The following is a 72,089-nucleotide window of genomic DNA, read 5'->3' as shown; positions in this document are numbered from 1 at the left end:
AATGAAGGGATCAATCAATTGAAACTTATCAAAACCTTGGGGAACTTGGTCTAGAAGCATAAGAGTTTTGCTTCTTCGCTCAGTGAAAAACCAGAAGTCAATATATGTTTCACCCTACTATAGTTAGGGATTTGAAAATGATTTCAAGTCAAAACTTTGACAACTCCCAAGGATCAATTGAATTAAAAGTTGAAAAACAAATCATCTGATTAAAGATCAACTCTAAGCGATCTATTCCGTCAAAAAGGATTTTTAAAACAAAAGTTAGCATTGTTTTGGGACTAGAATGTGGCATGCCCGGCACAGAGAGGTATAGGGTAATGACCAGGCGCGGAGTAGCGCAGTGTACGGTTATATGATCTATGTGACCATTGACTTTCAGACTTGCATGGCAATGGGCAACCACCGTGCAGTGTCTTGATAAGCCCAAAGACGGCTAAGTTTGTATTCATTCTACTAGTAGAGAAAATTTCGTACTCGGCTGATCACCGATACGTGGTTTATTCCAGTATAGTCCCTTTCTTCCATTTTAGAAAATTGTTGTGCAATCTACAACAGAAGGCCAATAAAGCTGAGTTTTAAATCATGAGATACATGATTTGAATATCAAATCCAGTTTATAATTCTGGTTCGAGTAAAATCTTGATGTTTGAAAAAGAGATGGATACAAGTATAAAGTGGATATAATGTTACAGTTGATTTTGAGAATATTACAAGTTTGACAAGCATATATGTTTTCAGAAATCTTTGAAAAATATGAAGTACATTTATTGATATATATATATGTATACATATAAATATATATGTACCTTGCTGAGCCATAGTTCTCACTCTTGCTTTTATATATTATATCACCACAGATAGCCAGTATGCTAGAGAGAAGACAATTGCATGGAGAATACGTAGATTGCCCACAAACTCTTTGCAGCTTTGCTCAGGTGGACCAGAGTATGCAGATAGGATGCTGTTCGAGTTAGAAATATTCATAACTTCATGTAGAGGTTATGAGTAATAGTGTGAGATCCTGGAACGTATATTTGATGTGCAATAACAGATGTTATTGGTTATGTATTATTTCTAAGATTATAACTTGTATGTGTGAATGATTGGGGTCTATGATGTGGTTTTGTTGGATCATGGGGATTAACACATGTGACAAAGGATTGGATGGATATGTGATGACCCAGATTCCTAACCCCGGATTTGGGGGTGTTACAGAAGTGGTATAAGAGCTTTAGGTTATAAATCTTGGAAATGATAGGAGTAAAATCTGGTAGACGTAAGGATAAAAATGAATTAATGAGAACTCTCATCGAGTTCGTAGTCGGATTACTACGGAGTAGTCGCGACAGTAGTACCCCAAGGGAACATTAGCCTTAAGAGTAGAAGTATCGGTTGAGTTATTAGCAGTCGATTAAAAAGCCAGTATTAAAGGAAGAGAATGAGTTGTAGTACTCAGAGACAAGAGTGCTAAGAGTTATGTATAAAAGAGAGTGTATCGGTTGAGCCGATAGAGTTTGTTGATGGACTACCACAAGTTATATTGAAGTATTTATGTGAAGTTTTACACGGAGACTGTTGGAATCATTTGAGATCGACAGGATGAGGAAAGGAGAAAATTGCACAGGATTTTTTAGTAATATTGATATAGAAGTGGAGCTGGGTCTCCGAAGAAAGCGGAATGAAGACGATACCTCCAATACCATAGGTTGATTGGATAACCCGAGTCTTGCTACTCATAGCTCTTTATAGATTGCCCTTGAGGAGACATATCAGGCGAGAATCAAGATGCTTAATTCTTTTTACTATTAAGGTTATTAAGTTACCTGAATTGGTTGAAAGTATTGTTCCGACAATAAGGGCCCAATACGCGATGAGCAACGATTGTACCAAGAAGGGTATTCGCTATACCATTGAGGAATCTATGTCCTATGAGGAAGATTTTAGTGTATCCCAATACGAGGACGCTATGCGATAATATGAAATCATTTCATCGGTTAATCCATTATGGTTCAGCGCGGAAAGTGAGAATCGACAGTATAACTTCTGAAAATTTCATGCTCCTGCAATGAACGCAACTAGCTCCGAACTACTGGAGGAGAAGACCAGGGAGTCTGACGCAGGATTCCAAGAGTGGGATCTCACTAGAAGCTACGTGTATATTCTTGACAGGATGTCGTCCTTTGCTAACGTATCAAATCAGGCGCGTGGGCACAATATTTTGTGAGTAACTAAAGAGGAATGAAGAATGTATTTGTGAAAAAGCAAGTTATTAAGCGACTTTAAAAAAAATGCTTAGAGACGCGAATATTGGTATATGGAATTACGAAGATGGGGAGGTGAGATCATCTCCGGGTGGGTAATGATGACGGTTAAGGATAATCAATGACCAATTGTGTTGTCCACTTGTTGTCACTCGATTCCCTTCAAACTATCCATCATCATGTCACCTTCATAAGCTATATCAAGTAACATTGTTGATTCCTACTTTGGATTCGTAGGATAACGAACCGTTGATATTTTTCTTTAAACTGGAACTTATCTAAAGGTCTTTTATTCGATCAATATGCTTCATTCTCAAATCTTATGATTATCTTGTCTGGCTTATGCTTATCCATATTTTTTCGATTATCCGAGTAATGTTTGATGAATTATTTTCTATCAAATTAATGAATAAATCTTGCTGGATATCGATTACTTTCTTTCATACTTGGACTCTTCCCTCGAGTTCATAAATAAGTAACAAGTTGTTATGCTCATAGATGATCAAGTGTTCAGAGTCTTCTCGTGAATTCTTTTCCCCTATTCCAAAAGGGGGTTGTACGTCGAACGTTGTAATCGTAATGAAACTATCAAATTGATGGTGGTATTCAAAGTTCAATTCTATTAAATGTTTTGTTGTTTACAGAGACACCTTTGGGTGGAACGCTTTTTTTTTGTATGAAATATTTGATGAATGGCTATCGATTATTCTGATGCCAAGAACGCTCTATTCAGAGTCTATAGTTACTCTCGCTCCAGAACTCAATGACTCTGTATTCTCAACTCGATTATCCTGGTAGCCATAAATTCTTCAATGGCTATGGTGTTGAGATTTTTGACTCACAGACTGAATTGGCTAGTTGCATATAATTTCTTGAAAAACTAGCCAATTGTTCTGACTAGTTGAAATTTTAAATGATGTAAGGAAAAGTCTAGCTAATCGTTCTACTCAGTTATTGTATATCCAAAATTAATTGAGCTAGCCATTTTGTTTAGCTAGTTGTTAATGTTTCTTGAGGTGGACTAGGTATTGTTCCACTAGTTCACCCTTCAATTTAATTGTATAAGCGAATTTATAAGCATTTTTCATGCAAGAAAGCAGGATGAAATCTTAATAAGAATGTCTAGATGGTATTGATATCTTGGGAATCGTTCTTCCAAGGCTGATTACCTTGTGGATAACAGGAAGTATAGATGTGAACTGTTGTTCTGACGTGAGATTGAAAACTCAATACTATGATTACGTGGCCGGAGTACCGTGATGAGTAAATTATTTTAGAGTGGGAATAACGTGTTTAGAATCTACGATAAGAACCTTTAGTATGATGGTAAAGGAACGTTAAGGAAAATGCTGTCGTGATTGGGGTTACACCCTTGCAAAGTTGCGACGATGTTAGTGGTTAATGAATTAGAGAACGATCAAGCCTGTGAGACCTTGAGGTAATAAATTTTCGTGGTCTATTGGAAAGATGAGTAACAGATCGATGTTAGGAATAATTGACGATGAGGGAAGACCTTTGTGCGAATTATGATGAGGCATCCTAAGCATGACCTAGAATAACCGCGATAAAGCTCGTGTTACAAGAAATAAAGATTTTAACTTATGAGGAGGACTGTGATTATTTTTAGAATATATATAGTATCATAAGACACGAGGTAAAATATATAATCAAGATTAATCAAGGAATAAGATTGTGAAGTTCTCCGTAACTGAGGGAGAGCCAGTATGGTGGCCGACCCTGTAAGTAAGAGAAGGGACTTAAGATGCAAAAAAATTCGGGACAACTGGTAAGAAGAGTTGAAAGGGATGACGTTGAAATTATGATAACAGAAAAGTAACTAGTAGAATTAATGGAAAGCAAGAGTCGATCAAGATTGACAAAGAAGCGAAGGTTATGACAAGAAGGAATAACGAGGAGTGGAAACTTATCTTGTAACAGGAAGAATTAATGTCATATTGAAACTTAAGAGAATATTGACCATGATTAAATAAGAAAAAGAACGCTGGTAGCTGAGCAAGAGAATACTCAACACGCTAGAGGATTAAGGTAGAAGATCGAAGAATTAGTGGACAAAATGATACCAGCAAAGATTTTAATAAGTGCAAGGATTTATTTCGGTAACTTTGGAGTAAGAATTACCAAGGACCCAGTCGGTCCATGGTACTATTTGGGGTTATAATTTATAGGTTAAATAATCCTGCTTATTATCGTATCATAAACGCGAGATCTTCCCTTGACAATTTATTATGAACACGAAAGAAACGATTAGCGACAAGGAACCCCAATAGTGTTTGTACCAAATAAGAACCCAAGGTTGATTTCATAATTGGATTAATTTCTAGTTATTTTGTGGATAAGATCGAGCGTGCACTGCTTAAGGAACACGGATCGACAGGTAGAGTGAGGAAAACTATCGCCAACAGGAACTTTTGTGTAGTGCACTTATTATGCAAGCATAAGAAAGAGACACCGATAACCTGACGATTGGACGCAGTGGAAAGTTGAAGAAAGTGAGGCAGAAGCACAATGGAGGACGGAGAAGGTCATCCAAACCCTTAGAAGCGACTAATGGCAACTCTCAATGCATGTGAATACATCCAAGATGCTAGAGAGGACACAAAATACGACAATGATAAAGACGCGTCATATTAAGCATAATATGTTGGAATCGTTTGACGCAGGTCGACCAACAGTGGAAACTAATTCAAAGGTCATCGAACGTTCAATATTCTAAAGCGCATCGATCAGTACATGCAAGATGGTGCTTCCTTCAAAACGGTGATGAGTCCATGAGGTGTTTTACATGTCTATAAGAAGAGGTATTAAATCTGACGCTAAGTGTGTGATAAAAGACAAGTGCATTGAAATATGATCAGATTTTGGTATATAGATCAATCGACAGAGAGTGTATATCCGAATAGGTAAAAAACTAAGAAACGAAGCATTAAGCGCGAGTAACAGTGTTGTAGAGGAACCATAGGGTGAAAGAACCATTCAAGCAATAAAGGACGCGCTAATAGTCCGTGCTATGGATTTTAGAGGAAGTTGGAATGACTAGCTTTAGTTATTAAAGTTAGGGATGATAACGAATTTCATGCAAACATGAGAATATATCTTTACGAAGCATTGTACGGGAGAAGGAGTAGTTCTTCCTTGTGTTTAAAAAAAAATAGGTTGGCAAACGAATAATACTTGGACCAAGTTGATTCAACAGATCAAAGGAACTAGAGATCTTATCAAGCTAGGCTTGTCGGTGGCAGCCCAAGATAGACAAAAAAAAATATGCTGAGAATACGAAGTAGGAGACCTACTATTGTGGAAGGTGGTTCCCTGGCAATGAGTGATGAGAGTTGGAAGAATACGAAAGTTGAGTCTAAGGATTGTTAGATCGTTTGAGATCTTAAGAAGAATAGAGAACCTGGCTTACGAGTTAGCACTAACCCAAACCCTTGACAAGTTCATAACGTATTCCACGTGTCTGTGATTAGGAATTAAAACAGCGACTTCAGACGTATGATCGAATTTGAGCAGATAAACTTCATCCAGACTTAATTTATGAGGAACAACCGATACAGATCATAGATCGCAAGAAGCAAATGCTCCAAGGCCAAGTGGTCGAGTGCATGAGAGTTTATTGAAAAGATTGATATATTAAAGAGTCGACATCGGAGCTAGAAAGCACATGCAAGAAAAGTACCCCCATCTATTTTTGGACTGATTCCAGGACGGAATCCTTTTAAAGGGGGGAGGCTGTAAGAATCCTAAATTTTGTAATATTTTAAAACTTCAGTGAATAATAATTGGATGTGATTATGCAAAAATTTTGAGTTCACCATAAATGAATAGTGGAATCTTGAGAATCCGAGAACGTATTCTGGTTTAGTGAGCGAAATAAGTGAATGCAAAAGCCGTCGAAATTCGAAGATTCCCACCCATACTAAGTGTTTTAGAATCCGTAAAGAATGTTGTAGAACCGGGAATACTACATTAAATAAACATCTCATCAAGATGTTATTAAGTTCAAGAGAAAGGAATGGAAGTGATTAAAGGATTATAGACGATAAACGAAATCCTTGCGAAACGAAACGTTCTACGGGAAAACTATCGGAATAAAACGACAAGTGCATGAACGATAATTAAATGAGGAAGTAATTAGAAGCCATGCAAGTTGGCCATGCACAATCCTACACCCAACTAGTAGTTAGAAGTGTAACTAGTAGTTAGTCAATCAAACTAGAATAATGTTGTGAATTGTAAAGGGGGAGACAAGGAGTACATGCACTATACCTCCATATTTCTCTCATTCAACACACAATCACAAGCCATACTTCTATTATTTTTTTGTCCAAGTGCAGCTCTTATACATGTATCCACATATGTATACTTATAACCTAACACACTTTCAAGAGCCAAGCAAAAGAAAGCCATTCTCTCCATCCTTCTCCATTTCCGAATTTCCAAGAACCCCCAAGAAATAAAAACTTATAACTTAAGATATACCCACTCAAATATCATGAAATTTTAACCGTAGCTGCTCCATATCATAGGTAATCTTTCTACCAAATTTCAGACTCAAATAATGTTTTTTCAATTTTATAAAAATGTTTGAAGGAGATGCTGAATAGTAACTCTGAATTTTACTAACTCGTTTTCTTGATTTCTCTTGTTAGTCTAAGGCTTGTTAGGGATAGATCAATATTCTACAAGGTTAATACACTCCTCCTAGGTGTTCTAAGGATCCAAGAAGGTATAACTCATCACCCTTAAAGATTTTATGGTTGGAATTTAAGGATTATTGTTGTATGGTTTCAAGATTTAAGAGATTGTGAATGCTTAAGGTTTATATGTTTAAATCTTGTTAAGTTTTAAAGATTATGAGATGTGGTTCTTGGATGTTACCCTAGATGATGTAAAGAATGAGTAAATGAGTGAATCTTGAAGATTATATGTGTTGATGTTGGTTACAAGTAGTGGAAATGGCAAGATCTTGTTGTGATTGTTAAGTAGTGGACTTATTGCACATGTTCTGGTTTGTGCAGAGAATTCGTCCATGAAATAATCTGTAAAGTGTGAAACACTAGACATGAAAATCTATATATTGTTTTTTAGTTTCGGTACATATAAAGAACGTCGTGAGGCGATTCACGGTTTAGGAGTTATGGCCGATTTAGTGAAAAGCATTTTTGTGAGAACACAGTTACAAATTGTGGAGTTGTGTGATGATTTTGGAACCCTACAAATTATAATTTGACTATGGAAAAATCATGGTAACTGGATATTACAGTAAGTAAGAAGACTCAAAAAGAATTTCATTAAAATATTAATTTTTCAATTTTATAAAAATGTTGGAACCAAAGTCGCGCGGTAATGCTACACGACGCGTAGCCACTGCCTAGCTACTCCCCTGTTTTGATTAAATCTGGGAAATTTATTTTCTAAAAAGGACAGAGTTTGTTTTTGATTAAAAAGTAGAAGTTATCTAGATCGTGCACGCAAAGACCGTGTGTCGATTGATTTAACGGTTTGTGTATTATGAGCATTTTAGTAAAACTAGCGCGAATAGTAAAACTCCATAGTCGACCGAACTTTGGAAATGTTTTCACCTATTTAAATTCATATTTTCAAATCGAAACTTTTGTGATAATTATCAAAAAACACTCAAGAAGTCCTTGAGGTGGTTTCGCATTTAAATCTTAATTTTTTCGATTTATTAAAAATGCTAGCGTGCAAGTCGCGTAATAGTAATTCAGTAAAAGTCAACTATGGAAGTACTACTTTGATCGCCCGTTTTGGACAAATTAAAAATATAATTTGGAGATGATCAAAACACGAGAGTTGTTAAGTATTATAAGAAGAACACATAGGTGTGTTGAACGAGATTTTAAATGGACAGTAATGAGGTGTGAGATGTCGTAAGTTAAATGAACCGGAGAGAGTGAAGATCGGGTAGAGTGAGTCTACTTAGAATAAGTCGATCATTGGTTAACCCGACTAACCGAGGTTATATTATGTCTTGGTAGAGGTTCCAGGACCGAGAGGGATACATCAAGGTAGAGCTTGGACATCAGGCAAGTTTTCGAAATCTTATCTTATGATATCCATGCTTTAATTACTGTTGTGATTATGATGCCATGCTTTACAGTTTTAAATAAACGAATGATATATGCTTGTCAATGATTTCAATACGCCTATAATGTGCGTTTATTTATGAAATATAATTTCATTCCATACAAGTATGAGAAGTTGGAATTTATTTCCGAGATAATACGTTATAGTGGAAGTCGAAGATATTTTTAATAATAATTTAATTCGGGGATTAGCCAGATTTGAGATATTTCGATTTTATTAACAAAGTAAGTTCGCGTGAGATATATCGAGCGAACGTTTGAGATTTAATTTGAATCAATATCTTTAATAAGTATTTGAATATTCATTTAAGGGATATCCTTATTTGATTATTTATTATGTAAAATAATATTTAAAGGATTATTAAATATCCATAAAGTATTTAAAAATAAATTGAATAGATTATAATTCATTTCATTTTACTTAAAAAGTATTTAACTATTAAAAGGTATTTATAGGGTATTAAATCTTGTCTTAACTATTTATTTAAGGTTTATTAATTAATTAAACCTTATCAAAAAATATTCTGATACTCTAAATATTTAATAAAAATATTTTTCCGGACTTCTAAAAATTATTTAAAAATAGAGTTAGTTCCCGAAGGTATTTTCTAAATTATTCAAACCTCAATGAAGGGATCAATCAATTGAAACTTATCAAAACCTTGGGGAACTTGGTCTAGAAGCATAAGAGTTTTGCTTCTTCGCTCAGTGAAAAATAAGAAGTCAATATATGTATCACCCTACTATAGTTAGGGATTTGAAAATGATTTCAAGTCAAAACTCCGACAACTCCCAAGGATCAATTGAATTAAAAGTTGAAAAACAAATCATCTGATTAAAGATCAACTCTAAGCGATCTATTCCGTCAAAAAAGATTTTTAAAATAAAAGTTAGCATTATTTTGGGACTAGAATGTGGCCTGCCCGGCCCAGAGAGGTATAGGGCAGTGACCAGGCGCGGAGTGGCGCAGTGTACGGTTATATGGTCTATGTGACCATTGACTTTCAGACTTGCATGGCAATGGGAAACCACCGTGTAGTGTTTTGATAAGCCCAAAGGCGGCTAGGTTTGTATTCCTTCTAATAGTAGAGAAAATTTCGTACTCGGCTGATCACCGATACGTGGTTTATTCCAGTATAGTCCCTTTCTTCCATTTTGGAAAATTGTTGTACAATCTACAACAGAAGGCCAATAAGGCTGAGTTTTAAATCATGAGATACATGATGTGAAAATCAAATCCAGTTTATAATTCTGGTTCGAGTAAAATCTTGAAGTTTGAAAAAGAGATGGATACAAGTATAAAGTGGATATAATGTTATATTTTCAGAAATCTTTGAAAAATATGAAGTACATTTATTGTTATATATATATATGTATACATATAAATATATATGTACCTTGCTGAGCCATAATGCTCACTCTTGCGTTTATATATTATATCACCACAGACAGCCAGTATGCTGGAGAGAAGGCAATTGCGTGGAGAATACGTAGATTGCCCACAAACTCTTTGCAGCTTTACTCAGGTGGACCAGAGTATGCAGATAGGATGTTGTTCGAGTTAGAAATATTCATAACTTCATGTAGAGCTTATGAGTAATAGTCTGAGATCTTGGAAAGTGTATTTGATGTGTTATAACAGATGTTATTGGTTATGTATTGTTTCTAAGATTATAACTTGTATGTGTGAAGGATTGGGGTCTATGATGTGGTTTTGTTGGATCATGGGGATTAACATATGTGACAAATGATTGGATGGATATGTGACGACCCAGATTCCTAACCCCGGATTTGGGGGCGTTACACAAGGCACCCCCACATACGAAGATACTTAAGACTAGTCATCCTGCCTTTCCATAACTCCAAGGGTGTCTTATCCATATGTTTCAGAGGGACTCTATTCAAAATATGGCAAGCCGTATTTAGAGCCTCTCCCCACATGTATTTAGGCAACCCAGATTTAATAAGCGTACTATTAATTATATCTTTAAATATTTTGTTCTTTCGCTCAGCAACCCCATTAGACTCAGGTGTGCATGGTGGAGTAACTTCATGAACTATACCATTGTTTGCACAAAATTTATTAAAAGCATTACTCGTATACTCACCACCTCTATCGGATCTCAACCTTTTAAGTAACTTACTAGTTTGTTTTTCTACTTTAGTTTTATATATAATGAATTTACTAAGTGCTTCATCCTTATGCCTAAGTAAATAAACATAACAGTATCTACTACTATCATCTATAAAAGTAATGAAGTATCTAAACTGGTCCTTGGTCAACACACCACCAAATTCACAAATATCAGTGTGTACTAAATCTAACAAGTCTTAATTCCTAACAACGTTATGAAAAGGTTTCCTCATTTGTTTAGCAGACACACATACTTGACATTTAGAATTCTTTTCTATGGTATGTTTTGGAATCAACTCTAAATTCATCATGTTCTTAAGAGCACCAAAGTTTAAATGACCTAGTCTAGCATGCCATATATTTGAGGATTCAATACAGTTAACAGAAGGAATAACATTATTATTCAAATTTCCCAAAACGGGATCCGCATTAATAACAAATAAACCATTTGACAAGTAACCCTTGTCAAAGAATGTACCAGTGTGAATAAGAACTACTTTATTACATTTGAACGAAATTTCAAAACCACTAGAAACTAAACAGCTTCCACTTATTATATTTTTACACATATTGGGAACATGATGCACTCTCGTCAGAGATAGAATACGTCATGAAGGGAACTTCAGATCCATGTTTCCAACTCCATGTACTTGAGCAGCACTAGCATTCCCCATCTTCACAGTCAGGCTATGACTCTGTTGATAACATACAAATAAACTAATATCAGCACAAATATGTACATTAGCTCCAGTATCTATCAACCATTCATTTGACAGATAGGTAGAAAATATTACAGGGTTGTAGGATACATACCGGCCAACGTCGGTTTCAGAAGCCGTAGCCTCACCAACGACCATGTTCACTACAGGCCCACTTGTAGTTCCAAGCACAACATTCGCTTGCGCTACCTCGGCTTTCTTCGTAGGGCAGTCCTTACTCCAGTGCCCAACCTTCCCACAAGACCAGCATGGTTTGTTTGCCTTGGGTTTCTTGGTATTGTCCTTTTCACTCTTAGGTTTATTACTATTAGCTTTCTTAGCAAAAGCCTTCCTCTTCTATACTACAGTTGCTATGTTTACCTTCGAGGTACCGTGTTCAGTTGGCATCACATGTCCCTATTTGGACTTGTGTTGTTCTTGCACCGAGATGTCCAACATAAGGTTGGTCCAGGTGATCTCTCATTTCTGTCTTTTCAGGGAGAGAGAGAACTCTTCCCAAGACTTCGGGAGCTTTTCAATCACACTCATCACCTTGAACTTCTCCGGGAGGTCCATCCCAGACTCCTTCAAAGCATGCACTATCATCTCGAACTCATGCACATGCTCAGTCATGAACTTATTGTCCACCAGCTTGAACTCAAGGAACCTTGCCACATAATACTTTTATAGACCTTGTGAGTCAGTATTATGTGTCTGGTCCAGCTTCTCCCATAAGAGTTTTGCAGAGTAGGCATCAGAAGAATAGACATCAGACAAAGTATATGTTAGAGCCGCCAGAATGGCCGCCCTAGCCACTCCATCCTTCTCAGCCCACTTCGCAAAAGCCTTAATTATGTCAGCCTTCTCTTGATCCACTACTGGTTTCTCATATTCCACAACCAGCCACAGACCCTTTATATTCAGCCATAATTTCATCCTTTTCTGCCAGCGAGAAAAGCCAATGCCACCGTTGAATTTCTCCGGTAAACCGGTTAGTTCAACACCTTGTGGGAAACTATAGGTGGTCCAATCAATGGCCCCAACAGTTGCACCCGAACCGCTACCACCACCAACGATAACCTAACTTGCGTTAACCATTATGTTAAATTCTAAATAACTAATATTCTCTTCAAGAATGTTGTAAATCTCACTAACAAATTTAACAACATAGAGGCAAGTATATAAAAAATTTAGCAAGTCCAGGCTAAGACCACAGTTAACAAAACAAAACATGCATGTAAACAAAATCAGTAATTGAAATAACGAAGAGAAAAACGAAGATGCACCCGAAACCATAGCTTTCAACAGTGACTGAAAATAATGGTTGTGCACAGATACAGAACGCCAAGAAAGAAGATCACAGTTGAGTCACCAGGCCTTGCTCGAAGCCCTGGCTGCTCTTGAAGAGAATATTGCCCCCTACCTGCTGCGTTTGGGATGCGTGCAATATCTCCACCAGGATAAAATAGCTCGGAGTTTGTGTTAACAACAGTAACAAAACCTCCACCTCGACCAACACCTCAGTCACCGGAAAACTAACTAACAACACTTCGAACTTGTGTTTTTGGGAGAGAAATGCAGAGAGAGAGAAGAGAAGTGTAACACCCCCAAATCCGGGGTCGGGAATTCAGGTTGTCACGAGTTCCATTTCCCTTATCAATACTTAATCTTAACAGTCAACCAACTACTGAGTACTGTGACCCCACAATATACACACACACACCACAAGTTATAGTCTCAGAGATGAATACCAAAAATAACAGTCATTTTATTCCACAATTATAAACCGTTACACCTTAAAAGGGTTTCTGAATAAATTTACATTTCTTTGCCATTATTACAATTCATATAGATACATAAGTCTGGTACATCAGAAGTTGAAAGTCTAGCCTATTGGTAATTTCTACCTCAGCTACAGCGGCATCAACGCTTCCAGAAAACTGCGGAACATTTCATAACCGCTTGCGAATTGGAAGCTTGGTCTTGTTCATCTTTTCTATCTGTTATTGTGTGATGAAAGAAGAAAGCAAGGGTGAACAACAAGCCCACCGAAATAATATGTATAATAATTAACAATATATGAGCATTCTCATAGTACTCATGAAAGTCTTGGTCAAGAAGAAATGAACCAAGCTAATATCTTAACGCGACCAAGTCGCAAAGTATTCAGTATATATATACATATATACTTTTCACAATTTTTGAAATCCTCTGACATGTATAATATACACAGAGTTCCAGTTTATAACTGTATAAAAATATCGTTGCAAGGTGATCTCATATATCTAACCTTGTCTCAACGTTTTTCTGAAAATCTTTGTCATTCATAAGATAATCATTAACTGGATATAAGTTGAAAAGATGAAGTTACAAGATACTCCAATATACTTATGTCTTTTCCAAATACTACTTGAACTACCACCGTTCAAGTTATAATCAGTTTCAGAAGTTCATCACACTGATGAGACTACAAGATAAGACTTGAATAGATTCAATCTTTGAAATATCATTTGAAAGAAATGAAGTTACGAGATACTTCATTTGATGGAAACACCATTATAATCGTTTAACCCTGTCAATGCTTCGGCAATCACCCATCCGTAGCCTTTCGACCGAAATGCTCCGGGTAGTGTTGCAGAAATATCCAACTGGATGATGAACTCATTACGGGAGTTTGCCGCGCCAAGAAGACCACTTACGATGATCAGTCGTAGTAGTGCAACCCCACCATTTTCTACATGTAGAGGAGAACCTGTCGGATTTACTTGTCAACCGAACACTGGACTCCTAAGGAATGGACCGTCTTAGCGGAACTTCCAGGCCATTTAGGCCAATATAATAAGGCTGGGCCGGCGCCACTCGACCACTTACACCACTCCTAGTTCAGATGAAATCCATGACTCTGAAACGTAAAGCTCGTCCCCCTTCCCCAAGTAGAAACTTGTTGATACGGCTCCACCAAGAAGTCGTATCTAGTTGGAAAGGAAAACTCACCGATATTTTCCAGGCGATGCTTGTTAATGGATTAACTTGTTCCAAGAATTTTACTTCCCAAGTGTTGGGTAAGTAATCAAAAACTCTTTTATCAAAATAGCAACCTTGTTGCGAATATAAAATACACCACAGAGCCGGATCCCTCAGGTTTTGAACAAGTATTTAAATCCCCTTCGAAAGGAAGATCTTAAATATAAAAATGGGTTTTAGGATCCGCCCTAACTTTTAAAAATCATTTTGAAGACTCGAAAACATTTTTTAAGAATGTTTGGAGTAATGCTGATTTAATAAAATAAATCAGTCCCGATATATTAGAAAATATCTTAATATTATTATTTAAATGATATTCCCATAAGGGTGATCCTTATAAAAATAATCGAGGTAGGAGTTTTAAAACTCATACTTGAAATGAATAATAAATAACCAAAGATATACTTATACGAAAGTATGATCTTTATTTGAATAATCGAAAATAAGTTTGATTATCGAAACATTATTCTTTAATAAAATAAAGAATATTATTTAGTAAATAAGCGGAGTCATAAGTCCTCGAATGAATATTCAATAATAATATTCATTAAATAAAATAAACGGAGTCATATGTCCTCGAATGAATATTCAAAATAATATTCATTAATATGAATAAACGGAGTCATAAGCCCTTTAATGAATATTCAAAATAATATTCATTAATAAAAATAAAGTTATCGAATAAACCTTATTCGATTCATAGTTTTGAAAACTATATCTATATATATATATATAAATATATATAATATACTCGGGAACATCGACTCCCGGTTTTAGAAAATGTTCACCTTTGGGTCCCCTATACTAAGGGTATACGCAATTACTGCTTATCTCTAGCATAAGTATTATGCAACTAATAAGCATTTGAATCAACAGATATATATCAAGATTACGAAACAGACATGCATATATACCATATCACATGCTCCAATATATCGCAAGATTTTCTAATTAACCATCATGCATCTATCACAAGATAATGCATATACATATGTATACATCACAACAACTGTATAACGGGTAGAAAACTTGCCTGAGCGACTGGGGGTGGTAAAAGTCCTGGGATGAGTCTGGTAACCTATAAACCACATATAAGTTGGAATTAAACCAAAGTCGCTTATGAATCTATACTTTAACCAATTAGACTCTAACGCTCGCTTTGCGCTCAACGATTCTCTTAAGTCGCTCGAGTACCCTCGGCTCCACCATTTTTAATAAATTAACCATTAAGAGTTTTAAGGCAATTCTTTCACGAACACCTTACCAACTGCCTAATCCACTTTACATAAATTTTTCATACTCCAATTAGTCATTTAAGGTCTTTAACCAATGTTTCAAAGTAAGGCGAGTGGTAATGGTTCGTTCGCGAAACGCCGTTACTTAAAACGGTCGTTTCTCCTAAACCGTACATCGGATTCTAACGAACCATATATCAAAACGAAGCTCATAACATGAACTATCTAATCATGGCAATGGTCAAAACCTAACAGTGAGTTCTCGGGTCCTGATGTTAAGAACAAAAACAGTCTAAAGTAAATCGGACATTACGACGGCTATGTTTACACGATTACCAATTTTTATCCTACTCCAAATCAACCACCAATCAACCACAATTCAATCATTCAACCTAACTCCATTCATACAATGCTACAACAGCCCCAACAACTCAATATTTCCAAATTTATACTACTTCCCAACATGAACTAAAAGCTTTACTTAAGTTCTTTAACTAATCAACAAGATTTACAACTCCAAACACATCACAAAACCAACACATCTCTAATTACACAATAATCAAGCTTCCCATGAACCATACCAAACACAAAAGCTCTAAATATACAAAAGTAGGGCTAGGGTATGAGATTATACCTTCCTTGGTGAGTAAAAGTAACTAAGGAGCTTGGAATCACCCTTGAAAGTCCTTACCAAAGCTTAATCTAAACAAAAACTCAAGAACAAAATTTTAAGTTATTAAAAAACACTATTCACCAAGAACTTTGATGAATTGATTAGCTATGATAATCATGGAATCTTGAGCTTAAACTTATGGCTCATCTAAGTTATGAATTATAGAAGCTAAAGAAACAAACCTCTTGAATTATGAAGGTGTGTAGCTTAAGTTTTGAAAAACTTTCCCTTGCTTTCCATGGAAAAGCCGAGAGCTTTCTTGAAGAAAAGGAAGTCAAGTTGTGTTTTTTATGATTTGTTTTGCTTGCCTTGGTTGGTTGCTTTGTTTTGATTAATTAATTTTAACCATGGTGAATTTTGTGTGGTTCACAATCAACCAACAACACACTTCTCTTTTGGTCATGCTTAGGTCATCATGCTATGTCATCCTCCTACACTTGTCCTCTTCTTGTTGGTGAGATGACATCACTCCCCACTAACCCTTTGATTAAGTCTTAATCACTTGGCTAATGACCGTTGATCTGTTATACGGTTCGCTTAACTTTCGTTTTCGTTTATCATTTGAGGGATCATACACGGGATCTTATTACTTGGGTTCCCTTAACCTTTCTCAATACATTATATTCCTTTCATGATCCTCTCTTATAATCCTTGAATTTAAATCCTTTTTATCCTGTTACCTTATACTCAATTCTTTCGGTATCTGGTGGATTTTCGGGAAAAATCAAAGTGTTCGAATTTGGATTCTGACGATCTTTACATACACTTATTTACCATACAGAGTACTAATAAGATCTCAGAATAACAATAAAAGAACCCCTACATAGTGTGGCATGAAAAGTTTTCTTATTCAGTATAATCAGCAAAAACACTATTCATAAGGGTTACAAAAAGTTCAAAAATTTTGGGGTTATTACAAGAAGAGAATGTTGTGTGGTGTGTAAAATACATTCACTTTTGTAATAACTCGAATTTTTGAGACCTTGTAACACGTTTAATGAATAGTAACTCTGACAGCCGGGAAAAACTTTTGAGCCCACACTATGTAGTGCGTGAGAAAATGAGTTTCGGAATTGATATTACGACTATACGTACCAAATGAGTGTATGTAAACGCTATTAGTTTTCGAAGAAAACAAACTTTGAAAAACGACCGTATTTACGATTTATCGAGGATTACAAGAATCACAATATAATTACGAGATTAAAATCCCACGGATTTATATTCAAGTAGGATAAATAAAAATATAAGGAATAAATACGAAAGGAGTTACATCGTGAACCGTTTACGAGTAAGTATTACGGAGAACATTTTAGTAACCGAGCGAACGCGTAAACGATTAAATAAACGTAGCGCACTAACTAAATGATGGTAAGGAAGTAACCATGGTTACTTCATCAAATAGTGAGCTAACCATAGGATGACCAAGCTAGCTAGCAAATAGTGAGCTAGGGAAGCTAACCTTGTAGTTTAGCTTGTAAGCTAGCAAGCTACAAAGATATGTCCATGGATTTGGCAACAAGGAATAAACCTAGAATGCTATACTAGGAAGAATAAAATCAAGTTGCGAGATATCAAGTCACCTTCCAAGAAGCAACATATCCAAAGCATCCAAGAGAAGCAACCAAGTAGTATAAATACCCCCCATCCCCATTTGTTCCATTCGGCCCCAAGGAAGAAAAAAGAAGAATTGGAATTCAAAACTCCAAGTTCAAGTTCTTGTAAAATCACCCAATTAATTCCCAAGCCTCCTAGAAACTAAACTAAGGTAAGAAAATTATTTCATCTCTTTTTATCAAGGTTTGATGGGTGGAATAAATTCAAGAAACTCACTAGTGAATAGTATGAATAGTAACCTCTCTTTGGTTTCTTGATTTCAATGGTGGTTTTAGGTTCTTCCAAGCCTCCACCATCCTCAAAAAAACATCTCAAGCTTTCAAGAAAGGTAAAAATCTTTGGCCCAACTTTATTTAAGGTTCATTTTTAAGATCCATTTAGTATGTGGTAGTAAACCTAGTTTACTAAGTAGTATTGATAAAATCTTGATGATTAAGTTAAGTAGATTTAAGATTGGTTGTTGTTACCTCAAGAACATGATGTTCTTGAGAGAATTTTGTGTGTTGATGATGATATGATTATTGTTGGTGGTTGTGTTGATAGTTAGGGCGTAAACGAAACCCCGATCGTAAACGTAACTTCGTTAAAACCAACAAACCGTAACTTTAAGTTTCTGTAGAAAGTACCGAAGTTGTAAACTGTAGATTCTTAAAAAATAACCTTTTTTAGGATATACGATGTTATAAGGATCGTTTAGGCGCTTGAATCTCTTGATTCCGATTTACGGATCAAAAGTTATGGTCGTTTTAGTAAAAGTGATTTACGCGATAAAAACTGCTACGAATTACGAACTTTGAAAATATAAAGGATAGACTTAGTATTCATAAATCATGAAATTTTTACAAAGAGTAACATATTGACTTTAATAACTTCCATAAAAATTTCGAGTGAAAATAATAATTTCTCAATTTTATAAAAATGTCGGAGCCGAGACCGCGCGAGTAGAAGCCAAGAGAATCAATAAGCGGAGCCGACAACGGTAATGAGAATGAACCCAAGATACTTAGGAAAATGAAGTGACCATAATGTGATTATGACTTAAAAGAAATGTTAAGGGTGGTATGAGTTGAGAGGGTGCATAATGAGTAGCGCATGAGTGCGAGTTGCCGTAAATTAGAACGGAACCTAACGAAATAAAATGTGTTTATGGTTATAGATTTCCGAGCGGAACTTAGAGCATCCTCCACCTCGAGATACCCAGGAAAGTTTACAAATCCAACTCCATTTTTACTGTTGTGTTGTGAAAAGATTGTTTTACTATCATCGCATAAATACCATGTTTGTCATGATACGTAGTTGTTGAATTTCGCATAATGTAGCGATGTTGTACGATAAGTATATATCGTGAAATGTTATTTCGCTTTAAGGCGTGACGTATTCTATAAGACCGAGAGTCGGTCAGGATTTAAGATAAAACTCGGGAATCATTCCGGAGATATTATAGGACGGTTATAAGTCCATAGTAGTACGTTTTAAAGGGACTCATCGTCCACTTACGAAACAATAAAACACCTCGAACTTTTATTAAAACGATTTCCCAACGATCATATTCCCTCAACTATATTTTATTGTTCGGATAATAAATGTTATATACTTGTTCCTTTATTATGGGAGTAGTATACTCCAACGTTGATTTATTTCAAACCCGATTAACCATTATAGATTATTAATTATATAGACACAAACTAGTTGAGGAATATTATTTTAAATAAATCTTTAGAGAGTAAACTCCTTTGAGGTTTGATTATTATCAATTATTATTTAATTAATCATTATTCTTAAAAGGGTTTATTATTGATTTAAAAATAATAGATCCTGATTTAAAATATACTTTCTGATTTCAGAATATCATTCGAATAATTTCAGATCGTCGGTGAATGATAGGGATAAATAAATTATGATTGTATAATTAAATACTGCATTAATTGTACAAACTGTGGGCTGCTAGGCCCAATAAAAAGATATATGATACTCAGACCAGAAAGGTTAAGCCTGATGGACCAGATCAGGCCTGATGGAATAAAAAAGGCCCAAAAGCCCTGATTATTAATTAAATTCATAATTAATTAATAAGGGAAAAATCAGATGTTGAGAAGAGTCCCGATAAGGATATAAATCCTTGGAGATTAGCCTCAAGGGGACCTAAAAGGATAAGGAATCAGTTTCCTACTATCTAGGACTCCAAAGTCCATTCTAATTATGAGACTTGCCCACCAAGTCTCCTATACCAAGTCCAATTCAAGGACTCCCAACATCTATATAAGGGGTCTCACCCCCACCAATCAGAACTACGTTTTTTGGCTTGATTCTCTAATTCACAGAGATACGTAGGCATCTCGTAAAGGTAGATCGAGCCACGAAACACGAGAGCAGCCATTAAAAGCCTTGAGCTCCCGAATCTTAGTAATAAATATAGCAAGTAATAACCTTAGTTTTTTATCCATAACATTTGGTGCCGTCTGTGGGAAACGCAACAACAACCATGGCGAGAACACGGAGAACAATTGGAGCTCTGGAGGAAGGAACACCATCAGGGACAACTCAGGTGATTTCATCAACCGTGGAGGTTCTGCCCCATTCGACATATGCATCTACTCAGGGGGATGCCCAGATAGGGGGAACTCAACCTCAGCCACAAGGGACAACTCCCTCGATTATTCAAGGTACGAATCCTCAAGTTCAACAAGTACATATACCTGTGAATTCTCAACCCGTCGGGTATGAATATTCAACTGTTGTTACTACTAACCCCCCTTATGGGATGCCCCTTCGCCCTGAGGTTGGAGGAAGCGGATATGCTGGGCGAGGCGAAGCACGAGGGCAGTCACCCCCCTATATAAGAGGTTTGGGTCCTATTCCTGAGGATCGGGAATTTTCTGGTCCTTACACTGAGAGAGACTCCGAATCTTCGGATGATGAAGTGGCCCCGAGAAGGAGGCGTCCTGGAAAAGAGCCAATGGTCGATGGAAGGCAACGCCCCCAAAGCACCCCAGGGGCGAATCCCCAAGAAGTGCAGGAAAGGATCAGGGCTCATGAGGCTGAAATCCAAAGGCTGAGGCGTGATTTGGAGGCTCACCAGGCCACCAGACCCCAGATACCTCCTAGGGGGAGAAATCCTCCTCCTGTCATAGACCTGGATGGTCCGGTAAGAAGAAGGGCTGCTGTCCCAAGAACTGATCCAAGCAATCTCCTTCCCCTTGGAGATCCTAATGATCCAACTCCACCCTTCACAGAAGAGATAATGAATGCCCATATCTCAAGGAAATTCAAGATGCCCACTATCAAAGCCTATGATGGCACGGGAGACCCCGCTAATCATGTTAGGACATTCTCTAATGCACTGCTGCTGCAACCCGTGAATGATGCTATAAAGTGTCGGGCCTTCCCTCAAACCCTGTCGGGTATGGCTCAAAGATGGTACAGTCGCCTGCCCCCAAATTCTATTGGATCGTTCAGAGAATTAAGTCAGGCTTTTATTAAGCAATTCATCAGTGGAAGAGTCCATGAGAAAAGTTCAGCATCTCTTATGAGTCTTGTGCAGGGAGCTAAGGAATCCTTGAGAGATTACCTGAATCGTTTTACAAAGGAGGCTTTAAAAGTCCCAGACCTTGATGATAAGGTAGCCATGATAGCACTGCAACAAGGAACTAGGGATGAGTTTTTCAAGATGTCTTTGGCCAAACGACCCCCTGAGAGCATGTTGCAACTCCAAGAGAGGGCAGGGAAGTATATCAAGGTTGAAGAAAGTATGAGGAAGACCGTAGTAAGTAATGAGCCCACTGGAGGCAAGAAGCGGAAAGCTGATTTAGAATATATTGCAAAGGACAAATATCCTAGAACCGAACAAAACCCTGATTCAACCCCCAAGAAGGGAGGACCTGGGCAAAATTTCACTGAATACGCTAAGCTGAATGCTCCCAGAAGTCAGATTTTGATGGAGATTGAGAAAGACAGAGATATTCGCTGGCCTAAGCCCTTGAAGGTTGATCCCGCCAAGCTAGATAAGGGCAAGTATTGCAGGTTTCACAAAGATGTTGGCCATGACACCGATGAGTGTAGGCAATTGAAAGATGAAATTGAGTTTTTGATTCGAAAAGGAAGATTGAACAAGTATACTGGAGATGGAGGGGACAGAAATAATAATGGAAGGAAGAACTTTGAAGATCGTAGGAGGGACCAAGACGATCAGGGGCGGAATCCCCAACCTAGAGGGCCGGTTATAAATGCAATTTTTGGAGGACCGCGACGCCCTCGAGGGCCAGTGATAAACACGATCTTTGGAGGTCCAACTGCTGCTGGATTGTCCAAAAATTCCAGAAAGGCATATACTAGGGAGGTTATGCATATTGTTGGCGAAGCCCCGAAGAGGGCCAGGACAGAAGTAACATTGGCTTTTGATGATTCCGACCTAGAGGGTGTGAAGTTTCCCCATGACGACCCGCTGGTCATAACACCGATAATAGGAAATAGCCCGGTTAAGAGGGTCCTTGTGGATAATGGTGCTTCTGTGGATATCTTTCTCCACGACACCTTTCTAAGAATGGGGTATAACGACTCCCAGTTGACACCAACCGACATGCCGATATATGGATTTGCTGGAGTAGAATGTCCTGTGGAAGGGATAATCAAATTGCCAACCACCATAGGTACGGAACCAAGGCAAGCAACGCAGATGCTGGATTTCGTGGTGGTAAAGGCTAGTTCAACTTATAATGCTATCATGGGAAGAACAGGGATACATGCCTTCAAGGCAGTCCCCTCTTCGTACCATTCAGTCATGAAGTTTCCCACCCGAAACGGGATTGAAGAAGAGAGAGGAGATCAAAAAATGGCTAGAAGCTGTTATGTGGCCTCTTTGAGGGCAGATGGAGTCGGGGGGCAGGTTCTTCCTATTGAAGATATGGATGTTCGAGAAATTGATGAGAATAGAGGAAGGCCAGCAGAAGAATTGGTTTCGGTTCCTTTAGACCCCGAGAATCCTGAGAGGATGACTTTCATTGGAGCCACATTAGAGGAGCCCCTTAGAGGGAAGTTAGTGAAATTTTTGCAAGAAAATAGTGATGTGTTTGCATGGTCAGCAGCTGATATGCCAGGCATAGACCCGGAGTTAATTACTCACAAGCTAAACGTGGATCCAAGCCGAAAGACAGTGAAACAAAAGAAAAGAAATTTTGCCCCGGAAAGACAAGAGGCTATAAAGCAGGAAGTAGAAAAGCTCTTAGAGGCTGGTTTCATTGAGGAGATTCAATTTCCGGAGTGGTTAGCAAACCCTGTAATGGTGAAGAAGGCTAATGGAAAGTGGAGGATGTGTATAGACTTCACTGATCTGAATGATGCATGCCCCAAAGACTGTTTTCCGCTGCCTAGAATTGATACTTTGATTGATGCCACTGCTGGACATGAGATGCTGAGTTTCATGGATGGATTTAGCGGATACAACCAGATCAAAATGCATAAGGATGACATTCCAAAGGTATCATTTATCACTGACTTTGGTGTTTATTGTTATCTTGTTATGGAGTTTGGTCTCAAGAATGCAGGAGCCACCTATCAAAGGTTGGTGAATAGAATTTTTAAGGATCTTATTGGTAAGACTATGGAAGTCTATGTTGATGACATGTTAGTCAAGAGTCTAGTAAAGACTGATCATATAGCCCATTTAAGGGAAGCTTTTGAGGTCCTGAGGTACCACAAGATGATGTTGAATCCGACGAAGTGTGCTTTCGGAGTAGGATCTGGAAAATTCTTGGGACTGATGGTCTCAAATAGGGGAATTGAGGCTAACCCGGATAAGATAAAGGCGATCCTGGACATGGAACCACCAAAAACTGTTAAGGATGTTCAGAAGCTTACAGGAAGGGTTGCTGCGCTAGGACGATTCATCTCCAAGTCGGGGGACAAGTGTTTGTCATTCTTCAAATCGCTAAAGAGCATCAAAGACTTTGTATGGAGTGAGGAAAACCAGAAGGCATTTGAAGAGTTAAAGAAGTATATAGCCCAGGCCCCGTTGTTGGCCAAGCCAGTTCTGAGTGAAATTTTATTCTTGTACTTGGTTGTTTCAGAGAGCGCCTTGAGCGCGGTGTTGGTTAAGGAAGAACTGAAAGTCCAGAAACCCGTATACTATGTCAGCAAAATTTTGCATGGTGCTGAGTTGAATTATTCAACTATAGAGAAATTCGCTTTAGCCTTGGTAATGGCTTCAAGAAAGCTGCGTCCTTATTTTCAAGCTCACCAGATTGAAGTGCTAACAAATCAGCCACTGAGAAATATCATTCACAGTCCCAAGGCAAGTGGGAGACTGATTAAGTGGGCAATAGAGTTGGGAGAGTTTGATCTCAAGTATAAGCCACGTACGGCTATAAAAGCCCAAGCACTAGCTGACTTCGTGGTGGAATGTACCATACCCAACCAAGAAGTCGGGGGGCAGGAAGATACCATACCTCAAGACAAGGGAGTCGACAATGGGGATAGGGAGAAGGATGATAAGGAGAAAGAATATTGGGTTCTCTATTTTGATGGAGCATCAAAAACAAATTCCAGTGGAGCAGGGTTGGTTTTGCAAAGCCCTGATGGGTTCTTAATTGAGTATGCTATGAAGCTAGATTTTCCAACCACAAACAATGAGGCAGAGTATGAAGCCCTGATAGCTGGCCTTGGTCTAGCTGGGACACTTAGAGTCAAAAACTTAAAGGTCCGTGGAGACTCGAAGCTGATCATATCCCAGGTAAAGGGAGAATTTGAGGCAAGGGATGATACGATGGCTAAGTATGTCCGCCTAGTAAGGGCTGTGATGACCCAATTTAATGAATGCCATGTTGAACACATTCCAAGGGAAGAAAATGTTAAGGCAGATGCGCTATCAAAGTTCGCTTCGTCTGAGATTGAAGAAAGTTCAGGAAGTGTGTACTTCCGTGTTTTGAAGACACGAAGCATAGATGTTAAGCTAGTGGCTCCCATAGGCTTGGGGACGTCATGGATTGATCCCATCAAGGCTCACATTCAGACCGGTTGGTTGCCAAGTGATGCAACTGAAGCACGGAAGTTAACTGTTCGGGCACTAAGGTACTCTCTGATAGATGGGATTCTTTACAAAAGATCTTTCGTGGTTCCCTACTTGAGGTGTCTCAGGCCCGATGAGGCACGCTTGGCTCTTGAAGAAGTGCATGAAGGTATTTGTGGACAACACTTGGGGGGCAGGGCCTTGGCTCATAAGATAACTCGTTTAGGCTTCTATTGGCCAGAAATGATGGCTGATGCCAAAGAATATGTGAAGAAGTGTGATCGCTGTCAGAAGCATGCACCAGTTGTTAGACAACCCCCCGAGATGCTGACCTCTATCAACTCGCCTATTCCCTTTGCCATGTGGGGGATGGATATTCTAGGGCCTTTTCCTATGGCCATGGCACAAAGGAAATTTCTGATTGTAGCCATTGATTATTTCACCAAGTGGATCGAAGCCAAACCCTTGGCCAAAATCACAACTAAGCAGGTTGCACAATTCCTGTGGGAAAACATTATGTGCCGATATGGAATTCCCCGTATCCTCGTCACTAACAATGGAACACAATTCAACAATGAGGAATTCAAGAAGTATTGTAAAGAAAATGAAATTGAGTTACGATTCACCTCTGTCGCTCACCCGCAAGCCAATGGGCAAGCAGAGGTAGCAAATCGGATAATCCTGGATGGACTAAAGAAGAGGATCGAGAAGTCAAGAAATAATTGGGTGGATGAGATACTTCCAATATTATGGGCCTATAGGACTACCTGTAGAGTCACGACAGGAGCAACTCCTTTCATGTTGGCATATGGGGCAGAAGCAGTAGTTCCCGTAAAGATATCGCATTCCTCTCCAAGGATTCAGACTTTCAATGCCGTAGAAAATGAGGAAGGGCAAAGGTTAGCCCTGGATCTAATTGATGAAGTGCGAGATGAGGCACATGCAAAGATAGTAGAATATCATAAAAAGGCTTCATTCTATTACAACCTAAGGGTTAAAGAGAGATTTTTTAAACAAGGAGATCTAGTCTTGAGAAAAATAGAGGCTTCTGGTGTTGGACAGAAAGGAAAGCTTGCCCTGAATTGGGAAGGGCCGTACAGAGTCAAGAGCGTTCAGGGTAGAGGAACCTACAAGCTGGAAACTATGGAAGGTTTTGAAGTCCCGAGGACCTGGCACGCACAAAACCTGAAGGTTTACTACGTGTAAGATAGGTGAAGTACGATTCTCACTTGTCATTGACAAGTAGGTTTAAAAGCACCTTGAAGCTTTGCTTGCATAGGATTTTATATTCCAGTAGAATTTATATTGTCTAGTTATTGTTGATTAGGGTCGAACCCATGCTATGTAAGGTTTTGGAAAACCAGACTTCATATTAAAGAGTTTGAAATTATTTCTATCTAAGGATGTTTAAAGTTCAAATGCGTATTAAGATTGTAAAGTTAAACAGAAAGAGGCAAGAAAAGCAACATATAAAATATAACCCCGAAGGGTAACAAGTTTAGATATGAATAAAGTTCAAAAAGAAGATATACAAAAAGTTAGGCCTTGGAAGGCTGAGATTCCTCATAACCACTATCCGAAGTCTCCTCGGAAGTCTCAGTCGTTTCTTCGGACGGCTCGGTTGTCCCCTCCGAAGTCCCTGTAGAAGTTCCCTCTGCAGGAGATGCTGGCTGTTGAGGCGCTGCTTTTGGAGGCTCTTCCACCCTGGCCTTCTTAGCGACAGGCTCAAACTCCTCTTCGGAAGAATCTTCCTCCTCTCCATCCTTGATCATAACAGCAAGCTTCTCAGTAACACCTCCAAGCTCTGGAACCCGCACAGGGCAAGGAAAGGGGGACTGCTCAAGGACCTCTGGAAACTCATCCTGGATGGCCTCCACAGCAGCATCCCAGCCCTCTTTATAGCTAACTGGGTGAAGAAGGGCATCATGCTCCACCATCAAGTCCTTGAATTCTTGGGTGTCCATCCAGCCATCAAAGGCTTTGTCCTTCTGCGCCTTCAGAATGACATTTTCGGCCCGGGCCGTCTCTAGGTCAGAAGTGGAAGAGGCCAGTTGAGCTTCAAGGGCCTCTATTTTTTGGTTGGCCTCTTCCAACTTCTTGTTGGCATCTTCCAGGCCAACCTTCCAAGCTTTAGCTTGGTGAATTGCCCCCTGGAAATGGGCGTTAGCCTGCAAGAGAAACAGCGAAAGTTCAGAAAAGAAACATGGAAAAATAAGTAAGAAGGGCATAAGTAAAGGACGTACCGTCGCCAGAGCCTGGGCTCCAAATAGCTCATTCCCCTCTAAGTCCTGTTGAAGGACAAAATCTTGATAGTCCACCGGGGAGATGGAATGCTTAGACCATTCCTTGGACAGCGCCGTGCTGCCCACGATTGAGTCCTTGCCCCGGATCCCCCAGGCTGGTTGAAAATAGGCCCATGGCCTCTGCTTGGTGCGCAAAACTTGGCTGGGGCCTTCCTCGCTTGGCTCCATTACCTGAAGGAGGAACTCAGGGAAGCGATCACCAAGTCGAGGGTCTTTAAAGACCTTCCCAGCCCTCTTCATCCTGGTTGTCTCCAGGTCCTTCGGCTTGGTAGCCTCCTCAATCTTCTCAGCCACTGCAACAAACAAAGTCAGTTGAAAACCAATGAAATAAAAGTGCAGGAAATAAAGGAGATAAGAAAGGGAACTTACTTTTCTTATTAACGGGCGAAAGGCCGCGTTCTACCAGGACGGTCTCCCGGATAAGGTCCCAATAATGGGAAGTACCGTTGTCTTGCGTAAGGAGGTTGAAACCTCTAGCCTCCTCCTCAGACAAAGTTATGTCATTTGGGCTCCCGTCCACGGCCAGCCCAAAGGATGATCGAAACAGGGAGCCCCAATCTCCACCTTCCCAAATAACAAACAAAAAATCTTTCTTCCACCCCAAGTTGTTGTCAGGGATGGACTTCCCATTCACGATATGGGGGATAGTGGGGCACTGGTTGATAGAAACCCAACCCGGACTTTTATCAGGTCTGTTTTTGAACTGAAAAATCTTCCTGAAGACAGCAACAGAAGTGGGGACGTTGTGCTTGGCGCATTGCGACAGATAGCACAGAATCAACCTACAGGAATTAGGGGAAGTTGGCAAGGGCTGATGCCCACATCAGCCAGTAGCAAAGGAATAATGGATGAAAAGGGAGTCTAATACCTGCCCTTAGAGTGTCCCTATAGACGCATAGCGCGTCCTTCTTCCACTGACAGGCCCTGTCGGCCGGACCCGCAAGAACCAGCTTAAAAGGCTCCTTGATTTTAAAGTAGCTGCTCAACTTTTCCAGCTCCTTGGGATCCCGTAAAGCACTAATATGATCGTGCGCGTCCAGATGCGCATCAGACGGATACTCGTCCCCTCGAGTGTTGATCATGTCGATTAAGCAAGTATACCTCGATCGAATAGGAAAATCGTTGGACTTTCTAGCCACGTTCATCTTGGCCAAGCGAGTCATTCTTTTGTCAGCCATCTGAAAAAAGTAAGGGGCATGTAAATAGGCTATCTTAAAATGGCACACAAAGGAGAAATAGACACGAAAAGCAAAGGGAGGAATCTTACCTGAAGAAGCGCTCTTGAAAAAGGCTTTGAGCTCCGACTTGCTGTTATTCCTCTGAGAATCTTAGCAGGAAGATAAAGAAGAAAACTAAGAAATGAGAAAGTGAGGAGTAATAGCCTTTCCTCATTCCTTTATATAAGAGGAAAAGGAAGTTGAAGGGACGAAAAGCCCATTGAGAACAAAAGCCCATAAGAAAAAGCCCAGAAAAAAGAATATTCCAGAATATTCCTAGGAATTCTAGAGCATTCTTAACAGGGTGTATTAAGCCCAGATCAATAAAAGAGGCCCAATAAGGTTTGAAAAGAGGCCCAACAAGATTTGAAAAGGCCCAATAAAAGAGGCCCAATAAGGTTTGAAAAGAGGCCCAACAAGATTTGAAAAGGCCCAATAAAAGAGGCCCAATAAGATTTGAAAAGAGGCCCAACAAGATTTGAAAAGGCCCAATAAAAGAGGCCCAATAAGATTTGGAAAAGCCCAATAATAGAGGCTCAGTAAAATTTAATAAGGCCCAACAAAAAAGGCCAGGCCCAAATCCAATTAGGATTTGGAAAATACAATACCCTAAATTAAAGCTAAATAAAGAAGGCTAGTGGAAGACCAGGAATCAGGTCGAAATCCAGGTCGTGAATCCTGCCCGAAATCTTTCGAGCAGACACTCGAAAATAACGGGTAAAAAAGACCGGAATCCAGGTCGAATTCCAGGTCGTGAATCCTGCCCGAAATCTTTCGAGCAGACACCCGAAAATAGCTGGAATAACGGGACTGAATTGAGGTCGAAGCTTCGACCAGGAATGAGGTCGAATAAACCAAGCATCTTTCAAAAAATGGGGATTAAAAACCCAGGTCGAAGTTCGACTAGGATCCTGGTCGAATTCCAGGTCGTGGATCCTAGTCGAAATCCTTCGACCAAGAAGCAAGAAAACCAAAGAATTTTCGAACAGGATTCAGGTCGAAATATCGACTAGAATCCTAGTCGAAATCCTAGTCGATAGGCTCATGACAAGAAGCTAAAAAAAGGTGGAATTTTCGACCTAGATCCAGGTCGAATTTTCGACTAGGATCCTGGTCGAATTCCAGGTCCTAGATCCAGGTCGAAATTTCGACTAGGATCCTGGTCAAATTCCAGGTCGTGGATCCTAGTCGAATTCCTTCGACCAGGATGGCAAGGCTGACCCCTATTTTTGACTAGGATCCAGGTCGAAATTTCGACTAGGATCCAGGTCGAAATAGGGCAGAAAATTAGGGAAAAATCCCAGAAAATTAGGGAAAATCCCAGAAAATTAGGGAAAAATTCCAGAAAATTAGGGAAAATCCCAGAAAATTAGGGAAAAATCCCAGAAAATTAGGGAAAATCCCAGAAAATTAGGGAAAAATTCCAGAAAATTAGGGAAAATCCCAGAAAATTAGTGAAAAATCCAGAAAATAAGGGAAAAATCCCGGAAATAAGGGAAAAATTCCTGGAAATTAAGATAATTCCTGAATAAAAGGAAAAATTCATTGTAAATGTGTAGGTCGCTCCACACTTTACGGGAAAATGAAACCCTGTAAGGGAACGAATAGACTTAACTTCTGCGAAACCTAATCAATGTTTCCCAAAAGTTGGGGGGCAAATGATAGGGATAAATAAATTATGATTGTATAATTAAATACTGCATTAATTGTACAAACTGTGGGCTGCTAGGCCCAATAAAAAGATATATGATACTCAGACCAGAAAGGTTAAGCCTGATGGACCAGATCAGGCCTGATGGAATAAAAAAGGCCCAAAAGCCCTGATTATTAATTAATTTCGTAATTAATTAATAAGGGAAAAATCAGATGTTGAGAAGAGTCCCGATAAGGATATAAATCCTTGGAGATTAGCCTCAAGGGGACCTAAAAGGATAAGGAATCAGTTTCCTACTATCTAGGACTCCAAAGTCCATTCTAATTATGAGACTTGCCCACCAAGTCTCCTATACCAAGTCCAATTCAAGGACTCCCAACATCTATATAAGGGGTCTCACCCCCACCAATCAGAACTACGTTTTTTGGCTTGATTCTCTAATTCACAGAGATACGTAGGCATCTCGTAAAGGTAGATCGAGCCACGAAACACGAGAGCAGCCATTAAAAGCCTTGAGCTCCCGAATCTTAGTAATAAATACAGCAAGTAATAACCTTAGTTTTTTATCCATAACAGTGAATATTATCCCGACTTATTAATATATTGAATATAGTTTCGAGAAGAAACTTTTCCCCCTTATTAATTATCTATTGACAACGGTCAACTCACATCCTTAGTACTTCCTCCGAAATTCTCGGAAGTACGTATATGCATATATATACACTTATATCTTTAAAAAGATAATTTATTTCTATCAACAAGCAAAACGCTTGAGGAACTTCGATGTGGTTTGAGTTCTCGAGATTGATAGAATTCTTTTAAAGGACAAGGGAGGGGTAGACTCTGGTACTATCTGTGCTAGATGGGCTACCAAAGGTACCGCAGGCGAAGGTACTCAGTGTACTCAGGAACTTGTGAAGTATGTGTATACCCGAAAATGGGACACGTAGCCCGAATGTGGTAAGGGTGATACCCGAGGGATGACGGTTTCGTCCTTCTACTAGTAGAAAATGTTACTATTTCCGTAGTACGACTGATCATCGTATGCGGTGGTTCCGTTGAATGTCCAAACTCTTCCAATTGGAATTGAAATGCAATACCGTAACCCAAGCCTAGGTGTTGGGATTACTATTAAGGTATTCGCAAGTTATTAAAACCCCCTTAAAGAATTGTCTTCGTAAGAAGGTGTGTGACACCAAGGAAAACTATTTTTGAATAAAATATATATATATATATATAATATATGATGTTATCATACAGTCATTTCCATACATTATTATGCTGAGCATTATAGCTCACACTTGTTTTCTTAAATTGACACAACACAACAGTGAATCAAGATGCCTGCCATGAGAACCACAGCTAGGAAACGGGTACGAAATGGCCAGCTGTTCCGTAGATTGTTTGGTGTTGTACCACAAGTAGTCAGAATAAGCTGGATTAGTTTTCAATTGTTTATAGCTCGGCTTATTTATAAGTATGATTTATGTAAGATAAGAAATAAGAAACGTATATTTGACCGGCGGACCAGCCTTACCTAAAGGTCACTCCCCGGTAAGATTAATTACTTTTGGATTGTAATAAATATCACTTGATGGTTAACAATTACTCTAGTTATGATGGTTCGTTTCCAAGACAATAACATTTAAGTGTGTGTGTGATAAGTGTGGGATCGTGAAGTGTGAGTATTTATATATTATAGTGTGAGTTGTGTGAGTTTAGATGGCGTGGCTTCCGAGACTCCTGACCCCGGGTTTTGGGGCGCCACAACTTTAGCCTCTATTTATAGGAGAGGAAAAGTGAAACTGTCCACACACTTAATGTATGAATTAAACTGCTCCATTAATAAATAAAATCAAAACTGATCAGATTTTGAATTTAAATTATTTGTAACAGTTTTTCACTTAACACCCACATTATTATCAGATTTAAATTTTAATTCAATATATCAGTTACAGATCATATTATATATTCATGTCCAGGTTCAATGAATTAGACTAAGCCCACTAACAAAGTGATTTAGCCCAATTCAGTATCGAACTCAGCCCAACAATTGTAATAATAATAATAATAATCCAGTCACTGATAAATAAATTTGAATTAAAATTAATTCTCAAATAAATAAAATCCTCGCCCAGGTCGTCTCGCTTACGCGAGACGCCGAGGCATTCGCCCAAATTGCCCTTCGACCCGGTGAGGGGCGGGGCGGCGCGCGCGTGAAGCACACAACAACACAATGGACCATCACACACCTTAGTAGTTGTATACTACTCATGTGTGTGATACCATATAAAGCACACAACCTCCTATATTTATTTCAATTTGGGACAAAACATTCTCAAAAAGTTTAAGATTTTTCAAACTACTTTCAACTCTCATTTCATATAGATTTCATTAAAAAAATTCTTAAAACCATAGATGAAAATTTAATTTCAAATATAATTGAACAATTTCCAATCATTAGATTTTAGGATTAACATCAAGAACATAATTAAATTAAGGTCTAAAATCCTAATTTTCTAACATTAAATACAATAATTCTCTTAATATAAACAAGTGAAAATAATATATGTACAGTAAACCTCGAAATATAAATATAATGTATCTTTGTTTTTTTAATTTACAACTTGTGTTTAGGATTGTAATTCTTTTGGTTGAACCAAACTCATTAGTGAGATATACAGTATATCTTGATCCATACGAATTGTGGGAGAATCCGAGGACATGTGCTAGTGTGCGACTCAACAACTAACTTGTCCCTTATCACATGGGACAGTTAAAAACTCCCCCTCCTTTAGCAGTTTGAGTTTGACACTACCATTCCATTAACCATTCCATTATTCACCCTTGTTTCTCAAGTATATCTGCATGTGTCTGTGTGTTTGAGCATTCATTTCCTATAAAAAATAACCACGGTCTCTTCTCCCTCACAAGTTTTGCGGCCAGGAACCGAACTATATGACACTTGGAGAACTGGTCTGAGTCTAGTTTAATTTCACCCAATTTCATAAAAAAAATTATGCTTAATGCTATTAATTTTATTTTCGTGAAAATAACCTGTTTCTTATAGTGAGTGAAAAAATCCGGTAAGAATTCTTTGAAAAATTACGATATATTATAATAAGAGTAATGTTAGAGGAAAAAAAAAGATAAAAAAATTAATATCAAATGACGTGGCATGAATGATATGTCAGTATACAATAAATTAAATTGGTATTATTGGTGTGAACTGAGGAGGGTCATTTTTATTTAGTAAATAAAAATTCACATGTGTATTTTATAACTATATTGGGAATTAATTTTATACATCTACTATTTTATTTATAATAATTACCGATTATCCATTTAAATCATGGCTATTAACTGTACAATTACAGCCAAGTGCCCGCGCATTATGTCGATCTCTTTATGTAACGAATAGCCGTACCGAAAAACTGAAGTTTTAGACATTTTTACATATATGAAAGAAAAAAAAAAGAAGTATAGGGACAAAATAAATTTTAAGGACACATATTTTTTGTTTTTATATTAAAAGACCAACAGAAAAAATAAGATTTGAAATAAATATTATTAATATCTCATTTCATTTAATTTATTATTGCACATAAAATAAATCCGCTTAAGACTTTATATATCTGATGACCCTCTGGCTGCAATTCGGTAATCAAGATGCTTTATTTGCGAGATACAAAATGCTATAATAAGATTTCATAATTTTGTGTCCGTTTGGAAATCTTAAATAAATAACTTATAATTTAAAATGAATAAATGACTTATAAGTGATAAATACTTATAAGTTGAAAACATATATTTTAAAACTTAAGTTAATAAAAAAATGAAAAATCAAAATAAGTTGAAAAACGTAAATACTAACATTCAACTTATCAGTTTAAAAATAATAAATTTAATTTATAAATTAGATCAACAAACAATAAGCTGTTACAAGTTTATAAATCTTGACTAATAAGTTGTGTCCGTTACTACTAGGGGTGTACACGGTTCGGATCGGATCGGTTTTGGGGTAAAAGTCTAACCAAACCGCGAAGAACGATTTTAGAATATTGTCATCTGCAACCGCATTTGCGGTTGCGGTTAACCGCGTCAATTGCGGTTGCGAATTTGCGGTTATTGCGGATCGGTTTGCGGTTCAACCACTTATTTTAAAATAGTTAATAATTTGCAAAAAAATAAATTTGGAATATTAATAAATTCAAATTTAAGTTACGTGATAAATTTACATTCAAAAAATAAAATACAAACTAATGCTCCGTGTGGAGTAAGGATATTAAAAACATACAAAAATATGGAGGCGAGAGAAAAGAAAAAATAAAAGGATAAAAAAAATTACATGTTGATTACATTTTCCATTTGTTTCGTTATATATCTTACAATGATTGTGAATTTATAAACGAGTCTTAACATTAATCTAAGATTAGTTAACAAATGTGTATACTTATTAATTTATATGATATCAACTACATTTTTGGAAATATATTTCATTATAAATATATGTTGCGAGTTGCGGTTGCGGTTGCAATTTTGCGATTTTCAAGAATTTAAAACTGTATCCAAACCACGAATGAGTGGTTTTTAAAATTTAAATCCACAACCAATCCGCGTTTCACGATTATCCGCAAAATGCGATTCGATTACGAGCAATTGAGCGGTTGAATACAGTTGAGCGGTTCGTCTATACACCCCTGATCATTCTCCTTTTAATACTACTACTGCGTATAACTGGTTCTTTTTAACACTAATAGTTCGCATTACACTTTGATTACACTTAATTTCTAGTAAAAGAAATTTATATCGGGACATGGTTTTCTGTTTGTATATAAGTTGTCTGAATATGACGCCTCGTGCCCCCTGACAGCTCCACACACATGTTTGTTAATATATCGTCAATACTTGCCCCAATATCAAGATGTTTGTGATCTTTTTTAAACAAAATTGCTTTAAATGTGTGACAAGCGAGTTTTGTATGATTTAATTACTAACTAACCATCCGATCTTCATTCAATTCCCAAAATCAATGTATCCCGCGAAATATGATTTAATTACTAACCTACCTTGGCTAATTGTTTAACTGCTTTGGCTAATTGTAAATTTAGTTTTCAGTTACTACATTTATCTTATAGACTTGTTACAATTAAAAATAACTCTCGTTATTGGTGTGTCTCTAAATACTCTTTTGTTAGTTTTTCTGGGGTTTTATTACGTGCATAATGGCTGGATCATCAAGTACTAAAAACATTATGGAAGATTACGCAAACCTATCTATCAATGAAGATGATGATGAAGGGTTAATCCTGAAGGAGATTCCGGAAGATAGTCCAAAAAAAGATTATTCTTATTTTTTGGTGGGAAGTTTCCTCACTAATAGAAAAGTAAATTTTGTTGCAATGCAAGATACGCTGTCTTCCATATGGAGACCAGTCAAAGGAGTGTTCATGGAGAATACAAGCATTCTGAATGTGTTCTTGTTCAAGTTCTTTCATGAACGAGACATTCAAAGGGTGTTGGATGATGGGCCGTGGACATTCAATCAACAAGTTTTACTTGTTAAAAGATTAGAAGCAGAGGACCAATTGGCCAGTTTGAAGCTTTCGGAGCTCTACATGTGGATTCAGGTATATGACCTACCCATTGGATTTAATTCTGAATTTATTTTGCAGTCCATAGGGAATTATGTTGGTAAGTTCATGGCATCAGATCCTAAAAACTTCCAAGGCTTGGGGAGAAACTACCTAAGGATTAAAGTTGCAGTAGATGCTCGTCGGCCTCTTAGAAGTCAGATGCGAATTAAGAAAAGCGGAGGGGAGTGGTTTTGGATAAAGTTTAAATATGAAAGGCTTCCATCTTTCTGCTTTTTCTGTGGCATCATTGGGCATTCGGAGAAATTCTGCGAGGTATTGTTTGATAACCCAGGGCAATAGGAAGTTCATAAGTATGACAGTTCACTAAGGGCACCTACACAGAAATACTCCATAGTCAAAAACAATCAATGGCTTCGTGGTGCAGAAGGTGAGATGCTGATTCCAGAAAAGGAGGATGTTGCAGAAGGTTCAAAGGCGGGGAAAGGAAAGTTTGGAAAGTCATTAACTACTTCCCGTGAATTAAGGGGATCGCAACAGAATGACTTATCTGCTTATGATTTGACAGAGAAGGGTGCGTTAGTTAAGGGATTAGAATTGAAGTATCAAAATAATGAGCAGGATAAGGATCTTGATACGGGGGTTATAATTTCGAAACAGAAAAGAGCGCGCACTAAGGAAGATGGACTGGATCAAGATAGAAATATGGGCCAAAATAAAGGACAAGTTAATGGGCTAGACACGAATATGGAGACACAGGAGATGCAGATAGTAGAATCAAAAAATGATTTCTTGGCGGGTGCTGCGTTGCAGGCCCGCCATTCATCATGAATGCATTAGCTTGGAACTGCCAGGGATTGGGTGCCCCTCGGAAAATTCAGTTCCTTAAAGATGTTACCCGTTCTGAAAAGCCGGTGTTTGTGTTTCTTAGTGAGACGATTAGTAGCTACTCAAAGATGGAGGAGTTAAGTAGTAGTCTGGGTTTTGAGGGCTTTATGGCTGTCGAGCCTCAAGGAAGGAGTGGTGGCATTGCATTGTTCTGGAAAAATACGGATAGTGTAGTCCTTAGAAGTTGTTCTCGTTTCCACATTGACGTATTGATAAGAACGACTGATAATAAGGATTGGAGGCTAACAGGAATTTACGGTGAACCAGGGAGAGCTAACAGACACAAGACGTGGGATCTGTTAAGAAATCTTTCTCGTGACGCAAATCTCCCGTGGTGTTTAGTGGGAGACTTCAACAATGTTACCTCACAGAAGGACAAAAAGGGTGGACCACCTTATCCAGAGTTTCTGATTGATGGTTTTAATTCTTGTCTCCACGATGCAAACCTTCAGGATCTTGATATAATAGGTCACCAATTTACTTGGGAAAAAGGGAGAAATACTGATCATTGGACTGAAGTTAGACTGGACAGAGTATTGGCTAATAATGATTGGTTGGAAAGGTTTCACACAGCTAAAGTGTACAATTTAGAGGGTTCTCCATCTGATCACAGTCCGTTACTATTGGTTCCAGATTCGATGAACAGAGGTAACAGGAAAAGACATTTTAGGTTTGAAAATGCTTGGTTAACGGAGCCTGCGTGCTTTCAGATAGTCAAAAGTTGTTGGGAGGAGGAGGATAATGGTAGTGTGATTCAGAAACTGAAAAGTTGTGCTAATAGTTTAGACATCTGGGGGAAAGATGTAACACCCCCAAATTCGGGGTCGGGGATCCGGGTTGTCACGAGTTCCATTTCCTTTAATAACACCCAATCTTAATACACAATCAACTACTCTGTACTGTGACCCCACAATAAACACACACACCACAAGTTATAGTCTCAGAGATGAATATCCAAAAAAATAATCACAAGTCGTTTTATTCCACAATTATATGTCAATACACCTTAAAAAGGTTTCTGAATAGATTTACATTTCTTTGCCATTATTACAATTGATAAAGATACATAAGTCTGGTACATTATTAGTTGAAAACTTAGCCTATTGGTAATTTCTACCTCAGCTACATCGGCCTCAACGCTTTCAGAAAGCTGCGGAACGTTTCCTATCCGCTTGCGAATTGGGAGTTTGGTCCTGTTCATCTTATCTATCTGATGTTGTGTGATGAAAGAAGAAAGCAAGGGTGAGCAGCAAGCCCACCAAAATAATATGTATAATGATTAACAATATATGAGCCTACTCATAATACTCATGAAAGTCTTGGTCAAAAGAAATGAACCAAGTTGATATCTTAATGCGATGAAGTCGTAAAATATTCAGTGTATATATATATATACATATATACTTTTCAAAATATTGGAAGTCTTCTTCCATGCATAATATACACAAAGTCCCAGTGTATAACTGTATAAAAAATATCGTTGCAAGGTGATCTCATATATCTAACCTTGTCTCAATATTTTTCTGAAAATCTTTGTCATACATAAGACAATTATTAATTAGATATAAGTTTAAAAGATGAAGTTACCAAATACTTCACTACACTTATATCATTCCCAAATACTACTTGAACTACCACCGTTCAAGTTATAATTAGTTTCAAAAGTTCATCACATAGATGAGACTACAAGACAAGATTTGAATAGATTCAATCTTTGAATATCATTATAAATAATGAAGTTACGAGATACTTCATTAAGTTCTGATATATATATATATATCCACATATACATCTTCCTTTATACATTTCCTGAAAACCTCTGTCATGTAAAGTATGAACAGAATTGCAATATCCAATAAATTTGGAAAGGAAAAGAATTTGGCATAAACCAGATATCTTGCTGATCAGGCAAAGATACCTATAAGTAACCTTTTCTACTAGTAGATGGACGAGTTCCCCACTGGTCATCACCCTGGTCTCAATAGGACCTTATGCTGGACTGCCACTCAGCCACTTATGCATTTGATGGACTCCCACTGAGCCACTTACACTATCATGGACGCCCACTGAGCCCATGTTGCTTATGCCGACTCAATAGATGGACTTACTTCCCGAACGTTGGGTAAGTAATCAATTCATTTACCAAAACTGCAACCGTGTTGCGAATATAAAATACACCACAGAGCCGGATCCCTCAGGTTTTGAGCGAGTATTTAAATCCCCTTAAAAAGGAAGATCTTAAATATAAAAATGAGTTTTGGGATCCGCTCTAACTTTTAAAAATCATTTTGAAGACTCGAAAACACTTTATAGAGTGTTTGGAGTAAAGCTGATTTAATGAAGTAAATCAGTCCCCAGAATATTTAGAAAATGACTGAATATTATTATTTAAATAATATTCCCATAAAGAATAATCTTTATAAAAATAATTGAAGTAGAAGTATTAAAACTTATACTTGAAACGAGTATTAAATAACCAAAGATATACTTATATGAAAGTACTATCTTTATTTGAATAATCGAAAATAAGTTTGATTATTGACACCTTATTCTTTAATAAAATAAAGAATATATCTCAGCAAATAATCGGAGTCATAGATCCTCAAATGAATATTCAAATAATATTCATTAAATAATATAAACTGAGTCATAAGCCCTCGAATGAATATTCAAATAATATTCAATAAATAATATAAAAGAGTCATAAGCCCTCGAATGAATATTCAAATAATATTCAGATAATAGAATAAAATGAGTCATAAGTCCTCGAATGAATATTCAAAATAATATTCAATAATAAAACAAGGTTAAAGTTATCGAATAAACCTTATTCGATTAATAGTTTTGAAAACTATGACCATATATATATAAGTATATATATATATATATATTTATATCCATATATACAAAATCTACTCGGGATCCTCGACTCCCGGTTTTAGAAAATATTTTCACCTTTGGGTCCCTATACTAAGGGTATATGCAAATTACCGCTATCCTCTAGCATAGGTATTATCAACTGAATCAACAGATATATATGGAAAGAATACGAAATAGGCATGCATATATATATACCATTACAGTCTCAGAATAAAATCAATTCTCAGATATTAATTTAAATCCTTTTTATCCTGTTACCTTATACTCAATTCTCTCCGTATCTAGTGTATTTCCGGGAAAATCAAAGTGTTCAGATTTGGATTCTGACAATCTTTACATACACTTATATCCCATATAAAGTACTAATAAAATCTCAGAATATCCATATCAGAACCCCTACATAGTGTGGCATGAAAAGTTTTCTCATTCAGCAAAAACACTATTCATAAGGGTTTCAAAATTTCCCAAAAATTGGGGTTATTACAGTCTCCCCTCCTTAAAGGATTCCGTCCCGGAATCAGATAGAAATGAATAGGGATACCTTCTTAGTATTGCACTTTCTAACTCTCAAGTCAATTTTCCCACATTGTGGTTCTACCATCAAACTCTTACTAGTTTGATAACCCTTCTCCTAAGCACTCGTTCCTTCTTAATCTATACCCTTCCTGGTTGCTCCATATAGGTTACGTCTGGTTGCATGTCTATGCGCTCATATGCCCCTATTTGTCTAGCATCCGAATTACACCTTCTTAACATTGATACGTGAAACACGTTATGACTTGCTACATGTTCTGGGGTAAGGCTAGCTCATATGCTAACTTCCCAATACTTCTTAATATATCCAAGGGTCCAACAATTGGTGGACTTAGCTTTCCTTTCTTTCCGAATCTCATTAATTCTTTTCAAGGGAATATTTTTAACAATACAAGGTTACCTCCTTCCTATTCTTTGTCCTTTCGTGTCAAATCGACATACTTCTTATGTCCTACCTGGCTACTACCAGTCGTCCTCTGATTAGATCTATTATATCCCTGGTCCTTTGGACTACTGCGGGTCCGAGCATCTTGCGCTCTACAACTTCATCCTAACATAAGGGAGATCGACATTGTCTTCCCTCAAGGATCTCATAAGGCGATACCTCAATACTGACAAATGATCTATTGTCGTAAGAAAACTCAACCCTTTTGCTTCTCACTACCCATCCTTTTCCAGTTCGTAGTTGCTACTACCTTCCGTTCCTAATATTATACTAGTTATACTTTTGCTCGTTAGCGTTCTATAACCTTTTAATAACCACGTCAACCTTAGTATCACGAATGTGTTTCCATTCCGAATACTACCACAACTTTATTACTCCTTTTTCAGCTGTTTCTATTTCCCAAAGTTTGATCAATCATATAGAAGTAAAGGAATTTGTTGAGAGATCACTATGATCATGAACACTTGTTATATCGCATAGTTAGTACAGAAGGTGGCCAGCCTTTAGTACTTGACAAGCAATTAAACAATAGATGGTATCCTACTAGGCTTCTATCACACAGATAGATAGTCATTCGGCAATACCTCCCCTTCTGAAAGGGTTGTTCTTCTCAGCTTACATGAAATGAAAAGAAGAGAAAAGAACGAATTGAAGAGAATTGTATATATGAAAAGAAAAAAAAAATATACTGCCACAAAATATCTGGCTTGGAACCTACCTCTGAACTATAGAGGTTTGTCATAGGATAACAAAACATATGTATTTATATTAACATCAAGTATTATCGCATCGCATTTTGCATGCTTAAATATTTTTTGCTATTCCGTCCATCATTCTATGGACCCATGCTCTTCCTCGAGCTTATACACAATCTCCTTTGAAACTCCCTCGACATCGAAAATCGAATCTGAGTTTTCATTCCAGACATCACCGTTACTAAAATTCTATGCTTGCACTGCAACCTTCCTCGTATAGTAATACGACTCTCTATTGATAAGTAGAATAAATATACAATAGGTAGATACTCTACTTAATTAGTCTATCAATGATAACTTATACACTACCATGACCCGATTAGTGGTACTCAATCTCAACACCCATTCCAATACAACTCTCATGGTTGTAATCAGCTCACTACTCGCAGAATCATTGTTGCCTTACTATGGTCCACCACTGACCTACTGTCATCATTCACTTTTCCATAAAATCTTAATATCTAACCATACGGAGTCCATACATGTCATATCAAATCATTCTAAGGAGGTAACATAATCACCATTCCTGATTCGTGAAGAACACTCCTGATCCTGACATACATACATGACATGAAGCAGATAAAATTGCAGAAGAGTTTCAATCAAAGCAACGATAGCAGGTTAATACCATTCTAAATCATATGCCTTAAATAGAAGACTTACTCAAAGGTTCTTCTAGTCCTTTTTGAAACATGGTCCTGGCTTATCTCAAGATAGGACCTTCTAAGATAGATAGCCCGTTCATGGCGATTACACGAATTATACCTTTACCAACTACTATTACGGTTGGGTATTGCACAGTCATCAGAAGGAATGTCAATCTTCCAAACCATAATACAACCTTCACAGTTTTAACCATCATCACTGTATTCTTTTGGCACACGCGCCTATAATTATCCACTTACCTTTAAAGTGTCGGCCACCTCTTTGGCCTTTCCTGATAGTAAAATTTCCTTACAGTCAATGTCATTTTAACCACCTCCAAATAAATTTTCTACCTTATTTCAATCACAGCTTATGTGAAAATGCTTTTCTTTAATATCTGATGAGTAAATAAAAAAAAATATCACCATTTTTCCATAAGTTATTGCCTCAGTCTTTAGAGGCTAATCACTGTCAAGCCTGACTCTCAATCATACTTAGAACATCTTTTATCTTAAGTCCTAATTGCCCTGAACAATTTCGACCATTACTGGTTCGATCCATACTTTCTCGTGGTTTAACACGTGCCCCACTTGGCAACATTATAATTACGTCATATTTTCTTTATCAACATTTTTATTCTTGAGAATTTTGAATATTACCTTTCTCCTTGTAAAACCTCTAAGGTTATCCTTCAATCGTTCCTCCTGTATTCCCTAGATACAGGGCATATCAAGATACCATTTATTAATACCAGAATCATTGTCTATATACTTCTAAAAAATTCTCCACTGATTCTTAAAGGTTGTTATTACCTTAATCATTTCCAATTCATACTGTCAAAACTCACACTATCCCTATTAAGGGTGAAATTCCAACTTTTATGCATTCCCCGAGGATTCATTTTAAGTTACCGATGTTCTATCCTTAATTCCACCTTTAAAAGGTACCTGCCTTCTTCCATGGATAAATCAAGTCATATATCCCTGATAAGGGTGTCTTATTCAATCATTCCCACCTCGATAGTCTATACATAACTTCATAATAGCATCCTTATTTAAATTGAGGTCAATCCATATGGCCTCCAAAAGATAACAATGGTCATCCGCTTTTCTTTCCTGGTTTAGTAATGATAACATGGATGTTCTGGAAGATATTGGTCATGTTCAACATGAACTTCTTCTTAATAATTCCTTATGTACTTTTGTTGTTTATCTCAACAGTCACCTCAATGTTGGGATATCTTTCATACCTGGCGTCTCCCTTTCTGGGTATCATGCCACCGGTCTTACACTTCCCATTCTTGAAGGTCACTTCCTTCATCCAATTTTCTTAATTTCTTACTTCCTTGTCTCCTTAGTCTATCCGCGTCTCATTATTTACCCTTCGAATTATCTCAAGGTTTCATTGAATTCTCCCAACTTACAGGGGATAATTATATATGTATCTCTTATGCCTTCAACCATCTATTTTAACTCATGGTGAATCACCCTCATCCTGAGGATTACATACTTTTCTATGTCTATTGCTACGAGTCTTTAGGGTTTCCTCATACCCAACTCCCTTATCATACCTCAAACTCTATTGCCTTTATATTCCTTTCCACTTCAGTTTCTTTTTATTTTCCTTTCTCTTATCATTATTTCATGAACTAACACAACATAAGTATTGATTCCAAACATCCCGTCATTCTGGATTCATGTCCTCAGAACGAATCTTGATAACTTTTACAACTTAGATTCATAATTCATCATACTCATCCACTTTTGTTCTAGCTCCAAAGCTTTTACACTATCTCCTTATCTTTGGGAATTACTTTCCCGAAAACAATTGACTGAACTTAAATCAGTTTATTCTAACCTCTGGCTCCGTGCCTTTCTTGGTCTTTCACCAGCGGGTGGTCTCTCTCTTAGGAGGGTAAGTGACAAAAACAGTCTTTTGTGGTTCGTCAATCATTTAGAATCTCAAATGATTCCTATATTTCCTTTAGCCAGGCTCTTGCCTCGACTGGGTCAGCTTGTTCCTTAGAACTCTAAGAGCTTAGTGACTTAAAGGTCATGAAAGAATTTCCTACCGCATTGTTTCCTCAAGGTGGTGGTTGGGGATAATAGTCTAAGTTCTGTCTAGACAGGTCCATGAATTTCCGTATAGGAGTACCTTCTCGGGTCTCCTTTCCTTACTCGACTTTCTGTTTCCTTAGTATGAAATGTTTCATCCTACTCCCCATAATTGGGGTCATCTTTTAATTTAAAATCCTCATTTTCCACTCCATTATGTCATGGGTTCCTTCTATCTTGATGGCGACCTCCCTGACTATCACGTTCAGGATTTGCTCTAAATCTTATTCCTCAAACTATGGCTCTCATCTAAGTTCTCATCCTTACGCTCTTGAACTTTCGGAACCCAAATTCTATAGGAATACCTCATTATTCCCTTATCATCTTTCTCGGTATTAATCTCATATTTATTTGTTGGCTCTCTGCCTTCATTCATCACCTTTCTCTGGCACCGTATGCTCTTTTCCAATAATTCGGTCTCTATTGCAATCTCAAACAGCTTTTCGGTACCGGCTCCGGTTACCTTCACTACTATTTCCAAAATCTCTTATAAACTCTCCCAAAGACATTATCATCTTGAGTCTCTCCTTTTTACTAAGGGCATCAGCCACCACATTGGCTTTCCCCGAATGATAAAGAATCTCCCAATCATTATTCTTGATTAGCTCTAACTGCCTCCTCTGGCATATGTTGAGCTCTTTCTACGTGAAAATGTACTAGAGCACTTATGGCTTAGGTAATTCTCGCACTTCTCTCCATACAAGTAGTGCCTCCAATCTTTAGGGTAAAACTATTGCCACGAGCCTAAGCTCATGGGCGGGGATATCGAATTTCATATTACCTTAATTGTCTTGACATGTACGTGATTACCTTACCGTGCTGCATAAGCACGCACCCTAAGCCCTTGTGCGAAGCATCACTACACTTCACAAAATCTCCTTTTCCATCCGGCAATGCCAGCATAGAGGCCATCACCAACCTCTGCTTCAGTTCTTGAAAGCTGTTCTCGCATTTCTCTGTCCATTCGAACTTCTCAGTCTTATGAGTAAGCCGCGTTAAAGGGGCTACTATCTTTACAAACTTGAACGAACCTCTGGTAGTGACCGGCCAATCCTACCTCTGGTAGTCGACCTAACCATGGTCATCAATTCATCAGTGGTCCTTTATCCAATCTTGTCAGGATCCTCCATGGGATCCTCCTCAACAACTATCCCTTCTAGGACAACATCCTCAACCGCTACATCCTCAATATCAACATCATCCGGTCCTGCATTAGGACACTCTATCGGATCCACAATCTGATCTCCAATTAGTAATAAAACATCATCGCGCTGTTGCTCCTCAACCTCAGGGTTCGGAGTCCCGCTACCATATACGATAACGAACTACGCTCCTATCACGATATTTATAAGGGTTCCCATAAGGGTTTTAACTGTCATTACTACGTTAGGTAGCCCGACTATGAACTTGGCAAGAGTTCTTATTATCTTTGTGAACTTATTATCTTAACGTCACATCATCTCTGAGGTTTATAACGCTTAGCTCTGATACCACTTCTGTAACACCCCCAAATCCGGGGTCGGGGATCCGGGTTGTCAAGAGTTCCATTTCCCTTAATAACACCCAATCTTAATACACAATCAACTACTCTGTACTGTGACCCCACAATAAACACACACAGCACAAGTTATAGTCTCAGAGATGAATATCCAAAAAAATAATCACAAGTCGTTTTATTCCACAATTATATGTCAATACACCTTAAAAAGGTTTCTGAATAGATTTACATTTCTTTGCCATTATTACAATTGATAAAGATACATAAGTCTGGTACATTATTAGTTGAAAACTTAGCCTATTGGTAATTTCTACCTCAGCTACAGCGGCCTCAACGCTTCCAGAAAGCTGCGGAACATTTCCTATCCGCTTGCGAATTGGGAGCTTGGTCCTGTTCATCTTATCTATCTGATGTTGTGTGATGAAAGAAGAAAGCAAGGGTGAGCAGCAAGCCCACCAAAATAATATGTATAATGATTAATAATATATGAGCCTACTCATAATACTCATGAAAGTCTTGGTCAAAAGAAATGAACCAAGTTGATATCTTAATGCGATGAAGTTGCAAAATATTCAGTGTATATATATATATACATATATACTTTTCAAAATATTGGAAGTCCTCTTCCATGCATAATATACACAAAGTCCCAGTGTATAACTGTATAAAAAATATCGTTGCAAGGTGATCTCATATATCTAACCTTGTCTCAACGTTTTTCTGAAAATCTTTGTCATACATAAGACAATTATTAATTAGATATAAGTTTAAAAGATGAAGTTACCAAATACTTCACTACACTTATATCATTCCCAAATACTACTTGAACTACCACCGTTCAAGTTATAATTAGTTTCAAAAGTTCATCACATAGATGAGACTATAAGACAAGATTTGAATAGATTCAATCTTTGAATATCATTATAAATAATGAAGTTACGAGATACTTCATTAAGTTCTGATATATATATATATATATATATATATATATATATATATCCATATATACATCTTCCTTTATACATTTCCTGAAAACCTCTGTCATGTAAAGTATGAACAGAATTGCAATATCCAATAAATTTGGAAAGGAAAAGAATTTGGCATAAACCAGATATCTTGCTGATCAGGCAAAGATACCTATAAGTAACCTTTTCTACTAGTAGATGGACGAGTTCCCCACTGGTCATCACCCTGGTCTCAATAGGACCTTATGCTGGACTGCCACTCAGCCACTTATGCATTTGATGGACTCCCACTGAGCCACTTACACTATCATGGACGCCCACTGAGCCCATGTTGCTTATGCCGACTCAATAGATGGACTTACTTCCCGAACGTTGGGTAAGTAATCAATTCATTTACCAAAACTGCAACCGTGTTGCGAATATAAAATACACCACAGAGCCGGATCCCTCAGGTTTTGAGCGAGTATTTAAATCCCCTTAAAAAGGAAGATCTTAAATATAAAAATGAGTTTTGGGATCCGCTCTAACTTTTAAAAATCATTTTGAAGACTCGAAAACACTTTATAGAGTGTTTGGAGTAAAGCTGATTTAATGAAGTAAATCAGTCCCCAGAATATTTAGAAAATGACTGAATATTATTATTTAAATAATATTCCCATAAAGAATAATCTTTATAAAAATAATTGAAGTAGAAGTATTAAAACTTATACTTGAAACGAGTATTAAATAACCAAAGATATACTTATATGAAAGTACTATCTTTATTTGAATAATCGAAAATAAGTTTGATTATTGACACCTTATTCTTTAATAAAATAAAGAATATATCTCAGCAAATAATCGAAGTCATAGATCCTCAAATGAATATTCAAATAATATTCATTAAATAATATAAACTGAGTCATAAGTCCTCGAATGAATATTCAAATAATATTCAATAAATAATATAAAAGAGTCATAAGCCCTCGAATGAATATTCAAATAATATTCAGATAATAGAATAAAATGAGTCATAAGTCCTCGAATGAATATTCAAAATAATATTCAATAATAAAACAAGGTTAAAGTTATCGAATAAACCTTATTCGATTAATAGTTTTGAAAACTATGACCATATATATATAAGTATATATATATATATTTATATCCATATATACAAAATCTACTCGGGATCCTCGACTCCCGGTTTTAGAAAATGTTTTCACCTTTGGGTCCCTATACTAAGGGTATATGCAAATTACCGCTATCCTCTAGCATAGGTATTATCAACTGAATCAACAGATATATATGGAAAGAATACGAAACAGGCATGCATATATATATACCATAGCAGCATGCTTCAATATATTGCAACATTTGCTAATTAACCAACATGCATCTATCGCAAGATAATGCAAATACATATATACATCACAACAACAGTATAACGGGTAGAAAACTTGCCTGAGCAACTTGGGGTGAAAAAGGCTCGGGACGAGTCTGGTAACCTATAAACAACAAGTAAGTTGGAATTAAACCAAAGTCACTTGTAAATCTATACTCTAACCAACTCAGACTCTAACGCTCGTTTTGTGCTTACTGATTCTCTTAAGTCACTCGAGTACCCTCGGCTCCACCATTTTTTAATAATTTAACCTTTACGAGTTTTAAGGCGATTCCTTCGCGAGTGTCTTACCAACTGCCTAACACACTTACCATAAATGTTTCATACTTCAATTAGTCCTTTTTGGTCTTTAACCTATGTTTCAAAGTAAGGCGAGGGGAAAAGTTTCGTTCGCGAAACGCCGTTACTTGAAACGGTCGTTTCTCCTAAACCGTGCATCAGAATCGAACGAACTACATATCAAAATGAAGCTCGTAACATGAGCTATCTAGACATGGAAATGGTCATAATCTAGCAGGGGGTTCTCGGGTCCTAATGTTATGCACAAAAACAGTCTAAAGAAAATCGGACGTTACGACGGCTATGTTTACGCGATTTCCCAATTTTAAACCATTCAAAACCAACCCAATTCAACCTCAATCCAACATACAACCAACATCCATCCTTATCACATCATAACAACCCCAACCAATTCAATTTTTAACATTCATACTTATGCCTAAGCTTAACTTTAACCATACTTAAGTTCTTTTAATCAAAACAACAATATTTACCATTCCATTTCAATACCATTTCACTCCCAAACTCTAAATCACAAACATCAAGCTACAATATCACCTTACTAATCAAAATCATCTTATAATACATAGGAATCTAGGGTTTGGAGATGATATACCTTCCTTGAAGTGGTGGGAGGAGCTAGGAAGCCTTAAGAAGCTTTGAGAAGTCTTAGGAATGCTTGGATCTTCAAGGAAATCAAGAAAAATTTCAAGTTAAAAACTTGAAACACTATTCATAGTCTTCTTCTTTGATTAAATGAAGAAGATTGAGAAGGAATTAATGGCTTAAACTCATGATATAGCCCTAACTAAGCATAAAGATGATTAGGGAATTATCTTACCAATTTAGGAGGCTTGGATCTTGAGTTTTGAATTCTTGCCCATTTGCAATAGTAAAAAGCCGAGAGCATGAAGAACAATGCCTTGGTTTCTTTTTTTTTTTGATTTTGATGAAAGTGATTTGCTTGGCTTGGTTGAGTGGTTTTGTGTTTGATTTAGTCAATTACCTTGTTGCCCTTGAATTTGTATGGTTCTCATTCAACCACACCTCCTTCCTTCCCATGTCATGCCTATATCATGTGGTGATGTCATCCTTCCCTCCTTGTCCTCTTCTCATTGGTTGGGTGACATCACTCTCTCTAATCCCTTTGATTAACTTCCTAATTGTTTGCCTAATGACCGCTGATCTGTTATACGGTTCGCTTAACTTTCGTTCTCGTTTATCGTTTGAAGGATCATACCCAGGATCTTATTACTTAGGTTCCCTTAACCTTTCTCAATACATTATATTCCTTTTTATGATCCTCTATTATAATCCTTTAATTTAAATCATTTTTATCCTGTTACCTTATACTCAATTCTCTCCGTATCTAGTGTATTTCCGGGAAAATCAAGGTGTTCGGATTTGGATTCTGACGATCTTTACATACACTTATATCCCATATAAAGTACTAATAAAATCTCAGAATATCCATATCAGAACCCCTACATAGTGTGGCATGAAAAGTTTTCTCATTCAGCAAAAACACTATTCATAAGGGTTTCAAAATTTCCCAAAAATTGGGGTTATTACAAAAGAGATTACAGGCTGTTTCAGTAGACGTATTAAAGACTGTAAAAATAGATTGCGGGTGTTGCGTAACAAAAGAGATGTTCTTTCTACAACTGAGTATGAAGAGGTACGGAAGCAACTATTCTTGATCTTGGACCAAAAAGAAATATTCTGGAGGCAACGTTCAAAACAACTGTGGCTTCAAGCGGGAGAAAAGAACACGAAATTTTTTCATGCTTCCTGCAGCAGAAGGAAATGTAACAATTGCATTCAGAGGTTGAAAGATGAAACAGGAAACTGGGTGGACTGGAATAGCGGGTTTCCAGAGATGATAAAGGAGTATTTTCAGAAGTTGTACACAGAGAAACAGAGCCAGGGAGAGGAAGTTCTGAGTTGTATCTCGAAGCAGATTTCTGAACAACAAAATCTTACTCTCTTGGAAACAGTGAAAGCAGAGGAGGTTAAAGAGGCTGTCTTTGGTATGCATCCAGATAAAGCACCGGGGCCTGATGGCATAACTAAAAATAAAAAGTGTAGCATGCCTGAATCTAACTGGGGTTCGCGGTGGTGGAGGAACTGGATCGTTTTTCAAAAAAACTGGAATATATAGGGAAGGAAGTTTTCCAGATGGTTCGAGATTTCTTCTTGACAGGCGAACTAATGGAGGATATTAATGCTACAAATATTGTTCTTATTCCTAAGAAGAAAAATCCTTGCAAAGTGACTGAGTTACGACCGACAGCTTTGTGTAATGTAGTCATGAAGATCATTACGAAAGTGATAGCAAACAGGCTAAAGAAGGTGTTAGATGCAATCATTTCAGACACTCAAAATGCCTTTCTTCTAGGTCGCCTAATTACTGACAATATTATGATCTCGTTCGAAGTCATGCATTACTTAAAGAGGAAGAATTTTGGTAAAGATGGTTACATGGCACTCAAGCTTGATATGTTTAAAGCTTATGATCGCATAGAGTGGAAATTTTTGAAAGAAATGCTTCTCAGAATGGGCTTTAGCAGTTGGTGGACTCATTTAATTCTGCAATGTGTCACTTCAGTTGAATACAACATTGTGCTTGATAAGGGAGACATAAGGCCTATAAGACCTAGTCGCGGCTTGAGACAAGGAGATCCGTTATCTCCCTATCTTTTTATTATTTGTGCTGAGGGTCTAACTGCTATGATCAAGAATTATGAAGCTAGGAATTGGATGCATGGTATTAAAATCTGCAGGAAAGGTCCATCTATCAGCCATATGCTTTTTGCAGACGACATTTACTTATTTTGCAAGGCAGATTCTGGGGATGCAAACAAAGTAATGGAGTTGCTGGCAAGCTACGAAAGGGCGTCGGGGCAACGAGTGAACAAAGACAAATCAACCATGTTCTTTAGTGCAAATGTGATTGATTACAACAGAATTTTGCTCTGTCAAGACCTGCAAATAAAGGAAGCAGATGATACCTCTAAGTATTTGGGCTTACCGAATGTTTTGGGGAGAAACAAGTCTGTGGTGTTTGGGTATTTAAAGGAGAAGGTGAAGGCTAGTATACACAGCTGGAATGAGAAAAATCTGTCTAAACCCTCGAAGGAAATTCTAATCAAAATGGTGGCTCAAACATTACTGTCGTTTGCTATGAATGTGTTTCTGCTCCCTTTAGAGGTAACCAGAGAAATCGAAAGAGAAATGACAAAGTTTTACTGGAACACGTCTAGAAAATCAAATTCAAAAATTCATTGGATGGCGTGGGATAGGATGGGTCGTCACAAGCATATAGGGGGACTGGGTTTTAAATGCTTTCGTGATTTTAATCTAGCTATATTGGCCAAGCAATGTTGGCGTCTCATCACCAACCCTGACAGCTTGGTTGCCAGAATCTATAAGGCTAGATACTATGCAAACACAGATTTCTTACAAGCGATAATGGGAGGAAGTCCTAGTTTTATTTGGCGAAGTATAATGGAGGCACGTAATGTCATTTCTGCAGGCTCAGTGTGGAGGATTGGTACTGGTAAGGATATCCAAATTCTCGAGCAACCCTGGCTTAATGATTTGGAGAATCCGTTTGTTACTACTAATTCCCCAGCCATTGTGAATCAGAAGGTAATTTCCTTATTTCAACCTAACACCACTAACTGGGATTTAGAAGTCATTACTGACATTTTTGAAGAAAGGGATCAACGATGCATTGTTAACACAGTGGTGGAACAAGGGTTGAATGTTGATATCCTAAGCTGGAGATTGGAAAATTCGGGTCAATTTTCGGTTCGAAGTGCATACAGAATGCTTCAGAAACAAAAAGGAGATTGGGGGAGAAAAGAGAGCGTTGAATTCTGGAAAAATCTGTGGAACATCAAAGCCCCTCCGAAGGTACTAAATTTAATCTGGAGAGCGATTAACTATTGTCTCCCGACAAAAGTCCAGTTGAAGACCAAGCGTGTTCTAGTGGATAACATATGCCCTATTTGTAATGAAGGTGAGGAATCAATAGCTCACGCTCTAGTTAGATGTAGATTTGCATCGAGAGTCTGGCAGTTGTATAACCAGAATATCAACACGGAGGAGTGCATTGATTTCTCAGTATGGTTGAAAGATAGGTTGGTAGGTCAATCGAAAGACAATATGGCGAAAATTCTTACCCTTTGCTGGTCAATATGGAGAGCGAGGAATGACTTAGTTTGGAGTAATAGGCGATGGAAAGATCTGAAGATTGTAGCAAAAGCGTGGGAGTATTTTTCACAGTGGAAAGTAGCTCAGAGTAGAGGTGTCGGACCACCAGTTCAACCTTCGTTTCCGGGGGATGGTGCGATTCTTTGGGCAAAGCCATATTATAATGAAGTAAAAATATCAGCAGATGCAGCAGTTTTTGAGGACCATGGAAAATCAGGTATTGGTTTGATTGTTCGAAATCATAAAGGACATCTTCTCACGGCAAGAACCAGAAGCTATCCAGAAGTCATGGATCCAATTTTGGCTGAGGCAATTGCTATTAAGGAGGCATTGAGCTGGGCTAAAGAACTGCAGTTGAGATCAGTCATTATCGATTCAGACTGCTTGGCTGTTGTGTAGATGATTCGAAGTGCAGTGCCCATGAGATCGAGGTTAGGATAGATTGTTGAGGAGTGTAGAGTCCTAGTTCGTGATTTTAACAACCTAAAGTTGTATTTTGTTAAGCGATCTGCGAATATGTCGGCTCATGAGCTAACCCGTGTGTCACATATGTATCCTGATCGCATCTTTGATTGGAGTTCTGTTCCGATCAATGTTAGAGGATGTATGTTAGAAGATTTGAAGTAATGATATTGCATTTGGTCAAAAAAAAGTAAAATTGAAAAAAATGAATTTAATAAAATTATTTTTCAATAATTTTTTATGAGAATTTTTTGTAATACTTTCAGAGAGACATGTGACCTTGAAATTATCAACTTTATAATTATGGATCTAATAGTTAAAACCAATTATTTTTTAAATATATGCTATAGTAGTGGTAATATAGAATTATTAAAGATTTCAAAATTTTAAATTTTTAAACTAAATTCACGAGATTATCTGAAAACTTAAAAAAATGTAATCAAAATTTTAAGTTCCGATCGATACCAAAGGTTCAGGTTGATGCTCACGCGCATGGTTGTAAAAGCCGGTAATCGGTACTAATCGGTTTAGGTACTGCTAGGAATATGTGTATTAGTTTGATGATAAGTTAAACAAAACACTTAAGTAGAAATCTAGTGTTTGTAGCCTCAACGGATAAGACCATCTTGGCTATCCGTTGAAGGAGTAGCTTTACTTAGCAATAAGTTTAGTATTGTAGCACATTTCATTCTCTGGATTCAAGTTGTAATTCTTAGATGTTGTAGGAAAGTATCAGTCATGTTGACTACCAGTGGATATGCAAATAAGAGGGCTAATTATAAATATTTCATGCCTTGTAATTTTGTATAAGTGAAGAGGTATCAACTGATATTGAAGACCTTCAACGGATAAGAAACAAAGCTTCAACGGATGTCTCTAATGCTTCAACGGATAATATCCATCAACGGATAAGTGCTTCAACGGATAAAGACTTCAACTGATAATGCATCAACGGATAAAGCTTCAACGGATAAAGCCTCAACGGATAAGGCATCAACGGATGAAAGCTTCAACGGATGCTTAGTTCATTAGCAGTTGATAGTGACAATTCATAAGCTGACAGAGGCACATGGGTTGACAGAGACAAACTGGAATGTGGCAGCCTCTTGGAGGAATCAAGAAAATGCAGCATTTCCATTCTGGTGCAAACAAGGAAGTGTTCAAAGATTCACAGATTATCCTAGATTGCATTGGATAGAGAAATGAAGAAGAAACATGTGAAGAGCCTTTTTAATTGTATTTTACAGTTTTGTCTTCACTTATAAACTTGGTGATATATAAACCAAGTAGCAGCTAGTAATTAGAAATGAATTTTCCAGAGCTGTTTAGAAAAATCCAGAGAGAAAATCATCTAGTTTGTACTAGGAAGCAGCTGTAATTTAATTCTTTGAATCACAGATTTTCTGAAATAACACATCTCTTGTGGAACAACAAATCCACCAGAAAAGTTTTTAAGTTCTCTGTGTTCTTTACATTTGTGTTTGAATATATATCTGTCTGCATTGGCTTCAAGCAATTCACACACACTTGTTCTCAGAAACACTTAGCCTTAGAAACTGCTCAAAACTTGAAAAAGTTTTGAGATTTACATTCAACCCCCCTTCTGTAAATCTCATTGTTAGTCCACTGGGAATAACAATTGGTATCAGAGCTTGCTCTTAACATACAAAGAGTTTAAAGATCTATTCTGCTAACATCATGAGTAAGAAGGATATTGGTGTAAAGATTCCAATCCTGGAAAGAGATAACTATCATCACTGGAAGGTGAAGATGCATTTACATCTTCTCTCTCAAGATAGCTACATCAACTGCATTGAAAATGGTCCTCACATCCCACACAAGGTGGCCACAGCTGCTACTGTAACAGTTATTGTTGGACAGTCTATTCCCAAGCCAAAGGCAGAATGGACTGTTGAAGATATTGAAGAGGTCCACAAGGACAAGAAAGCCATAAACATTCTGTTTAATGGCCTGGATCAAGATATGTTTGACAATGTCATCAACAGCCAAACTGCTAAGGAAATTTGGGATACTGTGCAGCTTATCTGTGAAGGCACTGAGCAAGTTAGAGAAAACAAAATGCAGCTTCTCATTCAACAGTATGAATATTTTCACTTTGAAGAAGGAGAATCATTGAATGATACCTTCAACAGATTTCAGAAACTGTTGAATGGATTGAAGCTGTATGGGAGAGTGTACCAAGTCAAGGACTCCAATTTAAAATTTCTAAGGTCTCTACCAAAGGAATGGAAGCCTATGACTGTTTCTCTAAGAAATTCTCAAGATTATAAGGACTTCACACTTGAAAGATTATATGGAATTTTGAAGACATATGAACTTGAGATGGAGCAAGATGAGCTGTTGGAAAAGGGAAAGAGAAAAGGAGGATCAGTTGCACTTGTAGCTAACAGTGAGAAGGTTGAAGCCAGGAATGAGGAAAAGACAATGCCAAGTCTCAAAATTGGCACAAGCAAATCAGAATCAAGCAAGGGTAAAGAGCAAGTAGCTGAGGATGAAGACAATTCCAGTCAGGATGACTCTGATGATATTGATGAACATCTGGCTTTTCTGTCTAGGAGGTTTGCAAAGATGAAGTTTAGGAAAAATACAAAATTCACTAAGCCAAACAAAAACATGGTGGACAAATCCAAGTTTAAATGTTATAACTGTGGCATGAGTGGACACTTTGCAAGTGAGTGTAGGAAGCCAACCTCTGATAAAAAGAAATTTGAGCAAGTTGATTATAAAAAGAAGTATTTTGATTTGCTCAAACAAAAGGAAAGAGCTTTTCTCACTCAAGATGATTGGGCAGCAGATGGGGTCAATGAAGATGATGATATGGAATATGTCAACCTAGCCCTGATGGCTAATTCTAATGAAAATGAAACTAGTTCATCAAGCAACCAGGTAATTACTACTGATCTCTCTCAGCTTTCTAAACATGAATGCAATGAAGCCATAAATGATATGTCCAATGAATTATATCATTTGCGTGTTTCCCTGAAATCACTAGCTAAAGAAAACACTAGGATCAAAAAGAATAATGTGTTTTTAAGTGATAGGAATGTGTGTTAGAGGATCAGGTAATTGAGCTTGAAAAGATAAAGCTTAAATGCTTGACTGTTGAGAGTGAACTAGAAGAAGCTGTTAAGAAAGTAGAAATTCTTTCTAAACAGTTAGAAAGTGAGCAAGAGGTAATCAAGGCCTGGAAAACATCTAGGGATGTTAGTGTTCAGATTGCCAAGGTTCAGGGAATTAAATTATTTTGTGAGAATGCCTGGAAGAAAAACAAAAAGGAGTTAGAATTAATTGATGGATCGTCAACGGATGTGGAATCAACGGATGATGAAAGTTATCCGTTGAAGGAAGAAAAGGAGCATCCGTTGAAGGCTCATCAATTAAAACAGGCAAGTAATTTTAAAAATAAAAATCTCAATAAGAAGGATGATTCAACTTTCAAGAACTTTGTCAAAGAAGGAGCCAGCACATCCAAAGATGCCAGTAAGGTGAATATAGGACACATGACTTTAGATCAGCTGAAAAATAGGCTTAAGTTGGTTAAGGATAAGAAGGAAACTAAAAGAAAATCTAAAAGAAATGGGAAGGTAGGGATTAATAAACATAACAATTACACACCTGATAGGTATGCTCCTAGAAAAAGCTGTGTGCATTGTAAAAGTGTTAATCACCTATCTGATAATTGCAAATCTGTTAAAAATACTCCCATGCCTTCAAATCCCTCCATGCCTAACATGTCTATGTCACCTCTGCATGTCATGCTTGTTATGTCTCATCAGAATCCCCATGCACATTTTGCAAATATGCCATATATTAATAATCCTTATTTTACTGCATTTAGTATGCCTCAAATGCCATACAATATGCCTATGTGGAATAACATTTTTGCACAATCTATGCCTTATCAAATTTAATCAAATGTGTTAAATGATTCTGTGACTAACCCTACACTTCAACCAACCACATCTGAGATCAAGGTTGACCCAAAGTTACCTAAGTCAAAAGATGCAGGAGGAATGAAGTCTAGAAAAAAGACTAACAAGGCTGGACCCAAGGAAACTTGGGTACCAAAATCAACTTGATTGATTTTGTTGTGTGCAGGGAAAAAGAAGGAATCTATGGTACTTGGACAGTGGTTGTTCAAGACACATGACAGGAGATTTCACCCTGCTCACAGAGTTTAAGGAGAGAGCTGACCCTAGCATAACCTTTGGAGATGACAGCAAAGGATTCACTATGGGATATGGCTTGATTTCAAAAGAAAATGTCATCATTGATGAAGTTGCATTGGTTGATGGTCTCAAACACAACTTATTGAGCATCAGTCAACTATGTGACAGAGGGAATACTGTTTCCTTCAATTCTGAAGCCTGTATTGTCACAAGTAAAAAGGACAATAAAGTGGTTCTAACTGGAGTTAGAAAAGGGAATGTGTACTTAGCTGACTTCAACTCTACAGATGCAGAATCCATTACTTGTATTTTCAGCAAAGCAAGTGCAGTTGAAAGTTGGCTATGGCACAAGAATCTGTCCCATTTGAATTTCAAGACAATGAATGATCTAGTCAAAAAGGACTTAGTTAGAGGAATGCCTCTAGTTGAATTCACAAGGGATGGACTATGTGATGCTTGTCAGAAAGGAAAGCAAAAGAAAGTATCATTCAGTAAGAAGCTTGAATCTGCAATTGATGAACCATTACAACTGCTACACATGGATCTCTTTGGACCAGTCAATGTATTGTCAATTTCAAGAAAAAGATATTGCCTAGTGATTGTAGATGATTTCTCAAATTTTTCTTGGGTTTATTTTCTTGGATCAAAGGATGAAGCCAGTGAAATCATTATCAATCATATCAAGCAAGTCAACAATCATCCTGATTTCAAAGTAAGGAATATTAGGAGTGACAATGGAACTGAGTTCAAAAATTCAACCATGAAGTTGTTCTATGAAGAAAATGGGATCATGCATGAGTTCTCAGCTCCAAGGACCCCACAACAAAATGGTGTGGTAGAAAGGAAGAATAGATCACTAATTGAAGCTGCAAGGACAATGCTTGAAGAGTCAAAACTCCCAACTTACTTTTGGGTTGAGGCTGTTAACTGTGCATGTTACACTCAGAATATTTCTCTAATCAATCAGGCAAAAGGCACGAGTCCCTATCAATTATTCAAGAGAAGAAAACCAACTTTAAACTTTCTGCATGTCTTTGGTTGCAAATGTTACATCTTAAGGAATCAATCTGATCACAAAGGAAAGTTTGATGCAAAGGCTGATAAAGGAATATTTATTGGTTATTCTGCTGGAAAATCATATAGGGTCTACAATCTAAGAACCAACATTGTCATGGAATCTGTGCATGTTGTGTTTGATGATAAAAAGATTGATGGACTAACAGATGAGGGACATCATGAAGGACTCAAATTTGACAACATTGAGATATATTGTGATGATAGTGAAGATGAGAATGATGAAGAAGGCATCTCAAGAAGAATTCAGAATCTGCCTTTGGATAATGCACAGAATGCTGCATCCGTTGAAAGTCATAATTCAGCTTCCGTTGAAAGAAGCAATGCAGCATCCGTTGAAAGACAAAGTGCATCATCCGTTGAAGTTCATAATGGAGCATCCGTTGATCACAGTCTGTCAATGGATAATCAATTCATTTCATTAGTTGATAGAGCTCCCAATTCCTTCCAAAGGATCAGCAACTCAGGGGGAGTTTCAACCAATCAACATTCTATCTCACATCATGACAATACTGAGGCAACCTCATCTAGAGCTAATCTACCACCTCAAAGGAAATGGACCAAGAATCACCCTTTTAAACTGATCATTGGTGATGCTACATCTAAAGTGCAAACTAGAAGGGCTACTCAAGATGAATGTCTGTATAGTAGCTTTCTATCACAGGAGGAACCTAAGAGAGTGGAAGAAGCTCTATTGGATCCAGATTGGATTTTAGCAATGCAAGAGGAGCTAAACCAATTTGAGAGGAACAAAGTATGGAAGCTGGTACCTAAGCCAAAGAACAAGAGTTCTATTGACACAAAATGGGTATTCAGAAACAAGATGGATGAAAATGGCATTGTCATAAGGAATAAAGCCAGATTGGTTGCTAAAGGCTATTCTCAACAAGAAGGAATAGATTTTGATGAAATATTTGCTCCAGTTGCCAGACTTGAGGCCATCAGAATCTTTCTAGCCTATGCAGCCCATGCCAATTTCAAAGTCTATCAAATGGATGTCAAGAGTGCATTTCTAAATGAGGAATTGGAGGAAGAAGTTTATGTAAGCCAACCTCCAGGATTTGAAGATCCAAACTTTCCAGACTATGTGTATTATCTGTTGAAAGCACTCTATGGACTAAAGCAAGCACCTAGAGCCTGGTATGAGACTTTGTCAAAATTCCTTCTAGATAATCACTTCACAAGAGGTACTGTTGACAAAACTCTCTTCTTTAGAAATGCTAATGGCTCTAAAATACTTGTTCAAATTTATGTAGATGATATTATATTTGGATCTACAGATGATAAGCTTTGTAAAAAGTTTGCTAAGTTAATGCAAAGTAAATATGAAATGAGCATGATGGGAGAGCTAACTTATTTTCTTGGTTTACAAGTTAAACTAGTTGGTGGTGGAATTTTCATTAGTCAAACTAAATACATTTATGATCTTTTAAAGAAGTTTGACTTAATGGATTGTTCATCTGCAAAAACTCCCATGGCCACTGCCACCAAGCTTGAATTAAACAAGGCTGAAAAGTCTGTGGATATTTCAAGTTATAGAGGCATGGTTGGCTCACTTTTATATTTAACTGCTAGTAGACCTGATATAATATTTTCTACATGTCTTTGTGCTAGATTTCAAGCTGACCCTAAAGAATCTCACTTAGTGGCTATTAAAAGAATCTTCAGATATCTCAAAGGGACTCCAAATCTAGGAATTTGGTACCCTAGAGAGTCTGGTTTTGATCTAATTGGCTACTCAGATGCAGATTATGCAGGCTGTAAAATAGACAGGAAAAGCACAACTGGCACCTGTCAATTTCTAGGGAACAAGCTTGTGTCATGGTTCAACAAGAAGCAAAATTCTGTTTCTACATCAACAGCTGAAGCTGAGTACATTGCTGCTGGTAGTTATTGTGCACAGATACTATGGATGAGGAATCAACTATTTGACTATGGTTTGACTGTTGACAAAATTCCTATATTTTGTGACAACACAAGTGCCATTGCCATTACTGAAAATCCAGTGCAGCACTCAAGAACCAAGCACATTGACATCAAGTACCATTTCATTAGGGAACATGTGATGAAAGGTACAGTGGAACTACATTTTGTTCCAAGTGAAAAGCAGATTGCAGACATATTTACCAAGCCACTTGATGAATCATCATTCACAAGATTAGTAAGTGAGCTAGGTATGCTTAATTATTCATAAATTTATGTCCTCTATATAATCTGTCTTAAAGCCTGAAATTAATTTGCTGCAAGAACAAAGTTGGTTTTTAGTAAAACTTATTCTATCAACGGATATTTCCTATCCGTTGAAAGCCAAAATTGTTCTATCAACGGATGATCATTATCCGTTGAAAGACAAATACATTTCTGGTAATTTTATCCCTCAACGGATAAAATGGTGTTGATCATCAACGGATAACTATTTACCTTATCCGTTGAAGTGTCACATCGGTTACTTTAAGTGACTCACAGCCGTTGATTCTTTTACTTAACCGTTGATACAAATATACACTATTGTATATATTTGCATTAAAGCCAGTTTTCAGAATTTCTACAGTTTTCTTTATTCTTAAACGACTGTAATTTGCTTGAAAGTATCATTTAATCATTTTATTTTACGTTTTAATTCAAGAAAGTATAAAAGCCCATTGAATTCTAGTTTTCACTTTACACTTTCTTGCAATTTTTATTCTCCTTCTCTCCCAAAATTCTCAAGTTTTTCTCTGCAACCTCTACTCACAACAATGGCACCAGTAGTCAAAATTATGTCTCAAACAGGATTTGTTTATTAAAAGAATAATTTCGTAGCCTTGGTTGAAAAGAATGAAGCCCATTCTGATTATCACAAGATGATGGACTTCATCAAAGACTGCAAACTAAGCTATGCAATACTGGAAGCCCCAACCATCTACTGTGAGGTGATTGAGGAGATTTGGACAACTGCAGAGTTCAACTCCACATATATGACTATTGCCTTCTCTCTCAAAGGTAAGGATTATTGCATTAACTGTGATGATATACAATCATGCTAGAATTAGGTTCCAGATTAGGTAACAAAGCTAATAGACCACATAACATCTACTATGCTAGATTCTTTATGTTATTGGCTAACCATGTTGCTGAAGGATTGGTTATATCAAATGAGAATAATAAACTCAAATGTTGGGCACAAGAGAAAAGGGTCCTTGCAGACCTTTTGAGAATGAACCTCAACAGCCAGGTGTCATTGGTATATTTTCCAATCATGAATGCACCACAGGTAAGTGAGGTAAACACTTCTATAACTCCTACTATTTCCAACCCCATTGTTTCTTTGTCTTCCAGTGTCGCAATGGAATCTGTGTCTTTGTCCAAACAGGTTCCTACCAAAGCCACCAAAACTAAAGTTTCAAAACTCAAGTCAAAGAAAACTACCTCTGTTGTTTCTCAAAAGACAGCAGTTGTAACAACTACCATAAACCCTAAAGAGAGTGAACAGGGTGTGAGTGGTGAGGGGAGGGGTGAACATCAAGAAACCCCCCAGGATAAGGTGGGAGAGGTGAGTGGTACCCAAGCCAGCCAAGCCACAGTCTCTCAAAAGACTGTGGTGGTTCAAAAGGAGTCAAACACATCCCTAGTTGCATCCTCCCAAAAGGGTGCAACTATTGAAAATAGTCCCCAACCAGGGACACAGACCAAAAGAGGGAGGGACACTGAAACCACACATTCACCAATTAAAGCCTTTTCAAGGAAGAAGAAGGCCAAGACCCTAGTTTCCACACAAGGGGCACATACAGCACAGATACATCCACCTGTATCTGTGCCTTCTCAAATTCAGCTTGATGTGATTCCAGCAAATGTGGAGTCACAGCCCCATTCTCTCATAATAGAAACACACCAATCATCAAACTCTCCATCACCCTCTCTGGATGTGGATATGATATTCACATCAATTCCTGATTCTCCCTCATTAAAACTCAGGGAGGAGCCCCACTCAAAACCTGATGATCATCATCTTTGAGATGATTTGTTGGATCATCAGCCAATTCTTTCAGATGTAGTTGAAGAATCTGTGTCACCTCACTTAAAATCAATTCACACAGATTCAACAATTATGTCACTTTCTATATCTACATCTTTTCCTTCTTCAACGGATATCTCTCATCCGTTGACAAGTGGTTGTTCTTCAACGGATAAGCTTAACTACAATTATCCGTTGATACCATCATTTTCCACATCAACGGATACTCCCTATCCGTTGATGGTCTCTACACACATAACAGAAACAATTCCAACTGTAGAGGACATGGTTACTGTACAATCACTTTTAGGTTTGAGGGAAGGGAGTGATCTTTTGAGTGAGAGGCTAGGTTGCTCCCAGGCAAAAGGAGAGGTTGAGAGTCACCATATGCATGCTATTTCTTCCAGCATGGCAAAAGTAAATGAGAGGAGTGCCACCTTAGCAGGTGAGGGTGAGGGTGTGAGGGTGTGTGTGAGCCAGGGGGAGCCCCTGATGCAAGAAAATAGAGAAAATGAGAGAAAGGTAAGTACATAAGCTATAAGGGTGGATCCAGCCATTGCTAGTGAGTCAATGAAAGTGGATGATGCAGAAAAGGAAAGACAATTTCAGCAACATTACAAAGCTGTAATTGATAACATTTCCTTGGATGTGGACACTTTTACTCATCCTGTTTCAGCCTATCAATTATTGGCTGCCCAGGGCAATGTGGAGGCAGAACAGACTTTAAACATTGTACACACTTCAGAATCTCTTCTCAGAGACAAAGCTGCTGTTAACAGGCTGCCTTCTCAAGCTGGTGAGCCATCTGAAGAATTTGGAGTAAATTCTAATGATGATGACTCTGATTCTTTGGATGAGAGCATTAACTTAGGGGGAGTAGCAGGCCCAAGTTCTGTTCCAGATCTTCCTGAATGGGCATGGGCAAAAGCATCAACACCAGGAGAGTTTGGTGTCACTTTGGTCAGACAAGTCATGACAATTCAGAAGGCCCTTCAGGAGACTACAGATGCTGGTACCAAGGCAATTCTTTAAGCTCATCTGGACTCTCTGCATCTCTTGCAGTTGCAGCAATTCAAACAGAATCTAAGTGTGGATGAACTCAAGCAGGACATTGCTGATCTGAAATCCTACAATGCTGAGAAGTTGGATTCAGTCATACCTTATGGTACTATGCAAGATTTGTTGGGGAGACTGAGGAAAGAATCTGATGCTGACAAGAGGCTGGCCAGATTGGAAACCAGAGTTCAGATCATTGAAGACTCTATGGTCACCATTCTTCAGAATCAACAAACTCAAACAAATCTACTCATGCAGCTGGCAAAAGCACAAGGCTTGACCCCTACCCTTGATGATAATAAAAAGGGGGAGAATAAAGGGAAAGGGGAAGGAGAGCCATCAACAACAGTTCAAATATCTCAAGTGCTAGTTCCTGCCATCACCACTTCTCCAACTATTCAAATCAAAGGAAAGCTTGATGGAATTGATCTAATCCAGATAGCAGCAGCTGAATTGCAAGTCAAAGAGCAAAGGAAGAAGATTGATGAAAAGATGCAACAAATTTTTGGTTCTACAACTTCTCAATCACAATCTGTGAAGCATAGCACAAAAGTGGAATCAATTATTATGGAGCTCAAGCCAGTAGGGAGGAATAAGGTTGGAGAGACTTCTTCCAAGAATCTGAAATCTATGGTTCTCAAGCCCAACAACAGATCCAATAAGGACTCTACAAAGAATCCTCTAAGCCTTGCTCAGATGAAAGGAGTGGATTTTCCTCTTCCAAAGCCTGATGAAGACAAGCTTTTGGGTAGAAGTATCACAAAGCATAAAGAGACCATGGATATGGTTGTAAGGAGGAACATGGCTATTATCTTCAGAGAGGGAAAGAGCATATGTGTGATGCAAGGACATCCCAAATTCTCAATAGCCAAGAGGGAAGAAACCAGAAGGTTGAAGGAAGAAGCCAAACAGCTAAAGGCTGACAAAAGAGCACAAGCAAAGCTTGAAAAATAGCTAAAGTCAAGTCAGGCTGAAGAACAGAAAGAAATTGAAGACAAAAGTGAAGATGAAGCTGTGGGGGACATTGTTGATACTGATATGGAAGAGAGAAGTAAGGAAAGAGAAGAATGGCAGAAAGGGAACAGAAAGAAGGCCAATGCAAAGAGAAAGATGGTAGATAAGACTGAAGAAACCCAATCAAAATCCAAACCACTACCTTCTATTCCTGAACCCATTGTGCCTGACCCCTTCATGAACATTCATGGTGAAACAATCATTCCCAAGGAGGAACCAATTGATTGGGACACCATCAAATTGCCCACCTTCCTAACCTCTTCTCCACCATCAAAGAAGCAGAAAAGAAGAATCAAATCAACACCCTCTAAAGCCTCAATCAAATTCACACAGAAGCCTAAGCTAAGCCTCAAGCATCTAAGGATGATTATGTTCACATCTGTGACATAAAAGAATTTTCAGACATTGAACTCTATCTGGATGAGCTGGAGGAAGTAAGGGGAATAGCTGCCTACAGACAGCTACCAGAAAGACTAGTGTTCAAATACAAAGGAGATGGGGAAAGAACTTGACCTCTTTATAGAATTCTGAATGAAGGCTACTCTACCTTGATTAGAGTCTACTCAGCCATACAAAGAGATTCTGGCTTTACCAGGACTGCCAAGACTGAGATTCTCAACAAGATTGCCAACATAAGGAAAACTTGGAGGGAGCCCAATGCCTTGCCTAGAACATTACTCATTCAAGAAAGAGGAATTACAGTTCACAAATCACCTCATTGGTTGATGGAGTTCAGAGACAACAAAGGAGTCAGAAGATTTTTCAGAATTGAAGATCAGCTCAAGATTGCCAGTAATGAAACTCTCAAGGATATGCAATCTAAGTTGGACATCAATGAAGAAGATGAAGCTGAATTCTACAAACAACCTCAACTTCAAATAGAGGAGAATGACAGGAGGCTAGGAAAGAAAACAAGGGATCAAAAGAAAAGAAATTAATCTGCTCAGGCTAAAGGAGCACCCTTGGAAACAATGTAATTCTTCAATTCCATCTCAGCATACACATTTTTGCAGCACTTTTGAATTTCTGCTTTATTACAGTTTATATATTTGTCAAGTGTTTTGTTATCATCAAGCTAAACCCAAATTTATGCATGCAGTTCTAGTAGACATAAATAGGGGGAGATTGCTAGGAATATGTGTATTAGTTTGATGATAAGTTAAACAAAACACTTAAGTAGAAATCTAGTGTTTGTAGCCTTTACGGATAAGACCATCTTGGCTATCCGTTGAAGGAGTAGCTTTACTTAGCAATAAGTTTAGTATTGTAGCACATTTCATTCTCTGGATTCAAGTTGTAATTCTTAGATGTTGTAGGAAAGTATCAGTCATGTTGACTACTAGTGGATATGAAAATAGGAGGGCTAATTGTAAATATTTCATGCCTTGTAATTTTGTATAAGTGAAGAGGTATCAACTGATATTGAAGACCTTCAACGGATAAGAAACAAAGCTTCAACGGATATCTCTAATGCTTCAACGGATAATATCCATCAACGGATAAGTGCTTCAACGGATAAAGACTTTAACTGATAATGCATCAATGGATAAAGCTTTAACGGATAAAGCCTCAATGGATAAGGCATCAACGGATGAAAGCTTCAACGGACGCTTAGTTCATTAGCAGTTGATAGTGACAATTCATAAGCTGACAGAGGCACATGGGTTGACAGAGACAAACTGGAATGTGGAAGCCTCTTGGAGGAATCAAGAAAATGCAGCATTTCCATTCTGGTGCAAACAAGGAAGTGTTCAAAGATTCACAGATTATCCTAGATTGCATTGGATAGAGAAATGAAGAAGAAACATGTGAAGAGCCTTTTTAATTGTATTTTACAGTTTTGTCTTCACTTGTAAACTTGGTGATATATAAACCAAGTAGCAGCTAGTAATTAGAAATGAATTTTCCAGAGCTGTTTAGAAAAATCCAGAGACAAAATCATCTAGTTTGTACTAGGAAGCAGCTGTGATTTAATTCTTTGAATCACAGATTTTCTGAAATAACACATCTCTGGTGGAACAACAAATCCACCAGAAAAGTTTTTAAGTTCTCTGTGTTCTTTACATTTGTGTTTGAATATATATTTCTCTGTATTGGCTTCAAGCAATTCACACACACTTGTTCTCAGAAACACTTAGCCTTAGAAACTGCTCAAAACTTGAAAAAGTTTTGAGATATACATTCAACCCCCCTTCTTTAAATCTCATTGTTAGTCCACTGGGAATAACAGGTACCGCTTAGAGATTAATCGGCAAATCGGGGATTAATCGGAATAAAAATTAGATATATTTAAATATTTTAATAATATTTATCTTATTTATCATGAAATATATAATTCAAAAATAATTTATAAATATTAATCGGATTTCAAAAAATAGATTGACCAAATATTTTTTAAGAATTAATCGGGGATTTTTAGAACACTGCGTCATGCGAGAATAAATAGGCACAAATGTGTATAAATCTTATTTATTTGTGACACAGAATTCATATTTAAGGATTTATATTTAGTGACGGGCTTGTCATTTAGGTTCTAAGTTTAATTTTCGCTTGTACCGAAATTTATTATGTTACATATTGAATTCTTAATGATCAGAAAAAGTTTAGGATCTGACTGTTTGGGTGTCATCAGTATCTGATGCGTCGTCAGGATTTGACACATCATCAGCATTTGGGTGACATCAGTATTTGAAGACAGTCAGCTTAGAAGATTTGTTATGTTCCTTATATTGTGGAGTAGATATCTTTTACGTTTGAGTTATAGGACTTTGTCTATTCAGTTGAAGATATGTATCAGTTTCAGTTAACTTTTGATAATGCATATCTTAGATTGATTTGTTGTAGTTGTGTAGTATATAAACATAGTTTAGGTCATCACTTAGTATATCGATCTCGAGTATCATTCGACCTAGCAGCTCTCAAGAACATCAGTATTTCTTGAGAGAGTTTTGTAACAGTTTTTATCAGATGTATAAAAAGCTGTTATATTTTATTACTTGTTCGAAACATTTATACAGTTGTATCCAACCCCCCTTAAACAATTGTATCTTCACTAGGCAATAATTGGTATCAGAGCTCACTGATAAACTTACAATCAGAAACGATCTAAACATGTCTCTGAACAAGTATGAAAGTATTAAAATTCTCATTATGAAAAAGTCTGAATATCTTACATGGAAGGTAAAGATGCTCATGCACCTCGAAACTACAGATCCAGATTATCTCGATGTGATTAATGATGGACCATACATGCCAACAAAACTGGTGCCTGCAACTCCTACTGTTGCTGAATACAATCACCTAAAGGAGAAGAGTGAGTGGACACCAGAAGAGAAAGTAGTTGTGCTGAAAGATGCAAAGGTAAGAAACATTTTACATAATAGTCTTGATTCTGTGATGTCAAACAGGGTGATAGCCTACAAGACTGCCAAAGAGATATGGGATGCTCTTGAAACTCAATGTCAAGGAACCATGGTCATCAAGAAGAACAGAAGGGCTGTTCTGATTCAAGAATATGAACACTTTGAGGCCAAGCCTGATGAAAGTCTCACTGACATTTATGACAGATTTCTGACCTTGCTCAATAATCTGTCTTTGGTGGGAAAGGTGTATGATCGAGAGGATTCAAACACCAAGTTTCTGAGAGCCTTAAGTGAAGAATGGGAGACTCAGACTTCAATCATACGACATCGGTATGATATGGAAATAATTACTCTAGATGAAGTCCATGGCATGCTGAGAACTCATGATTTGGAAGTCCAGCAAAGGAAACAGAGGAAAAGTAGCAAAGGAAAATCTGTTTCTAAAGTAAATTATAAAGCCTCAAAAGAAAAGTCTGTTGGAGTTATAAGAAAGAAGAAAAATTTGTCAGAATCAGATACTGATGACTCATTATCAAATCCTGATGATGATACTGATTCTGAAGTTGATGAGAACATGATAGATTCCGATATCATGCAAATGGCCGCATTGCTGGTTAAGGGCTTCAGGAGGATGCAATTCAGGAAGTCTAAGAACAACAGAAGCTTCAGGAAGAAGTTTACTGGATGTGAAAGGAAGTCAGCCGGGAGAAAAGATGGAAAGGACTCTAAAGCTGAAAAGGTAGACAGGAAAAAGATCAAGTGCTACAACTGTGATGAACCTGGTCACTTCGCCACAAAGTGCAAGAAAACAAAGCATGATAAAAAGAAGAACAAAGCCCTGATCACATCAAGCAAGAATTGGATGGACTCCTCTGATTCTAAAAATGAAGACACATGCTATGCACTAATGGCTAATCTTAATGATCCTGCCTCCTCTAAGTCTAAGGTACTAACTTCCTTCTTCTCTTTTAATACTGAAGATATTTCTGAATTAAAATCTATTCTTAAATCTCTGCATGGTAATTTTAAGAATAAGACTCTAGAAAATGATAGACTTATAACTGAAATTGAGATCCTGAAATCTAGGAATGAACAGTTAGAGTCTGACTTAATAAATCAGATAGATTTGAAGAAAGAATGTGAGAGAGCTAAACATACAGTAAAAATTCTTGAGGCTAGATACAGTATGTTGGAAATAGATTTAGAAAATGAAAGAAAAACCCTTAAAGCCTGGACTGATTTAGGCAAAAAGGTTCATGAGATGATCTCAAAGAAAAACTGGAAAGAATGTCTAGGCTATAAGGATGTAGTTAAGGATGTGGACACTGAAAATAAAATTTCCCTTAAAACTCCTGTTAAGTTTATTTCCTCAGAAGCTGATAAACTCAAATCCATCTTTGAAAAGGGTTCAACATCAGTATCACAAGAAAAACTGGTAAGTAATAAATCTCAAAGAAAGGAAAGCAAGGAAACCATTAAGTCTGTTAAGAAAGAAAAGAGTATTGGACTTTTGTCAGCAAGACAATTGAAAAAGAAAATATATGAGGTTACTGACAAACCTCAAATAAAAAGTACTAAAAGAAACATGAATGGTAAGCAAGGTATTTCTAAGGATTCAAATTACAAGGTTGTTCCCAATGATCCTAGAAAAACTTGTTTTAACTGTGGAAATACTAATCATCTTGCTATTGATTGCAGGAGGAGTAAGAAAATGAAAACTGCTATTCCTGATTCTGATGTTAGGGATAGATCAGTATTTTATAAACCATAAAATCCTTATTTTCATTGTGGTAGTAGTTGGCATTCGATTTATACTTGTAGTTCTTATCACAAGTTATATCACAATTATTATGAACCTTTGCCTAAGTTTAATAAAGTTACTTTTATGCTTAATTATGTTGGTTTTACTAAATCTGCTTCTGACAAGACAAATCCTGACAAGGGAAAAACTGTCAAAAGTACTCCTATCACACAAAGGCTTAAGTTGTCCAAAAAGAGGGCCCAACAAGTGTGGGCCCTTAAAAATCCTTCTAATTAATTATTCTTCTGATTGCAGGGTAACAAGAAAAATACACTTGTCTTGGATAGTGGATGTTCAGGACACATGACTGGAAATAATTCCCTGCTGTCAGAATTTGAGAAGAAGGCTGGCCCAGATGTATCTTATGGAGATGGAAATGTAGGACACACTCTAGGATATGGCAACTTGATAATTGGAAAGGTAGCAATAGAGAATGTAGCTCTGGTGGATGGATTGAAGCATAATCTTCTGAGCATAAGTCAAATCACTGACAGAGGTTATCATGTGGTATTCTATGACTCACACTGTGAAGTTGTTCATAACAAGTCAAAGAAAATCGTCTTGATAGGATACAGACATGGTAAAATATATGAAGCAAGGCTACATGAGTCTTGAAAAGGAAGCTACTTGCCTTATCTCTAAGGCATCAGTAGATGAAAGCTGGAACCGGCATAAGAAGCTCTCACATCTCAACTTCAATTCAATCAATGAGCTTGCCAAGAAGGAGCTTGTAAGAGGATTACCAAATATGCTATACTCAAGTGATGGTCTTTGTGATGCTTGCCAAAAGTCTAAACAAAGAAGAGTATCTTTCAAAAATAAAACAGAATTCTCTATTTCTGAGCCATATCACATGCTACACGTGGACCTTTGTGGACCAGTGAACATAATGTCCATCAACAAGAAAAGGTACACACTCATAATTGTTGATGATTTTACTAGATATACTTGGGTTTATTTTCTACACAGGAAGGGTGAAACTCCAGAAATTCTTCTGGACCACATAAGGCAAATTGAAAATGGATCTACTCATAAAGTGAAAATCTTGAGAAGTGATAATGGCACTGAATTTAAGAACTCAAAAATGGAGGAATTCTGCAAGTATAAAGGCATAGAACAATAATTCTCAGCTCCTGGTACACCTCAATAAAATGGTGTTGGTGAGAGGAAGAACAAATCCTTGATTGAAGCTTGAAGAACTCTGCTAGAAGAAGCAAAACTACCCACTTACTTTTGGGCTGAAGAGTAAATATAACATATTATACTCAGAATATCACTCTGATAAACAAACATGGTGTTACTCCTTATCAAATTCTAAAAGAGAAGAAGCCCAGTCTCAAACATCTTCATGTATTTGGATGTAAGTGCTTTGTTTTGAGAACTCATACTGATCAGCTTGGAAAGTTTGAATCAAAGGCTGATGAAGGAATCTTTGTTGGATACTCACCATCAAGAGCATACAGAGTTTTTAATCTGAGAACAAGCACTGTAATTGTCTCCATCAATGTATCTTTTGATGATAAGAAGATTCCTGGCTTTGTAGAAGATACTCATGAAAGTCTAATCTTTGCAAATAAAAGTGCATTGTTGGAATCTGGATCAAACTCTAATGAACTGACAAATCCTGATGATCCAAATCCTGACACTCTTTCAGATCCTGAAGATAATCATTATGCTATGAACCTGCACATATTGAGGGGGAGCAACTGCAAGTGTCAGCTGATGGCACTAACACTGAAGAATCATCTCAAGGTGCTTCTCAATCTAATCTCTCAGAATCTAATGCTGATTCAACATCAGATGAACATAAGTCAAGTCCTAATATCTCATCAGGAGATAACACAACAGATTCAGGGGGAGCCTCAAATATATTTGATGAGTCGTACAATTCAGGGGGAGCATCTAGCTCAAGAAGGACACTTCCCAGTGCCAGAAAATGGACTAAAGATCATACTCTTGATCTGATCATTGGAAATCCTAATGATGGTGTAAAGACAAGAAGTGCAACTCAGAATGAATGTTTAATTCATAATCTACTTTCAAAAGAAGAACCAAAGAAAGTAGAATATGCACTTAAGGATGCAGATTGGGTCATGGCTATGCAAGAAGAATTGAATGAGTTTGAAAGAAATGAAGTATGGAAGCTGGTGCCTAGACCAAAGAACGGGTCAATTATAGGCACAAAGTGGTGAAAGGAATATGTCCTAAGTCCAATCATGTATGATGATTTAGGAATAACTTTTATGTAATCTGTTTTGATTTCATTGATATTAATAAAAGACTTGTTTTGTTTTTATTACGGGCTTTATCTATTTAAGTATTTAAATAAGATATACCATAGTTTAGAGTAAAGCTTTTTATGGATTATGATGAGATCATAATAGTGAGACCTAAAAGATGATAATTCTAAACTTAAATAGTTCCTGGTCGTAGGATTACTAACTGGTAATTAATAATCCGCAAAGATCGGTATATACTATGCTTGCTTCATTATGAAGGATGTCTGTTCTCATAGACATTTGTGTGGTGACACTATAGCTAGTATGTAGGTGCTTATTATAGAATAAGTTCACTAAACATGACTCGCCCAGCTGAACAACTGATGGAGTTCACTCACGTGTCAGCAGTTGTTCACATAGTGATAGTTGTACAAGTATCCTTAGACTTGAGGTCATCATAGTCATCTTGTGTACACTGAACTATGCTTTGGTTTAGTTCTTAGTCTCCAGGGATAATTATTAGGGCTCTACTGGGTATAGGAATTTGTACACGAAGATAGTGTATGATCAATAAAGGATCTACCCCTTTCAGTGAAGAAAGCGAATGTTCAAGGCTGATCCATTTATGCTAGTTCAGGAATCTCTGGCTAGAGTGAATGAAATTAGAAAGGAGTTTCTAATTTGCATAGAACTACGCATAGTAAATGGTAAGCAAGTGATTAAATTAGATAGGCTTGACACGAGATCCATGCCTTGTATTTAATCGGGACA

The 72,089-nt window shown here is 37.4% G+C and overlaps 1 protein-coding gene across 1 annotated transcript; it reads left to right on the top strand.

The window, feature by feature from the left end:
* The first annotated feature begins 36,368 nt into the window (after positions 1 to 36,368).
* Positions 36,369 to 50,089, top strand: LOC141665802 (uncharacterized). Its single transcript, XM_074471785.1, has 2 exons — positions 36,369 to 37,232; positions 49,754 to 50,089. The coding sequence occupies exons 1-2, from the start codon at positions 36,369 to 36,371 to the stop codon at positions 50,087 to 50,089; spliced, it is 1,200 nt and encodes a 399-aa protein (XP_074327886.1).
* Positions 50,090 to 72,089: the final 22,000 nt, after the last annotated feature.

Source organism: Apium graveolens, chromosome 6 (assembly GCF_009905375.1).
Source record: "Apium graveolens cultivar Ventura chromosome 6, ASM990537v1, whole genome shotgun sequence".
NCBI lineage: Eukaryota > Viridiplantae > Streptophyta > Magnoliopsida > Apiales > Apiaceae > Apium > Apium graveolens.
This window is presented reverse-complemented; position numbering and strand designations above follow the sequence as displayed.

What these genes read in the sequence shown, in the direction of transcription:
- LOC141665802 (XM_074471785.1), top strand. Translation starts at nt 36,369, where the DNA reads ATGAATGCATTAGCTTGGAACTGCCAGGGATTGGGTGCCCCTCGGAAA. An exon ending in TAGACATCTGGGGGAAAGAT is followed by an intron (nt 37,233 to 49,753) that starts GTAACACCCCCA and finishes AATTGCATTCAG; the next exon opens with AGGTTGAAAGATGAAACAGG.